The sequence below is a fragment of the Cibotium barometz genome, chromosome 10 (genome assembly GCF_041138505.1).
Source record: "Cibotium barometz isolate CiBa-2024 chromosome 10, ASM4113850v1, whole genome shotgun sequence".
NCBI classification, from domain to species: domain Eukaryota; kingdom Viridiplantae; phylum Streptophyta; class Polypodiopsida; order Cyatheales; family Cibotiaceae; genus Cibotium; species Cibotium barometz.
The window spans coordinates 47,960,548-48,032,636 of NC_141055.1; the positions used below are offsets into that span (position 1 = coordinate 47,960,548).

At 41.2% G+C, this 72,089-nt stretch overlaps 5 protein-coding genes across 5 annotated transcripts; all 5 read left to right on the forward strand.

Annotated features, from left to right (window-relative positions):
• The first annotated feature begins 9,657 nt into the window (after positions 1 to 9,657).
• Positions 9,658 to 10,563, forward strand: LOC147634987 (G-type lectin S-receptor-like serine/threonine-protein kinase At5g24080). Its single transcript, XM_086803320.1, has one exon. The coding sequence runs from the start codon at positions 9,658 to 9,660 to the stop codon at positions 10,561 to 10,563; it is 906 nt and encodes a 301-aa protein (XP_086659446.1).
• Positions 10,564 to 20,798: 10,235 nt separating this feature from the next.
• Positions 20,799 to 21,704, forward strand: LOC147634988 (G-type lectin S-receptor-like serine/threonine-protein kinase At5g24080). The gene has a single exon (XM_086803321.1). It carries the CDS (start codon positions 20,799 to 20,801, stop codon positions 21,702 to 21,704), a length of 906 nt encoding a protein of 301 aa, XP_086659447.1.
• A 9,402-nt stretch (positions 21,705 to 31,106) lies between these two features.
• LOC147634989 (G-type lectin S-receptor-like serine/threonine-protein kinase At5g24080) lies at positions 31,107 to 32,012 on the forward strand. The gene has a single exon (XM_086803322.1). It carries the CDS (start codon positions 31,107 to 31,109, stop codon positions 32,010 to 32,012), a length of 906 nt encoding a protein of 301 aa, XP_086659448.1.
• Positions 32,013 to 41,414: 9,402 nt separating this feature from the next.
• LOC147634990 (G-type lectin S-receptor-like serine/threonine-protein kinase At5g24080) lies at positions 41,415 to 42,320 on the forward strand. The gene has a single exon (XM_086803323.1). It carries the CDS (start codon positions 41,415 to 41,417, stop codon positions 42,318 to 42,320), a length of 906 nt encoding a protein of 301 aa, XP_086659449.1.
• Positions 42,321 to 52,555: 10,235 nt separating this feature from the next.
• On the forward strand, positions 52,556 to 53,461 carry LOC147634991 (G-type lectin S-receptor-like serine/threonine-protein kinase At5g24080). The gene has a single exon (XM_086803325.1). The coding sequence runs from the start codon at positions 52,556 to 52,558 to the stop codon at positions 53,459 to 53,461; it is 906 nt and encodes a 301-aa protein (XP_086659451.1).
• The last annotated feature ends 18,628 nt before the right edge of the window (positions 53,462 to 72,089 follow it).

A 72,089-nucleotide genomic window follows, 5' to 3' on the forward strand; every position in this document is an offset into this window, starting at 1 on the left:
TGATGAACCTGCATGGGGGAAGTAAAAAAGTAGCCTCTAGAAACATGTCATAAACAATCAAACATCACACCTTAGGTGTGTGCCATTAGCTATGGCATGCACACACTACATGCAAGATGTGGCATCAACATGCTTCAAGAAGCTTTTATAAACAAGCTAACATATACGAACTCTACACGTGAGATGTGGCCTAGCCATGGCTCATAAGCTTTCATGAGCATGTTTGCACATTGACAGCCTACATGAAATGTGTGAGATATCCATGGTGGCTCATAAGGTATGCTATGGCCACCATGGGTCATGAGTTTCTAGGAACGTGCTAGCACCTAGCATGTAGAAACTCAACCTGAGGTGTGATGTACGCATGGCTCACAAGTTACATGAACTTGCTTGCACATACAATCTACTAAATGATATCGCCAATTTCCATGAACATGATGAGACATCTAAACACTACACATAAACTTGGGTAACCAAGCCCCCCATGCACAATCAACGTATTTAGGCATTGCTAATGGCATGGCTATCGAGATCACTGATTGGGGCAATCACACATGAGAGGATGCACTTTGAGCTTGCTCAATCGAGCTACAAGGGGAGAGGAAATAAAAAAGTTCGACTGGGTGGATGTAAAAGCAGGAAAAGACAAAGGACTGCATGTGAAGAGACCATGGTGATGGGAATGGTGAAAAGGTGGAAAGATAAAAGAGGTAAAAGGGTTAAGATATTTATCAATGAATCATTGTTGGGCCTGTAGGAGCCATCCAAGGGGTCAAACACGACAATGTAGTAGCTCTCTTGTTGCACCTTATGACAAGGTTATTTAATGCTAAATCATCTTTGAAAGAGGTACCATCCCATGTGGATTGTACCACGGTTAAACATGTGGAATTGTACCTTATGGAAATGTGGGGATAGAGGCCTACTTCAAGTACATGAGTCATAATCATTATTCCATAACTGAAATATCCTCACCAAAATAAATTATTATTTCTACTATTTGAAATGCTTTATGTATAATAAATGGTTTTTTGGGGGGTTTTTTAATAGAACATTAATAAACTAGAAAAAAAGTGAAATGTGAAATTGGTGTAAAGAATTGTATAGGCAAAAACTTTGATCATATCTACTATAAGTGTTGGACAAAAAAAGAGGCATAATGGAATTTAGCAATATGCTTGGAATGATTAAAAAGAGAAAATGAAAGGATTTAGTAGTTGACAAAATGGTGATAGATGGATGCAACCTTGGTGACCCAAAATTCTTTCACTATGCACACATATTTAGGCTTACAATATGAATAGAACTCCTTAAGATTAGATAGGTAATATTTGAAAAATGATGTAGAATGAATGCCCATACTTCCAAGATGTGAGTTGAGATCTCTTCTACATTGTCAACACTTCCAAGTATGATGGTTTGGGAAGCTATGAATTGGTTTTGTGAGACCCCCCTCTAGGGGTGCCGGCGAGACGGAAGCAGCGTCGGCCTCCCGCGCAGGGGGGATCCACACTCGAGGCCTTGCCCACGGATGTTCGGACGAGAGACTAGCCCGGCGGTTCCTTCGAAACCGAGCCGAAAAAAACTTCCCTCGCCCGGAAGGCACAAAATGTGTAGTACAAAATTTTGAGTCCATTGTAGTACAAAATGTGTCCTCTAGACCCTTCATTGAAGACTAGCTGGCCAACCAACGAGATCCAGTATCAAAATGTGATTCACAAAAATCTTTCTTTTTAGTCGATCCGAATCTTCCTCGACGCACGCATGGGTGTCCTAGCAACCGCGAGCCCATGCATCACCTAGTTAGAACCCTCTAGAATCCTCTAGAATCCTCCTTAGGTTTCCTAGCACTTCATTCAAGGACCGCTTCATCGGTCCTCGCCCATCGTACCGGAAGCGCACCATTTTAACCGTACCCAGGCTGGTCAAGACCTCGACAGGCTTTGTCGCCCCGCAAACGACGTCCCTCGATGACTCCCTGCCAGCCTATTGCAACGAACCTCCGCTTAGTAAAACACATGCCAAATGCTTCCTCTAGCATTCTAGTGTAAAACAATCCTTTAAATGAAAACAGAGGTTCTATGCACAAGTAACAGCCTCGAGGAATGAAGCGTCTATCCATTTTCCATCAACTTCCATACTAGAATGACCTTCTAGTGAACCGTCTTCTTGACCCAATGCACATTTTCAAGAATATAGCCGAGGTGCTTTGGAAAATGATCACAAGAGCAAAGGAGAGCAAGGAACAACAAGATGATTTACAAGAGGTTCAACGCATGCACCACTTATGGGCCCAAAATAGAGTAGATGGAAAGGTGAAGCTACCAAAAGCACCATGGGTCAGACAAAGAACGAGCAACCGCGTGTAAGGAAGCGCATTAGTGAGTTTCATACCCCTATAGGATGCATGCATTGCTTGAAGGGAGGATTTACAAAGGACAATGAGCTTAGTGGCTTGAAGTCACGATTGGTACAAATTCTTGCAATTCGTGCTTCCTATAGCCATCAAGGATTGCCTCAACGCGATGACATTGGAGCATTAATTTATAAAATTGGTGCAGTGGTACATTAGCTATCAAGGAAAGAGATTAGTAGAGACACATTGGAAGCAACATGATTGAACTCCATCGAGGCTGTTACAATGGCTGAGAAATAAAAAGGTTCGGCTGGGTAAGTGTGAAAGCAGGACAGACAAAGGACTGCAAGTGAAGAGACCATGGTGAAAAGGTGGAGAGATAAAAGAAGTAAAAGGGTTAAGATGTTTATCAATGAGTCACTGTTGGGCCTGTAGAAGCCATCCAAGGGGTCAAACATGACAATGTAGTAGCTCTCTTGTTGCACCTTATGAGACAAGGTTATTTAATGCCAAGTCATCTTTGAAAGAGGTATCATCCCATGTGGATTGTACCAAGGTTAAACATGTGGGATTGTACCTTATGGACATGTGGGATAGAGGCCTACTTCAGGTACATAAGTCATGTACATGAAGGTTAAACATGTGGGATTGTACCAAGGTTAAACATGTGGGATTATACCTTATGGACATGTGGGATAGAGGCCTACTTCAGGTACATGAGTCATGTCTTGATTCTTTTTTCATAACATAGACATGATATTTACAATGATGGATTTCACCTTTCCTAAGCATATGCATTTGAATAATTATTCCATAACTAAAATATCCTCACGACAATCAATTAAATTAATTAAAATAAATTATTATTTCTACTATTTGAAATGCTTTATGTATAATAACTAATTTTTTGGGGGGTTTTTCTATAGAACATTAATGAAATTGGCGTAAAGAATTGTATAGGCAAAAACTTGGATCATATCTGCTATGAGTGTTGGACAAAAAAAGAGGCATAATGGAATTTAGCAATATGCATGGAGTGATTAAAAAGAGAAGATGAAAGGATTTAGTAGTTGGAAAAACGGTAATAGATGGATGCAACCTTGGTGACCCGAAATTCTTTCACTATGCACACATCTAGATAGGTAATATTTGGGAAATGATGTATAATAAATGCCCACACTGCGAAGATGTGAGTTGAAATCTCTTCTACATTGTCAACACTTCCAAGTACGATAGTTTGGGAAGCTATGAATTGGTTTAGAGAGGAGAAATCACCCTTCCCTAAGAGAAACTTGTTGATTATCAGTAATTAATTACTATTGAATATATGATATTTTACCATTACAAGGGTTGTTATTTTAAGAATAGATCCAAAGGTGGCTTTAAATAAACATAGTTGGGATAATTTTACTTACCAAGGAAAGGTAAAGTGTGAGTATAAGGTTACGAAATGCTAAGACAATTTCAAAAAGAGAGGAACAAGAAATATTTAAGAAAGATTGGACAAACTCATTCAGCCTAGATAGACTAGACCCTTATTTACTCATAAAAATTATTATTTTACCAAATTTTAGGTTAATCGATTCAGTGAGAGAGTCAAACCAAGTATATTATAATCTAGAAGATTATAGTTTAGAAAATATTAAGCTCTAAGTATATTTTTCTTTGAGGCTGTGTTACACAAGAGAGTTTAGGAATACATCTCCAAACTAATGAATTACTAAGGTAGAATTACCACTAGTCTTGAAGAGATGGATCTTTTTGATATCAATAGCCTTTTAAAGAAGATGATTCTTGGAAAAGATATTAGATGTTTCACCTAGTCTCTAAAGTGGTCGATGACCATCAATCCCACTCACTGGAAAGAAAATTATGGACCATTAATAAGCACAGAAAAATCCTTTATGGATTACCTATTGATACTATTGAGTGTTTCCTAAAACTGTAAACAGCGTAAGAAACATGTTACTACCTTGATTAACTAGAGCTTTTAGCAAGAAATATTTGAACATTTCATTAAGGAAGGTAAAATACTTAGGTAGGTGGCTTATAAGTCATTTTCACTTGCAACCCCTTTGGCCATCGCTTAGATTGTCTCATTTTGTAACAAACTAGGGTAAGTAAAGTTTTGTTGCTTTATAACAACTTGTAACAGTTTCTTCCTAGTGGGTAGTGCTTGGATGGATGTAGCAAAGGGGATTATTCCTGGATATGTACGTTGTGGATTAAAAGATAGACAATTGAACGGATAGTTAACCTGAGGAGTTCATGAGCTAAGTGATTGCCACAGTATTGTACTATAAGGGTCCAAGCTAATGCTGAAGAATGTCTCATGGGTTGGTCTGTAACTTGTCTCTGTCCTACTCTACATAGTTATGTCTATTCCGTGTTCATTCTATGAGTTCCTGTCTGGACGTGGACTCCTATCGGGAATCATGAAAGACCAAGGAACTAGCTTACTTGTAGTCACGTCTAAGTCCCCAAGTTTAGGTAGACTAGGTTAATGCTCCAACGTTGGCTTATCACATTGTCCACAAATGCATTAGTCACTTCTCTTTAGGAGTGACTAGGTGGTCCCAAACTGACACTTTTGGCGATCGTGCTGGGGAGAGGTATGCTGGAAAAGGGAGTAGAATGATAGAGGCTAGTTCTAAGGTAAGTTCTGCACATGAAGTCTGAAAGAAAAGCGAGTCAAGGTAGATCAAGAGAGGAAGTGTGCACGTTTTTGTATCGAGTATGTTCACAAGGAAGTCATAGGACTACAAATGGACAAGGCATGGAGAATGAGGAAAGCTCAAGTAGAGCGATGTGGTACCATCGAAGAAGTTGGAGGCCTCATGAAGTGAAGGGCAACTGCATCATCCCAGGAAGACATTTGGAAGGGATTCCATGCTTATAAGAATGACAGAATGAGGTACCTCTGAGAAGTCAAGAGGGAGGGGAAGGCACCAGGAGCATCAAAACAGGAGACAATAAGATCAAGAAGAGGAAGAATCGACAAATGTGGAATGTACATCAGTTGGACATTAAGACTGCATTCTTGAATGTTCATTTACATGAGGAGGTGTATGTATTATAGCCTCTTGGTTTTGTGAAAGGAGAAGAGTCTAAAGTATGCAGGTTGAAAAAGACTCTTTATGGCCTTAAGCAGGATCCTAGAGCATGGTATGAGAAGATTCATGCATACTAGGTGGCAAATGATTTTTGTAACAATCCAACAAAGAGTACCCTCTATGTGAAGAGGAGTAAGGACATATTTTTGGTTATCATTCTATATGCTACTCACACGGGACACAATATAATCAGATTTCAGCCTTTAAGGCTGATTTGCAATCGTCGTTTGAGATGTCAGATTTGGGGCCCTTGCATTATTATTTGGGGATTTAGTTTATACAGCGCAATGATGGCATTGTTATGCTACAGTCTAAATATATACATAAGCTATTGAAGAGGTTTACTCCTCAAGATTGTAAACTTGTGGCTACACCTACAGAGACAGGTACTCGACTTAGTCTTCAAGATGCAAGAGACTCTTTTGATGCTAGTTTGAATCAGTAGGCTATTGGATCCCTTCTTTACGTATACAACACCGGGCCATATATATAGTATGTGGTCTCATAATTGAGCAGATTTATGCATAGCCTAGGTACGAAGCATTGGCAGGCTGCCAAGCGGCTTTTTCTCTATTTGCAGGACACTCAGTATTCTGGATTGTTTTATCCAAAGGGGGGTGAGTCACAACTGCATGCTTTTAGTGATTTAGATTGGGCTGGATGTTATGACACACGAGTGTCCACTAGTGGGTTTTGCTTTCACCTTGGTGATTCATGTATATCATGGCTCAGCCAAGAAGGAATCAATAGTGGCTACTTCAAGCTATGAAGCTGATACAAGGAAGCTTTTATAGCTACAGTTGAGTGTTTGTGGCTTGAATGTCTTATAGGCTGATTCGGGTGTTGGATAGTCATCTAGCACTACAATTTTCACTGACAGAGCCAGATCGCATTAGCAATTATAAGGAACCCAATGTTTCATGCTCGCACTAAGCACATTGAGGTGCATTACCACTTTGTCAGGAAAAGACTCTGCAGTAGAGATCAGCTTGGTCTTTGTGCCTACACATGACAACATGGCAGATTTATTCATGAAGGCTCTTCCCCATGAAAAGTTTGAAGCATTTCATAAAGCTTTGGGATTACTACCTTTTCAGCATTGATCGTCCATACCTTGTACATGTTCACATTATCACTCTAGGGAGGATTTTTAGTATTATATGGTAGTGATATGTGTGAACACACTTAGGACCGCTGGGGCACTTTTTCCCTCACTAGGAGGGTTTTTTCCCTGTACATATGTACACCCTCTTATCTACTCATTTTGCGGTGTGTACTTATCTTTTGTATCTCACACACATTTGTTCAATCTACTCTAGTAAGTTTGTGTGCTCTCAAGCTTCTCTATCTTGTGTGTGTGCATTGTTACAATCCTAACCCTAATTCCAACACATACTCTATTTTAGACTCGGGCACTTCAACATCTTGTTCACCATCTTGAGGACTCTAAACATCATCAACATTATTGTCAAAGTGTACGTCCACCATAATGAAAGGAAATCAAAGGAAAGGGTGCCAAAAAAGGGCGTTCACATACGAAAAGAGGGAAAACTAGGGTATATATTCATGCTTTGAAATTGTAGTAGGCTGGTCCAAAACCCTTGCAGGCTTCTCTCCAAATGGTCTTCACAAGCTCTCTCTCTTCGGTGAGAAAAAAGGAGAAGGAAGCTTGAATTTATAGGGAGGAAAAGTCGAAAGCAAGGTGTGCTTTTTGAGTTTCGTTTTTTTTACCCAAAACATATATAAAAGAGAGAAAGCTTTTTATAAAATCTTTGATGTGTTCTTTTTAGCAAGTTTTAAAATAACACTTAGTTGTAAAACCCAAAAGTATGTGGATTTCTCCAAATAAAACTGGTTCCTTGCGTTTTTTTTAAAAACCACTCACCATGCTTTTTTAAAAAAAATTATCATGTTTAATATTTGGCAAGGGTGTACTAATCTTTTAAAAAACATATTACTTTTGTAATAACAAAACAGGTTGCTTTCTTTAAAAAAAAAGGTGTATGTGTAAAAATAAATAAATTGACAATACTGTTTTTTAATGTCACATGTCGACCTTATGTTTTTTCCTCTTGGGTAAACTGACAAGTTGCTTTCTAGAAACGATGCATGCTTTTGTCATTTGAAAAAAGCTATGCTATTTGTTTTTAGAAAATCTAATGGCTTGGGTTTTTTTTTCTCTGTGCGCACTGTTGCCTGACATGTAGACTATTTGATCTGCCCCTATGGTGTTGATGTTCTGCTCGCACGTGGACACAATGAATTCTATGGTCAATTGATTGCTAGCCCGGTGCACATAGGTAACTTTTCAACAATGTATCACTCACAGCCTACCTAGTAGCCATTCCGTGGGTCTTGTTAGGGCATCGATTCTATCCATATGGGACAACGCAAATAATAGGTCAGGTCGGCCAGTAATGTGTAGTAGTACACAATGTCCTAACTCATAGGTATGTCACTTGTAGAAAAACAAACATGCATCATTAAATCACAGTGGAAAAAATCTACATCTTCCATAGAGTATGAATTAATCCCAAAAACGATTACCATTAAGGATGTAAGATGGAAAAGGGGAATACATGATTTCAATGCAAACCATGGGAAAAGTGGGGTAACACTTACAAGTTTTGGCTCCATGCATCCTTACCTCACTTGTATCAGTTTAAGGCAAGCTCTGATACCAAGTGTCAAGGGTTTCTCTCGCGAGCAAAATCTTCTCGTATCCCTTAAACACAAGTCAAACACATGTTAATCTAAATTAGTCTCGGCAAGCTCAGGCTCACCACTAAACCATAGATATGGGAACACTAGATCAACCCGCGAGCATAAAGTTCAAGGTCTTCTATAGAGCAAACCATACTGAATAGGCCCTAGTGTCCCATTCCACCATAGCCCATCTCGAGGGACCGTCAGTAGGAGGCCGTCTACATCCTATGAAGTGGCGGAAATCGGTTAGCACTTTTGTGGTCCAGGTATTGACCATCATAGAATAAAACATACAACTCCACACATAACCCCTACTTATATAGCTTTTTCCAGAAAAACGTTATACTTATGGGATTATTATTGATGAGTCACTTATTATGACTTATTGGCATTGAACCTTATAGTAATGGACTTCCTTTCCTAATCCTTGGCCCCCTAATCCCAAGATTAGGGTCGGCTAGCGCATGGTTAGCATTAGGTATGTAACATGGTGGTTTTCAACCTTGTCTCTTTTCTTGTAGTAGGCAGTGGGGCCAACTTAATGGCTTTTGCAAGTGTACGTGGTTCTTGAGCTGTGACACCACGCCCTATGGATTGTCGTAAGGCATGGGGAAGCGGTACATTTGGTCCTCTTCAAGACAGATCAAAAGGCAACTATAAAGAAAGTTTACGGAAATGGAGAACGAAATCATTTACAGACTCATTCCCATGCTGCTTATGGAGCTCTTCACGTTAACTTGGCTGGGTATAGATGTATTGAGTGGGAGCAAACTGTTGTTTGTAGGAGCAAATACCTCATCCGAAGGCCACGAAAAGATTGGATGCAAACAGCTACGATGCTGCCCGAACCAAACGAGGGCCAAGCCATGAAGCCAATGTGCAAGCAGCAATGCTCAATCGAAGGGGTGGAAGGAGTGTACAATTTAAACCTCTTTCTTTTACCCACTTGTGATGACATTGAAGGAGTGTATGATTTAAACCTCTCTCTTTCACCCACTTGTAACCTCTCTCTTTCACCCACTTGTGATGACATTGAACGAGTGTATGATTTAAACCTCTCTCTTTCAGCCACTTGTGATGACATTGAAGGAGTGTATGATTTAAACCTGGATCCTTTTCGTGTGAAAAGGCCCTTAAAGCAGATGCTTCTGTCACACATATTTGGTATGATATATATTTTGAAAATGGTTGCTTTTGACAAACTATGGTGTCAAGATGTGGTCCGATTCTCGTGGAACCTCGCCGGCGGCATGGAAATCGACGCTATGAGCCTCGTAGATACCGTCTTCTCTCTACAAGGCAGCAGCTACTTGTGTAACATTTCCTCGTGTGTATAAGTTGGTGTGCAAAAAGACAAGATGAGGACCTTGGGATCCATCGCGAGCCTGCAAGGCTCCCATCGCCGTAGAAGAGGTGAAAATCGATTATAAAAGACCCTATGAGCTTGGTGATGCGTAGTAGATACCGTCTTCTCTCTACATCATGGCAGCAGCTACTTGCGGCCGCCTGCTCTTGCTCTTCCTTCTGTCTCAGTCTGTTTCGTTTGCAGCTTCCAGTTCCCTGTATAGTCTCAGCCTCACCTCAACGCTCGCAGGCAAGGATACCCTGGTGTCTCGGAACGGACTGTTTGCCCTGGGCTTTGCCGAGGTGGGCGGCGGCGCGGGCACCAGCTCGTTTTACCTCGCCATCTGGTACCAGAGCGTCGGACCATCGGCGGACGGCCTGGTGTGGACGGCCACCACACGCTCTTATGTAGCTAGTGATGCCCTCCTGCAGCTGGACGCTTCAGGAGACCTCATCCTCTTCGTCTCCCAAGACACCAACCTTGCTATCACTTGGGCCACCCAGACACAGCACATGGGCGTTTCCTACGCAAATCTCACAGACGCAGGAAACCTTGTCCTCTACAACGCAAACTCGCAGCCCATTTGGCAGTCTTTCCAGCACCCCACCAATACACTCCTGCCGAGCCAGTTCTTGTACACGGACAATGTCCTGCAGAGTTGGGCGGCGCCCACGAACCCTTTCCCCGGCCCATTTCAGCTCATCCTGCAAGAAGATGAGAACCTAGTTGTATACAAAGGCACCGTCGACCAGCAAATCCCATGCTGGGCCAGTGGCACCCAACGCAGCGGTGGGCTCGCTCCAGGCCCTGTCTATGCCGAGCTTAATTCACAGGGCTCCTTCTTAATCCATCTTTCTGATAATCGTGAGGAAACTTTGGTACTGTACAATAGCTCGGATTATGGCAACGCTAGCAGATTAACTCTTGATTCGGATGGTTTTCTTCGCCTCTACACCTGGAATGGTGCTAACACCAGCACATGGCAAACTGTGTGGAGCACCAGCATGTCCGTCAGCTGTTATTCGCCCTCGCCATCAGTCTAGCGCCCTTATCTCCATCTCCCATCACGAGTGCAAGGTCATCCTCTCCATCTCTAGTTCCAACAACGCCAAGTGCAAAGGCACCTCCTTCTACTTGGCCTCCATCCCCACCTCAAGATAATCCCACATTTCCTGTGTGCCCGTAGTGAATGTTGCGTCGTCAATAAGCTACGTATCCATTTGTCCCCGTCGTGAATGTTGCGTCATTAATAAGCTACGTATCCATTCCCTTTCACTATCTGTGAGAAGGTGTCTAATGTCATAAATTCCTATCTTAGTACCTAAATTTCTTTGCTCAAAACCTTTATACCCTTTCTCGTCTAGAATGTGAAATTCAACAATCATTAATAGAGTCTATATATGACCAAGAGAGAGAGAGAGATGTGGTGAATGACAAGTTCAAAAAATGCTTAGAAGCTTATGTGCCAAAGAATAGGACCTCTTACTACTATGAAGCTCAGAACGAGTAGATTCAATCCAATCTAAGCATGAGGCATACACCTAAGTGCTTGGCCATTCAAGCGAGGTACTTCTCAAGTTTCTCAACTGCTTCCATGCTTCCGATTAGAGGTGAACCCTTTGATGAACCTGCATGGGGGGAGTAAAAAAGTAGCCTCTAGAAACATGTCATAAACAATCAAACATCACACCTTAGGTGTGTGCCATTAGCTATGGCATGCACACACTACATGCAAGATGTGGCATCAACATGCTTCAAGAAGCTTTTATAAACAAGCTAACATATACGAACTCTACACGTGAGATGTGGCCTAGCCATGGCTCATAAGCTTTCATGAGCATGTTTGCACATTGACAGCCTACATGAAATGTGTGAGATATCCATGGTGGCTCATAAGGTATGCTATGGCCACCATGGGTCATGAGTTTCTAGGAACGTGCTAGCACCTAGCATGTAGAAACTCAACCTGAGGTGTGATGTACGCATGGCTCACAAGTTACATGAACTTGCTTGCACATACAATCTACTAAATGATATCGCCAATTTCCATGAACATGATGAGACATCTAAACACTACACATAAACTTGGGTAACCAAGCCCCCCATGCACAATCAACGTATTTAGGCATTGCTAATGGCATGGCTATCGAGATCACTGATTGGGGCAATCACACATGAGAGGATGCACTTTGAGCTTGCTCAATCGAGCTACAAGGGGAGAGGAAATAAAAAAGTTCGACTGGGTGGATGTAAAAGCAGGAAAAGACAAAGGACTGCATGTGAAGAGACCATGGTGATGGGAATGGTGAAAAGGTGGAAAGATAAAAGAGGTAAAAGGGTTAAGATATTTATCAATGAATCATTGTTGGGCCTGTAGGAGCCATCCAAGGGGTCAAACACGACAATGTAGTAGCTCTCTTGTTGCACCTTATGACAAGGTTATTTAATGCTAAATCATCTTTGAAAGAGGTACCATCCCATGTGGATTGTACCACGGTTAAACATGTGGAATTGTACCTTATGGAAATGTGGGGATAGAGGCCTACTTCAAGTACATGAGTCATAATCATTATTCCATAACTGAAATATCCTCACCAAAATAAATTATTATTTCTACTATTTGAAATGCTTTATGTATAATAAATGGTTTTTTGGGGGGTTTTTTAATAGAACATTAATAAACTAGAAAAAAAGTGAAATGTGAAATTGGTGTAAAGAATTGTATAGGCAAAAACTTTGATCATATCTACTATAAGTGTTGGACAAAAAAAGAGGCATAATGGAATTTAGCAATATGCTTGGAATGATTAAAAAGAGAAAATGAAAGGATTTAGTAGTTGACAAAATGGTGATAGATGGATGCAACCTTGGTGACCCAAAATTCTTTCACTATGCACACATATTTAGGCTTACAATATGAATAGAACTCCTTAAGATTAGATAGGTAATATTTGAAAAATGATGTAGAATGAATGCCCATACTTCCAAGATGTGAGTTGAGATCTCTTCTACATTGTCAACACTTCCAAGTATGATGGTTTGGGAAGCTATGAATTGGTTTTGTGAGACCCCCCTCTAGGGGTGCCGGCGAGACGGAAGCAGCGTCGGCCTCCCGCGCAGGGGGGATCCACACTCGAGGCCTTGCCCACGGATGTTCGGACGAGAGACTAGCCCGGCGGTTCCTTCGAAACCGAGCCGAAAAAAACTTCCCTCGCCCGGAAGGCACAAAATGTGTAGTACAAAATTTTGAGTCCATTGTAGTACAAAATGTGTCCTCTAGACCCTTCATTGAAGACTAGCTGGCCAACCAACGAGATCCAGTATCAAAATGTGATTCACAAAAATCTTTCTTTTTAGTCGATCCGAATCTTCCTCGACGCACGCATGGGTGTCCTAGCAACCGCGAGCCCATGCATCACCTAGTTAGAACCCTCTAGAATCCTCTAGAATCCTCCTTAGGTTTCCTAGCACTTCATTCAAGGACCGCTTCATCGGTCCTCGCCCATCGTACCGGAAGCGCACCATTTTAACCGTACCCAGGCTGGTCAAGACCTCGACAGGCTTTGTCGCCCCGCAAACGACGTCCCTCGATGACTCCCTGCCAGCCTATTGCAACGAACCTCCGCTTAGTAAAACACATGCCAAATGCTTCCTCTAGCATTCTAGTGTAAAACAATCCTTTAAATGAAAACAGAGGTTCTATGCACAAGTAACAGCCTCGAGGAATGAAGCGTCTATCCATTTTCCATCAACTTCCATACTAGAATGACCTTCTAGTGAACCGTCTTCTTGACCCAATGCACATTTTCAAGAATATAGCCGAGGTGCTTTGGAAAATGATCACAAGAGCAAAGGAGAGCAAGGAACAACAAGATGATTTACAAGAGGTTCAACGCATGCACCACTTATGGGCCCAAAATAGAGTAGATGGAAAGGTGAAGCTACCAAAAGCACCATGGGTCAGACAAAGAACGAGCAACCGCGTGTAAGGAAGCGCATTAGTGAGTTTCATACCCCTATAGGATGCATGCATTGCTTGAAGGGAGGATTTACAAAGGACAATGAGCTTAGTGGCTTGAAGTCACGATTGGTACAAATTCTTGCAATTCGTGCTTCCTATAGCCATCAAGGATTGCCTCAACGCGATGACATTGGAGCATTAATTTATAAAATTGGTGCAGTGGTACATTAGCTATCAAGGAAAGAGATTAGTAGAGACACATTGGAAGCAACATGATTGAACTCCATCGAGGCTGTTACAATGGCTGAGAAATAAAAAGGTTCGGCTGGGTAAGTGTGAAAGCAGGACAGACAAAGGACTGCAAGTGAAGAGACCATGGTGAAAAGGTGGAGAGATAAAAGAAGTAAAAGGGTTAAGATGTTTATCAATGAGTCACCGTTGGGCCTGTAGAAGCCATCCAAGGGGTCAAACATGACAATGTAGTAGCTCTCTTGTTGCACCTTATGAGACAAGGTTATTTAATGCCAAGTCATCTTTGAAAGAGGTATCATCCCATGTGGATTGTACCAAGGTTAAACATGTGGGATTGTACCTTATGGACATGTGGGATAGAGGCCTACTTCAGGTACATAAGTCATGTACATGAAGGTTAAACATGTGGGATTGTACCAAGGTTAAACATGTGGGATTATACCTTATGGACATGTGGGATAGAGGCCTACTTCAGGTACATGAGTCATGTCTTGATTCTTTTTTCATAACATAGACATGATATTTACAATGATGGATTTCACCTTTCCTAAGCATATGCATTTGAATAATTATTCCATAACTAAAATATCCTCACGACAATCAATTAAATTAATTAAAATAAATTATTATTTCTACTATTTGAAATGCTTTATGTATAATAACTAATTTTTTGGGGGGTTTTTCTATAGAACATTAATGAAATTGGCGTAAAGAATTGTATAGGCAAAAACTTGGATCATATCTGCTATGAGTGTTGGACAAAAAAAGAGGCATAATGGAATTTAGCAATATGCATGGAGTGATTAAAAAGAGAAGATGAAAGGATTTAGTAGTTGGAAAAACGGTAATAGATGGATGCAACCTTGGTGACCCGAAATTCTTTCACTATGCACACATCTAGATAGGTAATATTTGGGAAATGATGTATAATAAATGCCCACACTGCGAAGATGTGAGTTGAAATCTCTTCTACATTGTCAACACTTCCAAGTACGATAGTTTGGGAAGCTATGAATTGGTTTAGAGAGGAGAAATCACCCTTCCCTAAGAGAAACTTGTTGATTATCAGTAATTAATTACTATTGAATATATGATATTTTACCATTACAAGGGTTGTTATTTTAAGAATAGATCCAAAGGTGGCTTTAAATAAACATAGTTGGGATAATTTTACTTACCAAGGAAAGGTAAAGTGTGAGTATAAGGTTACGAAATGCTAAGACAATTTCAAAAAGAGAGGAACAAGAAATATTTAAGAAAGATTGGACAAACTCATTCAGCCTAGATAGACTAGACCCTTATTTACTCATAAAAATTATTATTTTACCAAATTTTAGGTTAATCGATTCAGTGAGAGAGTCAAACCAAGTATATTATAATCTAGAAGATTATAGTTTAGAAAATATTAAGCTCTAAGTATATTTTTCTTTGAGGCTGTGTTACACAAGAGAGTTTAGGAATACATCTCCAAACTAATGAATTACTAAGGTAGAATTACCACTAGTCTTGAAGAGATGGATCTTTTTGATATCAATAGCCTTTTAAAGAAGATGATTCTTGGAAAAGATATTAGATGTTTCACCTAGTCTCTAAAGTGGTCGATGACCATCAATCCCACTCACTGGAAAGAAAATTATGGACCATTAATAAGCACAGAAAAATCCTTTATGGATTACCTATTGATACTATTGAGTGTTTCCTAAAACTGTAAACAGCGTAAGAAACATGTTACTACCTTGATTAACTAGAGCTTTTAGCAAGAAATATTTGAACATTTCATTAAGGAAGGTAAAATACTTAGGTAGGTGGCTTATAAGTCATTTTCACTTGCAACCCCTTTGGCCATCGCTTAGATTGTCTCATTTTGTAACAAACTAGGGTAAGTAAAGTTTTGTTGCTTTATAACAACTTGTAACAGTTTCTTCCTAGTGGGTAGTGCTTGGATGGATGTAGCAAAGGGGATTATTCCTGGATATGTACGTTGTGGATTAAAAGATAGACAATTGAACGGATAGTTAACCTGAGGAGTTCATGAGCTAAGTGATTGCCACAGTATTGTACTATAAGGGTCCAAGCTAATGCTGAAGAATGTCTCATGGGTTGGTCTGTAACTTGTCTCTGTCCTACTCTACATAGTTATGTCTATTCCGTGTTCATTCTATGAGTTCCTGTCTGGACGTGGACTCCTATCGGGAATCATGAAAGACCAAGGAACTAGCTTACTTGTAGTCACGTCTAAGTCCCCAAGTTTAGGTAGACTAGGTTAATGCTCCAACGTTGGCTTATCACATTGTCCACAAATGCATTAGTCACTTCTCTTTAGGAGTGACTAGGTGGTCCCAAACTGACACTTTTGGCGATCGTGCTGGGGAGAGGTATGCTGGAAAAGGGAGTAGAATGATAGAGGCTAGTTCTAAGGTAAGTTCTGCACATGAAGTCTGAAAGAAAAGCGAGTCAAGGTAGATCAAGAGAGGAAGTGTGCACGTTTTTGTATCGAGTATGTTCACAAGGAAGTCATAGGACTACAAATGGACAAGGCATGGAGAATGAGGAAAGCTCAAGTAGAGCGATGTGGTACCATCGAAGAAGTTGGAGGCCTCATGAAGTGAAGGGCAACTGCATCATCCCAGGAAGACATTTGGAAGGGATTCCATGCTTATAAGAATGACAGAATGAGGTACCTCTGAGAAGTCAAGAGGGAGGGGAAGGCACCAGGAGCATCAAAACAGGAGACAATAAGATCAAGAAGAGGAAGAATCGACAAATGTGGAATGTACATCAGTTGGACATTAAGACTGCATTCTTGAATGTTCATTTACATGAGGAGGTGTATGTATTATAGCCTCTTGGTTTTGTGAAAGGAGAAGAGTCTAAAGTATGCAGGTTGAAAAAGACTCTTTATGGCCTTAAGCAGGATCCTAGAGCATGGTATGAGAAGATTCATGCATACTAGGTGGCAAATGATTTTTGTAACAATCCAACAGAGAGTACCCTCTATGTGAAGAGGAGTAAGGACATATTTTTGGTTATCATTCTATATGCTACTCACACGGGACACAATATAATCAGATTTCAGCCTTTAAGGCTGATTTGCAATCGTCGTTTGAGATGTCAGATTTGGGGCCCTTGCATTATTATTTGGGGATTTAGTTTATACAGCGCAATGATGGCATTGTTATGCTACAGTCTAAATATATACATAAGCTATTGAAGAGGTTTACTCCTCAAGATTGTAAACCTGTGGCTACACCTACAGAGACAGGTACTCGACTTAGTCTTCAAGATGCAAGAGACTCTTTTGATGCTAGTTTGAATCAGTAGGCTATTGGATCCCTTCTTTACGTATACAACACCGGGCCATATATATAGTATGTGGTCTCATAATTGAGCAGATTTATGCATAGCCTAGGTACGAAGCATTGGCAGGCTGCCAAGCGGCTTTTTCTCTATTTGCAGGGCACTCAGTATTCTGGATTGTTTTATCCAAAGGGGGGTGAGTCACAACTGCATGCTTTTAGTGATTTAGATTGGGCTGGATGTTATGACACACGAGTGTCCACTAGTGGGTTTTGCTTTCACCTTGGTGATTCATGTATATCATGGCTCAGCCAAGAAGGAATCAATAGTGGCTACTTCAAGCTATGAAGCTGATACAAGGAAGCTTTTATAGCTACAGTTGAGTGTTTGTGGCTTGAATGTCTTATAGGCTGATTTGGGTGTTGGATAGTCATCTAGCACTACAATTTTCACTGACAGAGCCAGATCGCATTAGCAATTATAAGGAACCCAATGTTTCATGCTCGCACTAAGCACATTGAGGTGCATTACCACTTTGTCAGGAAAAGACTCTGCAGTAGAGATCAGCTTGGTCTTTGTGCCTACACATGACAACATGGCAGATTTATTCATGAAGGCTCTTCCCCATGAAAAGTTTGAAGCATTTCATAAAGCTTTGGGATTACTACCTTTTCAGCATTGATCGTCCATACCTTGTACATGTTCACATTATCACTCTAGGGAGGATTTTTAGTATTATATGGTAGTGATATGTGTGAACACACTTAGGACCGCTGGGGCACTTTTTCCCTCACTAGGAGGGTTTTTTCCCTGTACATATGTACACCCTCTTATCTACTCATTTTGCGGTGTGTACTTATCTTTTGTATCTCACACACATTTGTTCAATCTACTCTAGTAAGTTTGTGTGCTCTCAAGCTTCTCTATCTTGTGTGTGTGCATTGTTACAATCCTAACCCTAATTCCAACACATACTCTATTTTAGACTCGGGCACTTCAACATCTTGTTCACCATCTTGAGGACTCTAAACATCATCAACATTATTGTCAAAGTGTACGTCCACCATAATGAAAGGAAATCAAAGGAAAGGGTGCCAAAAAAGGGCGTTCACATACGAAAAGAGGGAAAACTAGGGTATATATTCATGCTTTGAAATTGTAGTAGGCTGGTCCAAAACCCTTGCAGGCTTCTCTCCAAATGGTCTTCACAAGCTCTCTCTCTTCGGTGAGAAAAAAGGAGAAGGAAGCTTGAATTTATAGGGAGGAAAAGTCGAAAGCAAGGTGTGCTTTTTGAGTTTCGTTTTTTTTACCCAAAACATATATAAAAGAGAGAAAGCTTTTTATAAAATCTTTGATGTGTTCTTTTTAGCAAGTTTTAAAATAACACTTAGTTGTAAAACCCAAAAGTATGTGGATTTCTCCAAATAAAACTGGTTCCTTGCGTTTTTTTTAAAAACCACTCACCATGCTTTTTTTTAAAAAAAATATCATGTTTAATATTTGGCAAGGGTGTACTAATCTTTTAAAAAACATATTACTTTTGTAATAACAAAACAGGTTGCTTTCTTTAAAAAAAAAGGTGTATGTGTAAAAATAAATAAATTGACAATACTGTTTTTTAATGTCACATGTCGACCTTATGTTTTTTCCTCTTGGGTAAACTGACAAGTTGCTTTCTAGAAACGATGCATGCTTTTGTCATTTGAAAAAAGCTATGCTATTTGTTTTTAGAAAATCTAATGGCTTGGGTTTTTTTTTCTCTGTGCGCACTGTTGCCTGACATGTAGACTATTTGATCTGCCCCTATGGTGTTGATGTTCTGCTCGCACGTGGACACAATGAATTCTATGGTCAATTGATTGCTAGCCCGGTGCACATAGGTAACTTTTCAACAATGTATCACTCACAGCCTACCTAGTAGCCATTCCGTGGGTCTTGTTAGGGCATCGATTCTATCCATATGGGACAACGCAAATAATAGGTCAGGTCGGCCAGTAATGTGTAGTAGTACACAATGTCCTAACTCATAGGTATGTCACTTGTAGAAAAACAAACATGCATCATTAAATCACAGTGGAAAAAATCTACATCTTCCATAGAGTATGAATTAATCCCAAAAACGATTACCATTAAGGATGTAAGATGGAAAAGGGGAATACATGATTTCAATGCAAACCATGGGAAAAGTGGGGTAACACTTACAAGTTTTGGCTCCATGCATCCTTACCTCACTTGTATCAGTTTAAGGCAAGCTCTGATACCAAGTGTCAAGGGTTTCTCTCGCGAGCAAAATCTTCTCGTATCCCTTAAACACAAGTCAAACACATGTTAATCTAAATTAGTCTCGGCAAGCTCAGGCTCACCACTAAACCATAGATATGGGAACACTAGATCAACCCGCGAGCATAAAGTTCAAGGTCTTCTATAGAGCAAACCATACTGAATAGGCCCTAGTGTCCCATTCCACCATAGCCCATCTCGAGGGACCGTCAGTAGGAGGCCGTCTACATCCTATGAAGTGGCGGAAATCGGTTAGCACTTTTGTGGTCCAGGTATTGACCATCATAGAATAAAACATACAACTCCACACATAACCCCTACTTATATAGCTTTTTCCAGAAAAACGTTATACTTATGGGATTATTATTGATGAGTCACTTATTATGACTTATTGGCATTGAACCTTATAGTAATGGACTTCCTTTCCTAATCCTTGGCCCCCTAATCCCAAGATTAGGGTCGGCTAGCGCATGGTTAGCATTAGGTATGTAACATGGTGGTTTTCAACCTTGTCTCTTTTCTTGTAGTAGGCAGTGGGGCCAACTTAATGGCTTTTGCAAGTGTACGTGGTTCTTGAGCTGTGACACCACGCCCTATGGATTGTCGTAAGGCATGGGGAAGCGGTACATTTGGTCCTCTTCAAGACAGATCAAAAGGCAACTATAAAGAAAGTTTACGGAAATGGAGAACGAAATCATTTACAGACTCATTCCCATGCTGCTTATGGAGCTCTTCACGTTAACTTGGCTGGGTATAGATGTATTGAGTGGGAGCAAACTGTTGTTTGTAGGAGCAAATACCTCATCCGAAGGCCACGAAAAGATTGGATGCAAACAGCTACGATGCTGCCCGAACCAAACGAGGGCCAAGCCATGAAGCCAATGTGCAAGCAGCAATGCTCAATCGAAGGGGTGGAAGGAGTGTACAATTTAAACCTCTTTCTTTTACCCACTTGTGATGACATTGAAGGAGTGTATGATTTAAACCTCTCTCTTTCACCCACTTGTAACCTCTCTCTTTCACCCACTTGTGATGACATTGAACGAGTGTATGATTTAAACCTCTCTCTTTCAGCCACTTGTGATGACATTGAAGGAGTGTATGATTTAAACCTGGATCCTTTTCGTGTGAAAAGGCCCTTAAAGCAGATGCTTCTGTCACACATATTTGGTATGATATATATTTTGAAAATGGTTGCTTTTGACAAACTATGGTGTCAAGATGTGGTCCGATTCTCGTGGAACCTCGCCGGCGGCATGGAAATCGACGCTATGAGCCTCGTAGATACCGTCTTCTCTCTACAAGGCAGCAGCTACTTGTGTAACATTTCCTCGTGTGTATAAGTTGGTGTGCAAAAAGACAAGATGAGGACCTTGGGATCCATCGCGAGCCTGCAAGGCTCCCATCGCCGTAGAAGAGGTGAAAATCGATTATAAAAGACCCTATGAGCTTGGTGATGCGTAGTAGATACCGTCTTCTCTCTACATCATGGCAGCAGCTACTTGCGGCCGCCTGCTCTTGCTCTTCCTTCTGTCTCAGTCTGTTTCGTTTGCAGCTTCCAGTTCCCTGTATAGTCTCAGCCTCACCTCAACGCTCGCAGGCAAGGATACCCTGGTGTCTCGGAACGGACTGTTTGCCCTGGGCTTTGCCGAGGTGGGCGGCGGCGCGGGCACCAGCTCGTTTTACCTCGCCATCTGGTACCAGAGCGTCGGACCATCGGCGGACGGCCTGGTGTGGACGGCCACCACACGCTCTTATGTAGCTAGTGATGCCCTCCTGCAGCTGGACGCTTCAGGAGACCTCATCCTCTTCGTCTCCCAAGACACCAACCTTGCTATCACTTGGGCCACCCAGACACAGCACATGGGCGTTTCCTACGCAAATCTCACAGACGCAGGAAACCTTGTCCTCTACAACGCAAACTCGCAGCCCATTTGGCAGTCTTTCCAGCACCCCACCAATACACTCCTGCCGAGCCAGTTCTTGTACACGGACAATGTCCTGCAGAGTTGGGCGGCGCCCACGAACCCTTTCCCCGGCCCATTTCAGCTCATCCTGCAAGAAGATGAGAACCTAGTTGTATACAAAGGCACCGTCGACCAGCAAATCCCATGCTGGGCCAGTGGCACCCAACGCAGCGGTGGGCTCGCTCCAGGCCCTGTCTATGCCGAGCTTAATTCACAGGGCTCCTTCTTAATCCATCTTTCTGATAATCGTGAGGAAACTTTGGTACTGTACAATAGCTCGGATTATGGCAACGCTAGCAGATTAACTCTTGATTCGGATGGTTTTCTTCGCCTCTACACCTGGAATGGTGCTAACACCAGCACATGGCAAACTGTGTGGAGCACCAGCATGTCCGTCAGCTGTTATTCGCCCTCGCCATCAGTCTAGCGCCCTTATCTCCATCTCCCATCACGAGTGCAAGGTCATCCTCTCCATCTCTAGTTCCAACAACGCCAAGTGCAAAGGCACCTCCTTCTACTTGGCCTCCATCCCCACCTCAAGATAATCCCACATTTCCTGTGTGCCCGTAGTGAATGTTGCGTCGTCAATAAGCTACGTATCCATTTGTCCCCGTCGTGAATGTTGCGTCATTAATAAGCTACGTATCCATTCCCTTTCACTATCTGTGAGAAGGTGTCTAATGTCATAAATTCCTATCTTAGTACCTAAATTTCTTTGCTCAAAACCTTTATACCCTTTCTCGTCTAGAATGTGAAATTCAACAATCATTAATAGAGTCTATATATGACCAAGAGAGAGAGAGAGATGTGGTGAATGACAAGTTCAAAAAATGCTTAGAAGCTTATGTGCCAAAGAATAGGACCTCTTACTACTATGAAGCTCAGAACGAGTAGATTCAATCCAATCTAAGCATGAGGCATACACCTAAGTGCTTGGCCATTCAAGCGAGGTACTTCTCAAGTTTCTCAACTGCTTCCATGCTTCCGATTAGAGGTGAACCCTTTGATGAACCTGCATGGGGGAAGTAAAAAAGTAGCCTCTAGAAACATGTCATAAACAATCAAACATCACACCTTAGGTGTGTGCCATTAGCTATGGCATGCACACACTACATGCAAGATGTGGCATCAACATGCTTCAAGAAGCTTTTATAAACAAGCTAACATATACGAACTCTACACGTGAGATGTGGCCTAGCCATGGCTCATAAGCTTTCATGAGCATGTTTGCACATTGACAGCCTACATGAAATGTGTGAGATATCCATGGTGGCTCATAAGGTATGCTATGGCCACCATGGGTCATGAGTTTCTAGGAACGTGCTAGCACCTAGCATGTAGAAACTCAACCTGAGGTGTGATGTACGCATGGCTCACAAGTTACATGGACTTGCTTGCACATACAATCTACTAAATGATATCGCCAATTTCCATGAACATGATGAGACATCTAAACACTACACATAAACTTGGGTAACCAAGCCCCCCATGCACAATCAACGTATTTAGGCATTGCTAATGGCATGGCTATCGAGATCACTGATTGGGGCAATCACACATGAGAGGATGCACTTTGAGCTTGCTCAAACGAGCTACAAGGGGAGAGGAAATAAAAAAGTTCGACTGGGTGGATGTAAAAGCAGGAAAAGACAAAGGACTGCATGTGAAGAGACCATGGTGATGGGAATGGTGAAAAGGTGGAAAGATAAAAGAGGTAAAAGGGTTAAGATATTTATCAATGAATCATTGTTGGGCCTGTAGGAGCCATCCAAGGGGTCAAACACGACAATGTAGTAGCTCTCTTGTTGCACCTTATGACAAGGTTATTTAATGCTAAATCATCTTTGAAAGAGGTACCATCCCATGTGGATTGTACCACGGTTAAACATGTGGAATTGTACCTTATGGAAATGTGGGGATAGAGGCCTACTTCAAGTACATGAGTCATAATCATTATTCCATAACTGAAATATCCTCACCAAAATAAATTATTATTTCTACTATTTGAAATGCTTTATGTATAATAAATGGTTTTTTGGGGGGTTTTTTAATAGAACATTAATAAACTAGAAAAAAAGTGAAATGTGAAATTGGTGTAAAGAATTGTATAGGCAAAAACTTTGATCATATCTACTATAAGTGTTGGACAAAAAAAGAGGCATAATGGAATCTAGCAATATGCTTGGAATGATTAAAAAGAGAAAATGAAAGGATTTAGTAGTTGACAAAATGGTGATAGATGGATGCAACCTTGGTGACCCAAAATTCTTTCACTATGCACACATATTTAGGCTTACAATATGAATAGAACTCCTTAAGATTAGATAGGTAATATTTGAAAAATGATGTAGAATGAATGCCCATACTTCCAAGATGTGAGTTGAGATCTCTTCTACATTGTCAACACTTCCAAGTATGATGGTTTGGGAAGCTATGAATTGGTTTTGTGAGACCCCCCTCTAGGGGTGCCGGCGAGACGGAAGCAGCGTCGGCCTCCCGCGCAGGGGGGATCCACACTCGAGGCCTTGCCCACGGATGTTCGGACGAGAGACTAGCCCGGCGGTTCCTTCGAAACCGAGCCGAAAAAAACTTCCCTCGCCCGGAAGGCACAAAATGTGTAGTACAAAATTTTGAGTCCATTGTAGTACAAAATGTGTCCTCTAGACCCTTCATTGAAGACTAGCTGGCCAACCAACGAGATCCAGTATCAAAATGTGATTCACAAAAATCTTTCTTTTTAGTCGATCCGAATCTTCCTCGACGCACGCATGGGTGTCCTAGCAACCGCGAGCCCATGCATCAGCTAGTTAGAACCCTCTAGAATCCTCCTTAGGTTTCCTAGCACTTCATTCAAGGACCGCTTCATCGGTCCTCGCCCATCGTACCGGAAGCGCACCATTTTAACCGTACGGAGGCTGGTCAAGACCTCGACAGGCTTTGCCGCCCCGCAAACGACGTCCCTCGATGACTCCCTGCCAGCCTATTGCAACGAACCTCCGCTTAGTAAAACACATGCCAAATGCTTCCTCTAGCATTCTAGTGTAAAACAATCCTTTAAATGAAAACAGAGGTTCTATGCACAAGTAACAGCCTCGAGGAATGAAGCGTCTATCCATTTTCCATCAACTTCCATACTAGAATGACCTTCTAGTGAACCCTCTTCTTGACCCAATGCACATTTTCAAGAATATAGCCGAGGTGCTTTGGAAAATGATCACAAGAGCAAAGGAGAGCAAGGCACAACAAGATGATTTACAAGAGGTTCAACGCATGCACCACTTATGGGCCCAAAATAGAGTAGATGGAAAGGTGAAGCTACCAAAAGCACCATGGGTCAGACAAAGGACGAGCAACCGCGTGTAAAGAAGCGCATTAGTGAGTTTCATACCCCTATAGGATGCATGCATTGCTTGAAGGGAGGATTTACAAAGGACAATGAGCTTAGTGGCTTGAAGTCACGATTGGTACAAATTCTTGCAATTCGTGCTTCCTATAGCCATCAAGGATTGCCTCAACGCGATGACATTGGAGCATTAATTTATAAAATTGGTGCAGTGGTACATTAGCTATCAAGGAAAGAGATTAGTAGAGACACATTGGAAGCAACATGATTGAACTCCATCGAGGCTGTTACAATGGCTGAGAAATAAAAAGGTTCGGCTGGGTAAGTGTGAAAGCAAGACAGACAAAGGACTGCAAGTGAAGAGACCATGGTGAAAAGGTGGAGAGATAAAAGAAGTAAAAGGGTTAAGATGTTTATCAATGAGTCACTGTTGGGCCTGTAGAAGCCATCCAAGGGGTCAAACATGACAATGTAGTAGCTCTCTTGTTGCACCTTATGAGACAAGGTTATTTAATGCCAAGTCATCTTTGAAAGAGGTATCATCCCATGTGGATTGTACCAAGGTTAAACATGTGGGATTGTACCTTATGGACATGTGGGATAGAGGCCTACTTCAGGTACATAAGTCATGTACATGAAGGTTAAACATGTGGGATTGTACCAAGGTTAAACATGTGGGATTATACCTTATGGACATGTGGGATAGAGGCCTACTTCAGGTACGAGTCATGTCTTGATTCTTTTTTCATAACATAGACATGATATTTACAATGATGGATTTCACCTTTCCTAAGCATATGCATTTGAATAATTATTCCATAACTAAAATATCCTCACGACAATCAATTAAATTAATTAAAATAAATTATTATTTCTACTATTTGAAATGCTTTATGTATAATAACTAATTTTTTGGGGGGTTTTTCTAATAGAACATTAATGAAATTGGCGTAAAGAATTGTATAGGCAAAAACTTGGATCATATCTGCTATGAGTGTTGGACAAAAAAAGAGGCATAATGGAATTTAGCAATATGCATGGAGTGATTAAAAAGAGAAGATGAAAGGATTTAGTAGTTGGAAAAACGGTAATAGATGGATGCAACCTTGGTGACCCGAAATTCTTTCACTATGCACACATCTAGATAGGTAATATTTGGGAAATGATGTATAATAAATGCCCACACTGCGAAGATGTGAGTTGAAATCTCTTCTACATTGTCAACACTTCCAAGTACGATAGTTTGGGAAGCTATGAATTGGTTTAGAGAGGAGAAATCACCCTTCCCTAAGAGAAACTTGTTGATTATGAGTAATTAATTAGTATTGAATATATGATATTTTACCATTACAAGGGCTGTTATTTTAAGAATAGATCCAAAGGTGGCTTTAAATAAACATAGTTGGGATAATTTTACTTACCAAGGAAAGGTAAAGTGTGAGTATAAGGTTACGAAATGCTAAGACAATTTCAAAAAGAGAGGAACAAGAAATATTTAAGAAAGATTGGACAAACTCATTCAGCCTAGATAGACTAGACCCTTATTTACTCATAAAAATTATTATTTTACCAAATTTTAGGTTAATCGATTCAGTGAGAGAGTCAAACCAAGTATATTATAATCTAGAAGATTATAGTTTAGAAAATATTAAGCTCTAAGTATATTTTTCTTTGAGGCTGTGTTACACAAGAGAGTTTAGGAATACATCTCCAAACTAATGAATTACTAAGGTAAAATTACCACTAGTCTTGAAGAGATGGATCTTTTTGATATCAATAGCCTTCTAAAGAAGATGATTCTTGGAAAAGATATTAGATGTTTCACCTAGTCTCTAAAGTGGTCGATGACCATCAATCCCACTCACTGGAAAGAAAATTATGGACCATTAATAAGCACAGAAAAATCCTTTATGGATTACCTATTGATACTATTGAGTGTTTCCTAAAACTGTAAACAGCGTAAGAAACATGTTAGGAAAGCTCAAGTAGAGCGATGTGGTACCATCGAAGAAGTTGGAGGCCTCACGAAGTGAAGGGCAACTGCATCATCCCAGGAAGACATTTGGAAGGGATTCCATGCTTATAAGAATGACAGAATGAGGCACCTCTGAGAAGTCAAGAGGGAGGGGAAGGCACCAGGAGCATCAAAACAGGAGACAATAAGATCAAGAAGAGGAAGAATCGACAAATGTGGAATGTACATCAGTTGGACATTAAGACTGCATTCTTGAATGTTCATTTACATGAGCAGGTGTATGTATTACAGCCTCTTGGTTTTGTGAAAGGAGAAGAGTCTAAAGTATGCAGGTTGAAAAAGACTCTTTATGGCCTTAAGCAGGATCCTAGAGCATGGTATGAGAAGATTCATGCATACTAGGTGGCAAATGATTTTTATAACAATCCAACAGAGAGTACCCTCTATGTGAAGAGGAGTAAGGACATATTTTTGGTTATCATTCTATATGCTACTCACACGGGACACAATATAATCAGATTTCAGCCTTTAAGGCTGATTTGCAATCGTCGTTTGAGATGTCAGATTTGGGGTCCTTGCATTATTATTTGGGGATTTAGTTTATACAGCGCAATGATGGCATTGTTATGCTACAGTCTAAATATATACATAAGCTATTGAAGAGGTTTACTCCTCAAGATTGTAAACCTGTGGCTACACCTACAGAGACAGGTACTCGACTTAGTCTTCAAGATGCAAGAGACTCTTTTGATGCTAGTTTGAATCAGTAGGCTATTGGATCCCTTCTTTACGTATACAACACCGGGCCATATATATAGTATGTGGTCTCATAATTGAGCAGATTTATGCATAGCCTAGGTACGAAGCATTGGCAGGCTGCCAAGCGGCTTTTTCTCTATTTGCAGGGCACTCAGTATTCTGGATTGTTTTATCCAAAGGGGGGTGAGTCACAACTGCATGCTTTTAGTGATTTAGATTGGGCTGGATGTTATGACACACGAGTGTCCACTAGTGGGTTTTGCTTTCACCTTGGTGATTCATGTATATCATGGCTCAGCCAAGAAGGAATCAATAGTGGCTACTTCAAGCTATGAAGCTGATACAAGGAAGCTTTTATAGCTACAATTGAGTGTGTGTGGCTTGAATGTCTTATAGGTTGATTTGGGTGTTGGATAGTCATCTAGCACTACAATTTTCACTGACAGAGCCAGATCGCATTAGCAATTATAAGGAACCCAATGTTTCATGCTCGCACTAAGCACATTGAGGTGCATTACCACTTTATCAGGAAAAGACTCTGCAGTAGAGATCAGCTTGGTCTTTGTGCCTACACATGACAACATGGCAGATTTATTCATGAAGGCTCTTCCCCATGAAAAGTTTGAAGCATTTCATAAAGCTTTGGGATTACTACCTTTTCAGCATTGATTGTCCATACCTTGTACATGTTCACATTATCACTCTAGGGAGGATTTTTAGTATTATATGGTAGTGATATGTGTGAACACACTTAGGACCGCTGGGGCACTTTTTCCCTCACTAGGAGGTTTTTTTCCCCATACATATGTACACCCTCTTATCTACTCATTTTGCGGTGTGTACTTATCTTTTGTATCTCACACACATTTGTTCAATCTACTCTAGTAAGTTTGTGTGCTCTCAAGCTTCTCTATCTTGTGTGTGTGCATTGTTACAATCCTAACCCTAATTCCAACACATACTCTATTTTGGACTCGGGCACTTCAACATCTTGTTCACCATCTTGAGGACTCTAAACATCATCAACATTATTGTCAAAGTGTACGTCCACCATAATGAAAGGAAATCAAAGGAAAGGGTGCCAAAAAAGGGCGTTCACATACGAAAAGAGAGAAAACTAGGGTATATATTCATGCTTTGAAATTGTAGTAGGCTGGTCCAAAACCCTTGCAGGCTTCTCTCCAAATGGTCTTCACAAGCTCTCTCTCTTCGGTGAGAAAAAAGGAGAAGGAAGCTTGAATTTATAGGGAGGAAAAGTCGAAAGCAAGGTGTGCTTTTTGAGTTTCGTTTTTTTAACCCAAAACATATATAAAAGAGAGAAAGCTTTTTACAAAATCTTTGATGTGTTCTTTTTAGCAAGTTTTAAAATAACACTTAGTTGTAAAACCCAAAAGTATGTGGATTTCTCCAAATAAAACTGGTTGCTTGCGTTTTTTTTAAAAACCACTCACCATGCTTTTTTTTAAAAAATTTATCATGTTTAATATTTGGCAAGGGTGTACTAATCTTTTAAAAAACATATTACTTTTGTAATAACAAAACAGGTTGCTTTCTTTAAAAAAAAAGGTGTATGTGTAAAAATAAATAAATTGACAATACTGTTTTTTAATGTCACATGTCGACCTTATGTTTTTTCCTCTTGGGTAAACTGACAAGTTGCTTTCTAGAAACGATGCATGCTTTTGTCATTTGAAAAAAGCTATGCTATTTGTTTTTAGAAAATCTAATGGCTTGGGTTTTTTTTTCTCTGTGCGCACTGTTGCCTTACATGTAGACTATTTGATCTGCCCCTATGGTGTTGATGTTCTGCTCGCACGTGGACACAATGAATTCTATGGTCAATTGATTGCTAGCCCGGTGCACATAGGTAACTTTTCAACAATGTATCACTCACAGCCTACCTAGTAGCCATTCCGTGGATCTTGTTAGGGCATCGATTCTATCCATATGGGACAACGCAAATAATAGGTCAGGTCGGCCAGTAATGTGTAGTAGTACACAATGTCCTAACTCATAGGTATGTCACTAGAAAAACAAACATGCATCATTAAATCACAGTGGAAAAAATCTACATCTTCCATAGAGTATGAATTAATCCCAAAAACGATTACCATTAAGGATGTAAGATGGAAAAGGGGAATACATGATTTCAATGCAAACCATGGGAAAAGTGGGGTAACACTTACAAGTTTTGGCTCCATGCATCCTTACCTCACTTGTATCAGTTTAAGGCAAGCTCTGATACCAAGTGTCAAGGGTTTCTCTCGCGAGCAAAATCTTCTCGTATCCCTTAAACACAAGTCAAACACATGTTAATCTAAATTAGTCTCGGCAAGCTCAGGCTCACCACTAAACCATAGATATGGGAACACTAGATCAACCCGCGAGCATAAAGTTCAAGGTCTTCTATAGAGCAAACCATACTGAATAGGCCCTAGTGTCCCATTCCACCATAGCCCATCTCGAGGGACCGTCAGTAGGAGGCCGTCTACATCCTATGAAGTGGCGGAAATCGGTTAGCACTTTTGTGGTCCAGGTATTGACCATCATAGAATAAAACATACAACTCCACACATAACCCCTACTTATATAGCTTTTTCCAGAAAAACGTTATACTTATGGGATTATTATTTATGAGTCACTTATTATGACTTATTGGCATTGAACCTTATAGTAATGGACTTCCTTTCCTAATCCTTGGCCCCCTAATCCCAAGATTAGGGTCGGCTAGCGCATGGTTAGCATTAGGTATGTAACATGGTGGTTTTCAACCTTGTCTCTTTTCTTGTAGTAGGCAGTGGGGCCAACTTAATGGCTTTTGCAAGTGTACGTGGTTCTTGAGCTGTGACACCACGCCCTATGGATTGTCGTAAGGCATGGGGAAGCGGTACATTTGGTCCTCTTCAAGACAGATCAAAAGGCAACTATAAAGAAAGTTTACGGAAATGGAGAACGAAATCATTTACAGACTCATTCCCATGCTGCTTATGGAGCTCTTCACGTTAACTTGGCTGGGTATAGATGTATTGAGTGGGAGCAAACTGTTGTTTGTAGGAGCAAATACCTCATCCGAAGGCCACGAAAAGATTGGATGCAAACAGCTACGATGCTGCCCGAACCAAACGAGGGCCAAGCCATGAAGCCAATGTGCAAGCAGCAATGCTCAATCGAAGGGGTGGAAGGAGTGTACAATTTAAACCTCTTTCTTTTACCCACTTGTGATGACATTGAAGGAGTGTATGATTTAAACCTCTCTCTTTCACCCACTTGTAACCTCTCTCTTTCACCCACTTGTGATGACATTGAACGAGTGTATGATTTAAACCTCTCTCTTTCAGCCACTTGTGATGACATTGAAGGAGTGTATGATTTAAACCTGGATCCTTTTCGTGTGAAAAGGCCCTTAAAGCAGATGCTTCTGTCACACATATTTGGTATGATATATATTTTGAAAATGGTTGCTTTTGACAAACTATGGTGTCAAGATGTGGTCCGATTCTCGTGGAACCTCGCCGGCGGCATGGAAATCGACGCTATGAGCCTCGTAGATACCGTCTTCTCTCTACAAGGCAGCAGCTACTTGTGTAACATTTCCTCGTGTGTATAAGTTGGTGTGCAAAAAGACAAGATGAGGACCTTGGGATCCATCGCGAGCCTGCAAGGCTCCCATCGCCGTAGAAGAGGTGAAAATCGATTATAAAAGACCCTATGAGCTTGGTGATGCGTAGTAGATACCGTCTTCTCTCTACATCATGGCAGCAGCTACTTGCGGCCGCCTGCTCTTGCTCTTCCTTCTGTCTCAGTCTGTTTCGTTTGCAGCTTCCAGTTCCCTGTATAGTCTCAGCCTCACCTCAACGCTCGCAGGCAAGGATACCCTGGTGTCTCGGAACGGACTGTTTGCCCTGGGCTTTGCCGAGGTGGGCGGCGGCGCGGGCACCAGCTCGTTTTACCTCGCCATCTGGTACCAGAGCGTCGGACCATCGGCGGACGGCCTGGTGTGGACGGCCACCACACGCTCTTATGTAGCTAGTGATGCCCTCCTGCAGCTGGACGCTTCAGGAGACCTCATCCTCTTCGTCTCCCAAGACACCAACCTTGCTATCACTTGGGCCACCCAGACACAGCACATGGGCGTTTCCTACGCAAATCTCACAGACGCAGGAAACCTTGTCCTCTACAACGCAAACTCGCAGCCCATTTGGCAGTCTTTCCAGCACCCCACCAATACACTCCTGCCGAGCCAGTTCTTGTACACGGACAATGTCCTGCAGAGTTGGGCGGCGCCCACGAACCCTTTCCCCGGCCCATTTCAGCTCATCCTGCAAGAAGATGAGAACCTAGTTGTATACAAAGGCACCGTCGACCAGCAAATCCCATGCTGGGCCAGTGGCACCCAACGCAGCGGTGGGCTCGCTCCAGGCCCTGTCTATGCCGAGCTTAATTCACAGGGCTCCTTCTTAATCCATCTTTCTGATAATCGTGAGGAAACTTTGGTACTGTACAATAGCTCGGATTATGGCAACGCTAGCAGATTAACTCTTGATTCGGATGGTTTTCTTCGCCTCTACACCTGGAATGGTGCTAACACCAGCACATGGCAAACTGTGTGGAGCACCAGCATGTCCGTCAGCTGTTATTCGCCCTCGCCATCAGTCTAGCGCCCTTATCTCCATCTCCCATCACGAGTGCAAGGTCATCCTCTCCATCTCTAGTTCCAACAACGCCAAGTGCAAAGGCACCTCCTTCTACTTGGCCTCCATCCCCACCTCAAGATAATCCCACATTTCCTGTGTGCCCGTAGTGAATGTTGCGTCGTCAATAAGCTACGTATCCATTTGTCCCCGTCGTGAATGTTGCGTCATTAATAAGCTACGTATCCATTCCCTTTCACTATCTGTGAGAAGGTGTCTAATGTCATAAATTCCTATCTTAGTACCTAAATTTCTTTGCTCAAAACCTTTATACCCTTTCTCGTCTAGAATGTGAAATTCAACAATCATTAATAGAGTCTATATATGACCAAGAGAGAGAGAGAGATGTGGTGAATGACAAGTTCAAAAAATGCTTAGAAGCTTATGTGCCAAAGAATAGGACCTCTTACTACTATGAAGCTCAGAACGAGTAGATTCAATCCAATCTAAGCATGAGGCATACACCTAAGTGCTTGGCCATTCAAGCGAGGTACTTCTCAAGTTTCTCAACTGCTTCCATGCTTCCGATTAGAGGTGAACCCTTTGATGAACCTGCATGGGGGAAGTAAAAAAGTAGCCTCTAGAAACATGTCATAAACAATCAAACATCACACCTTAGGTGTGTGCCATTAGCTATGGCATGCACACACTACATGCAAGATGTGGCATCAACATGCTTCAAGAAGCTTTTATAAACAAGCTAACATATACGAACTCTACACGTGAGATGTGGCCTAGCCATGGCTCATAAGCTTTCATGAGCATGTTTGCACATTGACAGCCTACATGAAATGTGTGAGATATCCATGGTGGCTCATAAGGTATGCTATGGCCACCATGGGTCATGAGTTTCTAGGAACGTGCTAGCACCTAGCATGTAGAAACTCAACCTGAGGTGTGATGTACGCATGGCTCACAAGTTACATGGACTTGCTTGCACATACAATCTACTAAATGATATCGCCAATTTCCATGAACATGATGAGACATCTAAACACTACACATAAACTTGGGTAACCAAGCCCCCCATGCACAATCAACGTATTTAGGCATTGCTAATGGCATGGCTATCGAGATCACTGATTGGGGCAATCACACATGAGAGGATGCACTTTGAGCTTGCTCAAACGAGCTACAAGGGGAGAGGAAATAAAAAAGTTCGACTGGGTGGATGTAAAAGCAGGAAAAGACAAAGGACTGCATGTGAAGAGACCATGGTGATGGGAATGGTGAAAAGGTGGAAAGATAAAAGAGGTAAAAGGGTTAAGATATTTATCAATGAATCATTGTTGGGCCTGTAGGAGCCATCCAAGGGGTCAAACACGACAATGTAGTAGCTCTCTTGTTGCACCTTATGACAAGGTTATTTAATGCTAAATCATCTTTGAAAGAGGTACCATCCCATGTGGATTGTACCACGGTTAAACATGTGGAATTGTACCTTATGGAAATGTGGGGATAGAGGCCTACTTCAAGTACATGAGTCATAATCATTATTCCATAACTGAAATATCCTCACCAAAATAAATTATTATTTCTACTATTTGAAATGCTTTATGTATAATAAATGGTTTTTTGGGGGGTTTTTTAATAGAACATTAATAAACTAGAAAAAAAGTGAAATGTGAAATTGGTGTAAAGAATTGTATAGGCAAAAACTTTGATCATATCTACTATAAGTGTTGGACAAAAAAAGAGGCATAATGGAATCTAGCAATATGCTTGGAATGATTAAAAAGAGAAAATGAAAGGATTTAGTAGTTGACAAAATGGTGATAGATGGATGCAACCTTGGTGACCCAAAATTCTTTCACTATGCACACATATTTAGGCTTACAATATGAATAGAACTCCTTAAGATTAGATAGGTAATATTTGAAAAATGATGTAGAATGAATGCCCATACTTCCAAGATGTGAGTTGAGATCTCTTCTACATTGTCAACACTTCCAAGTATGATGGTTTGGGAAGCTATGAATTGGTTTTGTGAGACCCCCCTCTAGGGGTGCCGGCGAGACGGAAGCAGCGTCGGCCTCCCGCGCAGGGGGGATCCACACTCGAGGCCTTGCCCACGGATGTTCGGACGAGAGACTAGCCCGGCGGTTCCTTCGAAACCGAGCCGAAAAAAACTTCCCTCGCCCGGAAGGCACAAAATGTGTAGTACAAAATTTTGAGTCCATTGTAGTACAAAATGTGTCCTCTAGACCCTTCATTGAAGACTAGCTGGCCAACCAACGAGATCCAGTATCAAAATGTGATTCACAAAAATCTTTCTTTTTAGTCGATCCGAATCTTCCTCGACGCACGCATGGGTGTCCTAGCAACCGCGAGCCCATGCATCAGCTAGTTAGAACCCTCTAGAATCCTCCTTAGGTTTCCTAGCACTTCATTCAAGGACCGCTTCATCGGTCCTCGCCCATCGTACCGGAAGCGCACCATTTTAACCGTACGGAGGCTGGTCAAGACCTCGACAGGCTTTGCCGCCCCGCAAACGACGTCCCTCGATGACTCCCTGCCAGCCTATTGCAACGAACCTCCGCTTAGTAAAACACATGCCAAATGCTTCCTCTAGCATTCTAGTGTAAAACAATCCTTTAAATGAAAACAGAGGTTCTATGCACAAGTAACAGCCTCGAGGAATGAAGCGTCTATCCATTTTCCATCAACTTCCATACTAGAATGACCTTCTAGTGAACCCTCTTCTTGACCCAATGCACATTTTCAAGAATATAGCCGAGGTGCTTTGGAAAATGATCACAAGAGCAAAGGAGAGCAAGGCACAACAAGATGATTTACAAGAGGTTCAACGCATGCACCACTTATGGGCCCAAAATAGAGTAGATGGAAAGGTGAAGCTACCAAAAGCACCATGGGTCAGACAAAGGACGAGCAACCGCGTGTAAAGAAGCGCATTAGTGAGTTTCATACCCCTATAGGATGCATGCATTGCTTGAAGGGAGGATTTACAAAGGACAATGAGCTTAGTGGCTTGAAGTCACGATTGGTACAAATTCTTGCAATTCGTGCTTCCTATAGCCATCAAGGATTGCCTCAACGCGATGACATTGGAGCATTAATTTATAAAATTGGTGCAGTGGTACATTAGCTATCAAGGAAAGAGATTAGTAGAGACACATTGGAAGCAACATGATTGAACTCCATCGAGGCTGTTACAATGGCTGAGAAATAAAAAGGTTCGGCTGGGTAAGTGTGAAAGCAAGACAGACAAAGGACTGCAAGTGAAGAGACCATGGTGAAAAGGTGGAGAGATAAAAGAAGTAAAAGGGTTAAGATGTTTATCAATGAGTCACTGTTGGGCCTGTAGAAGCCATCCAAGGGGTCAAACATGACAATGTAGTAGCTCTCTTGTTGCACCTTATGAGACAAGGTTATTTAATGCCAAGTCATCTTTGAAAGAGGTATCATCCCATGTGGATTGTACCAAGGTTAAACATGTGGGATTGTACCTTATGGACATGTGGGATAGAGGCCTACTTCAGGTACATAAGTCATGTACATGAAGGTTAAACATGTGGGATTGTACCAAGGTTAAACATGTGGGATTATACCTTATGGACATGTGGGATAGAGGCCTACTTCAGGTACGAGTCATGTCTTGATTCTTTTTTCATAACATAGACATGATATTTACAATGATGGATTTCACCTTTCCTAAGCATATGCATTTGAATAATTATTCCATAACTAAAATATCCTCACGACAATCAATTAAATTAATTAAAATAAATTATTATTTCTACTATTTGAAATGCTTTATGTATAATAACTAATTTTTTGGGGGGTTTTTCTAATAGAACATTAATGAAATTGGCGTAAAGAATTGTATAGGCAAAAACTTGGATCATATCTGCTATGAGTGTTGGACAAAAAAAGAGGCATAATGGAATTTAGCAATATGCATGGAGTGATTAAAAAGAGAAGATGAAAGGATTTAGTAGTTGGAAAAACGGTAATAGATGGATGCAACCTTGGTGACCCGAAATTCTTTCACTATGCACACATCTAGATAGGTAATATTTGGGAAATGATGTATAATAAATGCCCACACTGCGAAGATGTGAGTTGAAATCTCTTCTACATTGTCAACACTTCCAAGTACGATAGTTTGGGAAGCTATGAATTGGTTTAGAGAGGAGAAATCACCCTTCCCTAAGAGAAACTTGTTGATTATGAGTAATTAATTAGTATTGAATATATGATATTTTACCATTACAAGGGCTGTTATTTTAAGAATAGATCCAAAGGTGGCTTTAAATAAACATAGTTGGGATAATTTTACTTACCAAGGAAAGGTAAAGTGTGAGTATAAGGTTACGAAATGCTAAGACAATTTCAAAAAGAGAGGAACAAGAAATATTTAAGAAAGATTGGACAAACTCATTCAGCCTAGATAGACTAGACCCTTATTTACTCATAAAAATTATTATTTTACCAAATTTTAGGTTAATCGATTCAGTGAGAGAGTCAAACCAAGTATATTATAATCTAGAAGATTATAGTTTAGAAAATATTAAGCTCTAAGTATATTTTTCTTTGAGGCTGTGTTACACAAGAGAGTTTAGGAATACATCTCCAAACTAATGAATTACTAAGGTAAAATTACCACTAGTCTTGAAGAGATGGATCTTTTTGATATCAATAGCCTTCTAAAGAAGATGATTCTTGGAAAAGATATTAGATGTTTCACCTAGTCTCTAAAGTGGTCGATGACCATCAATCCCACTCACTGGAAAGAAAATTATGGACCATTAATAAGCACAGAAAAATCCTTTATGGATTACCTATTGATACTATTGAGTGTTTCCTAAAACTGTAAACAGCGTAAGAAACATGTTAGGAAAGCTCAAGTAGAGCGATGTGGTACCATCGAAGAAGTTGGAGGCCTCACGAAGTGAAGGGCAACTGCATCATCCCAGGAAGACATTTGGAAGGGATTCCATGCTTATAAGAATGACAGAATGAGGCACCTCTGAGAAGTCAAGAGGGAGGGGAAGGCACCAGGAGCATCAAAACAGGAGACAATAAGATCAAGAAGAGGAAGAATCGACAAATGTGGAATGTACATCAGTTGGACATTAAGACTGCATTCTTGAATGTTCATTTACATGAGCAGGTGTATGTATTACAGCCTCTTGGTTTTGTGAAAGGAGAAGAGTCTAAAGTATGCAGGTTGAAAAAGACTCTTTATGGCCTTAAGCAGGATCCTAGAGCATGGTATGAGAAGATTCATGCATACTAGGTGGCAAATGATTTTTATAACAATCCAACAGAGAGTACCCTCTATGTGAAGAGGAGTAAGGACATATTTTTGGTTATCATTCTATATGCTACTCACACGGGACACAATATAATCAGATTTCAGCCTTTAAGGCTGATTTGCAATCGTCGTTTGAGATGTCAGATTTGGGGTCCTTGCATTATTATTTGGGGATTTAGTTTATACAGCGCAATGATGGCATTGTTATGCTACAGTCTAAATATATACATAAGCTATTGAAGAGGTTTACTCCTCAAGATTGTAAACCTGTGGCTACACCTACAGAGACAGGTACTCGACTTAGTCTTCAAGATGCAAGAGACTCTTTTGATGCTAGTTTGAATCAGTAGGCTATTGGATCCCTTCTTTACGTATACAACACCGGGCCATATATATAGTATGTGGTCTCATAATTGAGCAGATTTATGCATAGCCTAGGTACGAAGCATTGGCAGGCTGCCAAGCGGCTTTTTCTCTATTTGCAGGGCACTCAGTATTCTGGATTGTTTTATCCAAAGGGGGGTGAGTCACAACTGCATGCTTTTAGTGATTTAGATTGGGCTGGATGTTATGACACACGAGTGTCCACTAGTGGGTTTTGCTTTCACCTTGGTGATTCATGTATATCATGGCTCAGCCAAGAAGGAATCAATAGTGGCTACTTCAAGCTATGAAGCTGATACAAGGAAGCTTTTATAGCTACAATTGAGTGTGTGTGGCTTGAATGTCTTATAGGTTGATTTGGGTGTTGGATAGTCATCTAGCACTACAATTTTCACTGACAGAGCCAGATCGCATTAGCAATTATAAGGAACCCAATGTTTCATGCTCGCACTAAGCACATTGAGGTGCATTACCACTTTATCAAGAAAAGACTCTGCAGTAGAGATCAGCTTGGTCTTTGTGCCTACACATGACAACATGGCAGATTTATTCATGAAGGCTCTTCCCCATGAAAAGTTTGAAGCATTTCATAAAGCTTTGGGATTACTACCTTTTCAGCATTGATTGTCCATACCTTGTACATGTTCACATTATCACTCTAGGGAGGATTTTTAGTATTATATGGTAGTGATATGTGTGAACACACTTAGGACCGCTGGGGCACTTTTTCCCTCACTAGGAGGTTTTTTTCCCCATACATATGTACACCCTCTTATCTACTCATTTTGCGGTGTGTACTTATCTTTTGTATCTCACACACATTTGTTCAATCTACTCTAGTAAGTTTGTGTGCTCTCAAGCTTCTCTATCTTGTGTGTGTGCATTGTTACAATCCTAACCCTAATTCCAACACATACTCTATTTTGGACTCGGGCACTTCAACATCTTGTTCACCATCTTGAGGACTCTAAACATCATCAACATTATTGTCAAAGTGTACGTCCACCATAATGAAAGGAAATCAAAGGAAAGGGTGCCAAAAAAGGGCGTTCACATACGAAAAGAGAGAAAACTAGGGTATATATTCATGCTTTGAAATTGTAGTAGGCTGGTCCAAAACCCTTGCAGGCTTCTCTCCAAATGGTCTTCACAAGCTCTCTCTCTTCGGTGAGAAAAAAGGAGAAGGAAGCTTGAATTTATAGGGAGGAAAAGTCGAAAGCAAGGTGTGCTTTTTGAGTTTCGTTTTTTTAACCCAAAACATATATAAAAGAGAGAAAGCTTTTTACAAAATCTTTGATGTGTTCTTTTTAGCAAGTTTTAAAATAACACTTAGTTGTAAAACCCAAAAGTATGTGGATTTCTCCAAATAAAACTGGTTGCTTGCGTTTTTTTTAAAAACCACTCACCATGCTTTTTTTTAAAAAATTTATCATGTTTAATATTTGGCAAGGGTGTACTAATCTTTTAAAAAACATATTACTTTTGTAATAACAAAACAGGTTGCTTTCTTTAAAAAAAAAGGTGTATGTGTAAAAATAAATAAATTGACAATACTGTTTTTTAATGTCACATGTCGACCTTATGTTTTTTCCTCTTGGGTAAACTGACAAGTTGCTTTCTAGAAACGATGCATGCTTTTGTCATTTGAAAAAAGCTATGCTATTTGTTTTTAGAAAATCTAATGGCTTGGGTTTTTTTTTCTCTGTGCGCACTGTTGCCTTACATGTAGACTATTTGATCTGCCCCTATGGTGTTGATGTTCTGCTCGCACGTGGACACAATGAATTCTATGGTCAATTGATTGCTAGCCCGGTGCACATAGGTAACTTTTCAACAATGTATCACTCACAGCCTACCTAGTAGCCATTCCGTGGATCTTGTTAGGGCATCGATTCTATCCATATGGGACAACGCAAATAATAGGTCAGGTCGGCCAGTAATGTGTAGTAGTACACAATGTCCTAACTCATAGGTATGTCACTAGAAAAACAAACATGCATCATTAAATCACAGTGGAAAAAATCTACATCTTCCATAGAGTATGAATTAATCCCAAAAACGATTACCATTAAGGATGTAAGATGGAAAAGGGGAATACATGATTTCAATGCAAACCATGGGAAAAGTGGGGTAACACTTACAAGTTTTGGCTCCATGCATCCTTACCTCACTTGTATCAGTTTAAGGCAAGCTCTGATACCAAGTGTCAAGGGTTTCTCTCGCGAGCAAAATCTTCTCGTATCCCTTAAACACAAGTCAAACACATGTTAATCTAAATTAGTCTCGGCAAGCTCAGGCTCACCACTAAACCATAGATATGGGAACACTAGATCAACCCGCGAGCATAAAGTTCAAGGTCTTCTATAGAGCAAACCATACTGAATAGGCCCTAGTGTCCCATTCCACCATAGCCCATCTCGAGGGACCGTCAGTAGGAGGCCGTCTACATCCTATGAAGTGGCGGAAATCGGTTAGCACTTTTGTGGTCCAGGTATTGACCATCATAGAATAAAACATACAACTCCACACATAACCCCTACTTATATAGCTTTTTCCAGAAAAACGTTATACTTATGGGATTATTATTTATGAGTCACTTATTATGACTTATTGGCATTGACCCTTATAGTAATGGACTTCCTTTCCTAATCCTTGGCCCCCTAATCCCAAGATTAGGGTCGGCTAGCGCATGGTTAGCATTAGGTATGTAACATGGTGGTTTTCAACCTTGTCTCTTTTCTTGTAGTAGGCAGTGGGGCCAACTTAATGGCTTTTGCAAGTGTACGTGGTTCTTGAGCTGTGACACCACGCCCTATGGATTGTCGTAAGGCATGGGGAAGCGGTACATTTGGTCCTCTTCAAGACAGATCAAAAGGCAACTATAAAGAAAGTTTACGGAAATGGAGAACGAAATCATTTACAGACTCATTCCCATGCTGCTCATGGAGCTCTTCACGTTAACTTGGCTGGGTATAGATGTATTGAGTGGGAGCAAACTGTTGTTTGTAGGAGCAAATACCTCATCCGAAGGCCACGAAAAGATTGGATGCAAACAGCTACGATGCTGCCCGAACCAAACGAGGGCCAAGCCATGAAGCCAATGTGCAAGCAGCAATGCTCAATCGAAGGGCTGGAAGGAGTGTACAATTTAAACCTCTCTCTTTTACCCACTTGTGATGACATTGAAGGAGTGTATGATTTAAACCTCTCTCTTTCACCCACTTGTAACCTCTCTCTTTCACCCACTTGTGATGACATTGAACGAGTGTATGATTTAAACCTCTCTCTTTCAGCCACTTGTGATGACATTGAAGGAGTGTATGATTTAAACCTGGATCCTTTTCGTGTGAAAAGGCCCTTAAAGCAGATGCTTCTGTCACACATATTTGGTATGATATATATTTTGAAAATGGTTGCTTTTGACAAACTATGGTGTCAAGATGTGGTCCGATTCTCGTGGAACCTCGCCGGCGGCATGGAAATCGACGCTATGAGCCTCGTAGATACCGTCTTCTCTCTACAAGGCAGCAGCTACTTGTGTAACATTTCCTCGTGTGTATAAGTTGGTGTGCAAAAAGACAAGATGAGGACCTTGGGATCCATCGCGAGCCTGCAAGGCTCCCATCGCCGTAGAAGAGGTGAAAATCGATTATAAAAGACCCTATGAGCTTGGTGATGCGTAGTAGATACCGTCTTCTCTCTACATCATGGCAGCAGCTACTTGCGGCCGCCTGCTCTTGCTCTTCCTTCTGTCTCAGTCTGTTTCGTTTGCAGCTTCCAGTTCCCTGTATAGTCTCAGCCTCACCTCAACGCTCGCAGGCAAGGATACCCTGGTGTCTCGGAACGGACTGTTTGCCCTGGGCTTTGCCGAGGTGGGCGGCGGCGCGGGCACCAGCTCGTTTTACCTCGCCATCTGGTACCAGAGCGTCGGACCATCGGCGGACGGCCTGGTGTGGACGGCCACCACACGCTCTTATGTAGCTAGTGATGCCCTCCTGCAGCTGGACGCTTCAGGAGACCTCATCCTCTTCGTCTCCCAAGACACCAACCTTGCTATCACTTGGGCCACCCAGACACAGCACATGGGCGTTTCCTACGCAAATCTCACAGACGCAGGAAACCTTGTCCTCTACAACGCAAACTCGCAGCCCATTTGGCAGTCTTTCCAGCACCCCACCAATACACTCCTGCCGAGCCAGTTCTTGTACACGGACAATGTCCTGCAGAGTTGGGCGGCGCCCACGAACCCTTTCCCCGGCCCATTTCAGCTCATCCTGCAAGAAGATGAGAACCTAGTTGTATACAAAGGCACCGTCGACCAGCAAATCCCATGCTGGGCCAGTGGCACCCAACGCAGCGGTGGGCTCGCTCCAGGCCCTGTCTATGCCGAGCTTAATTCACAGGGCTCCTTCTTAATCCATCTTTCTGATAATCGTGAGGAAACTTTGGTACTGTACAATAGCTCGGATTATGGCAACGCTAGCAGATTAACTCTTGATTCGGATGGTTTTCTTCGCCTCTACACCTGGAATGGTGCTAACACCAGCACATGGCAAACTGTGTGGAGCACCAGCATGTCCGTCAGCTGTTATTCGCCCTCGCCATCAGTCTAGCGCCCTTATCTCCATCTCCCATCACGAGTGCAAGGTCATCCTCTCCATCTCTAGTTCCAACAACGCCAAGTGCAAAGGCACCTCCTTCTACTTGGCCTCCATCCCCACCTCAAGATAATCCCACATTTCCTGTGTGCCCGTAGTGAATGTTGCGTCGTCAATAAGCTACGTATCCATTTGTCCCCGTCGTGAATGTTGCGTCATTAATAAGCTACGTATCCATTCCCTTTCACTATCTGTGAGAAGGTGTCTAATGTCATAAATTCCTATCTTAGTACCTAAATTTCTTTGCTCAAAACCTTTATACCCTTTCTCGTCTAGAATGTGAAATTCAACAATCATTAATAGAGTCTATATATGACCAAGAGAGAGAGAGAGATGTGGTGAATGACAAGTTCAAAAAATGCTTAGAAGCTTATGTGCCAAAGAATAGGACCTCTTACTACTATGAAGCTCAGAACGAGTAGATTCAATCCAATCTAAGCATGAGGCATACACCTAAGTGCTTGGCCATTCAAGCGAGGTACTTCTCAAGTTTCTCAACTGCTTCCATGCTTCCGATTAGAGGTGAACCCTTTGATGAACCTGCATGGGGGAAGTAAAAAAGTAGCCTCTAGAAACATGTCATAAACAATCAAACATCACACCTTAGGTGTGTGCCATTAGCTATGGCATGCACACACTACATGCAAGATGTGGCATCAACATGCTTCAAGAAGCTTTTATAAACAAGCTAACATATACGAACTCTACACGTGAGATGTGGCCTAGCCATGGCTCATAAGCTTTCATGAGCATGTTTGCACATTGACAGCCTACATGAAATGTGTGAGATATCCATGGTGGCTCATAAGGTATGCTATGGCCACCATGGGTCATGAGTTTCTAGGAACGTGCTAGCACCTAGCATGTAGAAACTCAACCTGAGGTGTGATGTACGCATGGCTCACAAGTTACATGAACTTGCTTGCACATACAATCTACTAAATGATATCGCCAATTTCCATGAACATGATGAGACATCTAAACACTACACATAAACTTGGGTAACCAAGCCCCCCATGCACAATCAACGTATTTAGGCATTGCTAATGGCATGGCTATCGAGATCACTGATTGGGGCAATCACACATGAGAGGATGCACTTTGAGCTTGCTCAATCGAGCTACAAGGGGAGAGGAAATAAAAAAGTTCGACTGGGTGGATGTAAAAGCACGAAAAGACAAAGGACTGCATGTGAAGAGACCATGGTGATGGGAATGGTGAAAAGGTGGAAAGATAAAAGAGGTAAAAGGGTTAAGATATTTATCAATGAATCATTGTTGGGCCTGTAGGAGCCATCCAAGGGGTCAAACACGACAATGTAGTAGCTCTCTTGTTGCACCTTATGACAAGGTTATTTAATGCTAAATCATCTTTGAAAGAGGTACCATCCCATGTGGATTGTACCACGGTTAAACATGTGGAATTGTACCTTATGGAAATGTGGGGATAGAGGCCTACTTCAAGTACATGAGTCATAATCATTATTCCATAACTGAAATATCCTCACCAAAATAAATTATTATTTCTACTATTTGAAATGCTTTATGTATAATAAATGGTTTTTTGGGGGGTTTTTTAATAGAACATTAATAAACTAGAAAAAAAGTGAAATGTGAAATTGGTGTAAAGAATTGTATAGGCAAAAACTTTGATCATATCTACTATAAGTGTTGGACAAAAAAAGAGGCATAATGGAATTTAGCAATATGCTTGGAATGATTAAAAAGAGAAAATGAAAGGATTTAGTAGTTGACAAAATGGTGATAGATGGATGCAACCTTGGTGACCCAAAATTCTTTCACTATGCACACATATTTAGGCTTACAATATGAATAGAACTCCTTAAGATTAGATAGGTAATATTTGAAAAATGATGTAGAATGAATGCCCATACTTCCAAGATGTGAGTTGAGATCTCTTCTACATTGTCAACACTTCCAAGTATGATGGTTTGGGAAGCTATGAATTGGTTTTGTGAGACCCCCCTCTAGGGGTGCCAGCGAGACGGAAGCAGCGTCAGCCTCCCACGCAGGGGGGATCCACACTCGAGGCCTTGCCCACGGATGTTCGGACGAGAGACTAGCCCGGCGGTTCCTTCGAAACCGAGCCGAAAAAAACTTCCCTCGCCCGGAAGGCACAAAATGTGTAGTACAAAATTTTGAGTCCATTGTAGTACAAAATGTGTCCTCTAGACCCTTCATTGAAGACTAGCTGGCCAACCAACGAGATCCAGTATCAAAATGTGATTCACAAAAATCTTTCTTTTTAGTCGATCCGAATCTTCCTCGACGCACGCATGGGTGTCCTAGCAACCGCGAGCCCATGCATCACCTAGTTAGAACCCTCTAGAATCCTCTAGAATCCTCCTTAGGTTTCCTAGCACTTCATTCAAGGACCGCTTCATCGGTCCTCGCCCATCGTACCGGAAGCGCACCATTTTAACCGTACCCAGGCTGGTCAAGACCTCGACAGGCTTTGCCGCCCCGCAAACGACGTCCCTCGATGACTCCCTGCCAGCCTATTGCAACGAACCTCCGCTTAGTAAAACACATGCCAAATGCTTCCTCTAGCATTCTAGTGTAAAACAATCCTTTAAATGAAAACAGAGGTTCTATGCACAAGTAACAGCCTCGAGGAATGAAGCGTCTATCCATTTTCCATCAACTTCCATACTAGAATGACCTTCTAGTGAACCGTCTTCTTGACCCAATGCACATTTTCAAGAATATAGCCGAGGTGCTTTGAAAAATGATCACAAGAGCAAAGGAGAGCAAGGAACAACAAGATGATTTACAAGAGGTTCAACGCATGCACCACTTATGGGCCCAAAATAGAGTAGATGAAAAGGTGAAGCTACCAAAAGCACCATGGGTCAGACAAAGAACGAGCAACCGCGTGTAAGGAAGCGCATTAGTGAGTTTCATACCCCTATAGGATGCATGCATTGCTTGAAGGGAGGATTTACAAAGGACAATGAGCTTAGTGGCTTGAAGTCACGATTGGTACAAATTCTTGCAATTCGTGCTTCCTATAGCCATCAAGGATTGCCTCAACGCGATGACATTGGAGCATTAATTTATAAAATTGGTGCAGTGGTACATTAGCTATCAAGGAAAGAGATTAGTAGAGACACATTGGAAGCAACATGATTGAACTCCATCGAGGCTGTTACAATGGCTGAGAAATAAAAAGGTTCGGCTGGGTAAGTGTGAAAGCAGGACAGACAAAGGACTGCAAGTGAAGAGACCATGGTGAAAAGGTGGAGAGATAAAAGAAGTAAAAGGGTTAAGATGTTTATCAATGAGTCACTGTTGGGCCTGTAGAAGCCATCCAAGGGGTCAAACATGACAATGTAGTAGCTCTCTTGTTGCACCTTATGAGACAAGGTTATTTAATGCCAAGTCATCTTTGAAAGAGGTATCATCCCATGTGGATTGTACCAAGGTTAAACATGTGGGATTGTACCTTATGGACATGTGGGATAGAGGCCTACTTCAGGTACATAAGTCATGTACATGAAGGTTAAACATGTGGGATTGTACCAAGGTTAAACATGTGGGATTATACCTTATGGACATGTGGGATAGAGGCCTACTTCAGGTACATGAGTCATGTCTTGATTCTTTTTTCATAACATAGACATGATATTTACAATGATGGATTTCACCTTTCCTAAGCATATGCATTTGAATAATTATTCCATAACTAAAATATCCTCACGACAATCAATTAAATTAATTAAAATAAATTATTATTTCTACTATTTGAAATGCTTTATGTATAATAACTAATTTTTTGGGGGGTTTTTCTATAGAACATTAATGAAATTGGCGTAAAGAATTGTATAGGCAAAAACTTGGATCATATCTGCTATGAGTGTTGGACAAAAAAAGAGGCATAATGGAATTTAGCAATATGCATGGAGTGATTAAAAAGAGAAGATGAAAGGATTTAGTAGTTGGAAAAACGGTAATAGATGGATGCAACCTTGGTGACCCGAAATTCTTTCACTATGCACACATCTAGATAGGTAATATTTGGGAAATGATGTATAATAAATGCCCACACTGCGAAGATGTGAGTTGAAATCTCTTCTACATTGTCAACACTTCCAAGTACGATAGTTTGGGAAGCTATGAATTGGTTTAGAGAGGAGAAATCACCCTTCCCTAAGAGAAACTTGTTGATTATCAGTAATTAATTACTATTGAATATATGATATTTTACCATTACAAGGGTTGTTATTTTAAGAATAGATCCAAAGGTGGCTTTAAATAAACATAGTTGGGATAATTTTACTTACCAAGGAAAGGTAAAGTGTGAGTATAAGGTTACGAAATGCTAAGACAATTTCAAAAAGAGAGGAACAAGAAATATTTAAGAAAGATTGGACAAACTCATTCAGCCTAGATAGACTAGACCCTTATTTACTCATAAAAATTATTATTTTACCAAATTTTAGGTTAATCGATTCAGTGAGAGAGTCAAACCAAGTATATTATAATCTAGAAGATTATAGTTTAGAAAATATTAAGCTCTAAGTATATTTTTCTTTGAGGCTGTGTTACACAAGAGAGTTTAGGAATACATCTCCAAACTAATGAATTACTAAGGTAGAATTACCACTAGTCTTGAAGAGATGGATCTTTTTGATATCAATAGCCTTTTAAAGAAGATGATTCTTGGAAAAGATATTAGATGTTTCACCTAGTCTCTAAAGTGGTCGATGACCATCAATCCCACTCACTGGAAAGAAAATTATGGACCATTAATAAGCACAGAAAAATCCTTTATGGATTACCTATTGATACTATTGAGTGTTTCCTAAAACTGTAAACAGCGTAAGAAACATGTTACTACCTTGATTAACTAGAGCTTTTAGCAAGAAATATTTGAACATTTCATTAAGGAAGGTAAAATACTTAGGTAGGTGGCTTATAAGTCATTTTCACTTGCAACCCCTTTGGCCATCGCTTAGATTGTCTCATTTTGTAACAAACTAGGGTAAGTAAAGTTTTGTTGCTTTATAACAACTTGTAACAGTTTCTTCCTAGTGGGTAGTGCTTGGATGGATGTAGCAAAGGGGATTATTCCTGGATATGTACGTTGTGGATTAAAAGATAGACAATTGAACGGATAGTTAACCTGAGGAGTTCATGAGCTAAGTGATTGCCACAGTATTGTACTATGAGGGTCCAAGCTAATGCTGAAGAATGTCTCATGGGTTGGTCTGTAACTTGTCTCTGTCCTACTCTACATAGTTATGTCTATTCCGTGTTCATTCTATGAGTTCCTGTCTGGACGTGGACTCCTATCGGGAATCATGAAAGACCAAGGAACTTGCTTACTTGTAGTCACGTCTAAGTCCCCAAGTTTAGGTAGACTAGGTTAATGCTCCAACGTTGGCTTATCACATTGTCCACAAATGCATTAGTCACTTCTCTTTAGGAGTGACTAGGTGGTCCCAAACTGACACTTTTGGCGATCGTGCTGGGGAGAGGTATGCTGGAAACGGGAGTAGAATGATAGAGGCTAGTTCTAAGGTAAGTTCTGCACATGAAGTCTGAAAGAAAAGCGAGTCAAGGTAGATCAAGAGAGGAAGTGTGCACGTTTTTGTATCGAGTATGTTCACAAGGAAGTCATAGGACTACAAATGGACAAGGCATGGAGAATGAGGAAAGCTCAAGTAGAGCGATGTGGTACCATCGAAGAAGTTGGAGGCCTCATGAAGTGAAGGGCAACTGCATCATCCCAGGAAGACATTTGGAAGGGATTCCATGCTTATAAGAATGACAGAATGAGGTACCTCTGAGAAGTCAAGAGGGAGGGGAAGGCACCAGGAGCATCAAAACAGGAGACAATAAGATCAAGAAGAGGAAGAATCGACAAATGTGGAATGTACATCAGTTGGACATTAAGACTGCATTCTTGAATGTTCATTTACATGAGGAGGTGCATGTATTATAGCCTCTTGGTTTTGTGAAAGGAGAAGAGTCTAAAGTATGCAGGTTGAAAAAGACTCTTTATGGCCTTAAGCAGGATCCTAGAGCATGGTATGAGAAGATTCATGCATACTAGGTGGCAAATGATTTTTGTAACAATCCAACAGAGAGTACCCTCTATGTGAAGAGGAGTAAGGACATATTTTTGGTTATCATTCTATATGCTACTCACACGGGACACAATATAATCAGATTTCAGCCTTTAAGGCTGATTTGCAATCGTCGTTTGAGATGTCAGATTTGGGGCCCTTGCATTATTATTTGGGGATTTAGTTTATACAGCGCAATGATGGCATTGTTATGCTACAGTCTAAATATATACATAAGCTATTGAAGAGGTTTACTCCTCAAGATTGTAAACCTGTGGCTACACCTACAGAGACAGGTACTCGACTTAGTCTTCAAGATGCAAGAGACTCTTTTGATGCTAGTTTGAATCAGTAGGCTATTGGATCCCTTCTTTACGTATACAACACCGGGCCATATATATAGTATGTGGTCTCATAATTGAGCAGATTTATGCATAGCCTAGGTACGAAGCATTGGCAGGCTGCCAAGCGGCTTTTTCTCTATTTGCAGGGCACTCAGTATTCTGGATTGTTTTATCCAAAGGGGGGTGAGTCACAACTGCATGCTTTTAGTGATTTAGATTGGGCTGGATGTTATGACACACGAGTGTCCACTAGTGGGTTTTGCTTTCACCTTGGTGATTCATGTATATCATGGCTCAGCCAAGAAGGAATCAATAGTGGCTACTTCAAGCTATGAAGCTGATACAAGGAAGCTTTTATAGCTACAGTTGAGTGTTTGTGGCTTGAATGTCTTATAGGCTGATTTGGGTGTTGGATAGTCATCTAGCACTACAATTTTCACTGACAGAGCCAGATCGCATTAGCAATTATAAGGAACCCAATGTTTCATGCTCGCACTAAGCACATTGAGGTGCATTACCACTTTGTCAGGAAAAGACTCTGTAGTAGAGATCAGCTTGGTCTTTGTGCCTACACATGACAACATGGCAGATTTATTCATGAAGGCTCTTCCCCATGAAAAGTTTGAAGCATTTCATAAAGCTTTGGGATTACTACCTTTTCAGCATTGATCGTCCATACCTTGTACATGTTCACATTATCACTCTAGGGAGGATTTTTAGTATTATATGGTAGTGATATGTGTGAACACACTTAGGACCGCTGGGGCACTTTTTCCCTCACTAGGAGGGTTTTTTCCCTGTACATATGTACACCCTCTTATCTACTCATTTTGCGGTGTGTACTTATCTTTTGTATCTCACACACATTTGTTCAATCTACTCTAGTAAGTTTGTGTGCTCTCAAGCTTCTCTATCTTGTGTGTGTGCATTGTTACAATCCTAACCCTAATTCCAACACATACTCTATTTTAGACTCGGGCACTTCAACATCTTGTTCACCATCTTGAGGACTCTAAACATCATCAACATTATTGTCAAAGTGTACGTCCACCATAATGAAAGGAAATCAAAGGAAAGGGTGCCAAAAAAGGGCGTTCACATACGAAAAGAGGGAAAACTAGGGTATATATTCATGCTTTGAAATTGTAGTAGGCTGGTCCAAAACCCTTGCAGGCTTCTCTCCAAATGGTCTTCACAAGCTCTCTCTCTTCGGTGAGAAAAAAGGAGAAGGAAGCTTGAATTTATAGGGAGGAAAAGTCGAAAGCAAGGTGTGCTTTTTGAGTTTCGTTTTTTTTACCCAAAACATATATAAAAGAGAGAAAGCTTTTTATAAAATCTTTGATGTGTTCTTTTTAGCAAGTTTTAAAATAACACTTAGTTGTAAAACCCAAAAGTATGTGGATTTCTCCAAATAAAACTGGTTCCTTGCGTTTTTTTTAAAAACCACTCACCATGCTTTTTTTTAAAAAAAATATCATGTTTAATATTTGGCAAGGGTGTACTAATCTTTTAAAAAACATATTACTTTTGTAATAACAAAACAGGTTGCTTTCTTTAAAAAAAAAGGTGTATGTGTAAAAATAAATAAATTGACAATACTGTTTTTTAATGTCACATGTCGACCTTATGTTTTTTCCTCTTGGGTAAACTGACAAGTTGCTTTCTAGAAACGATGCATGCTTTTGTCATTTGAAAAAAGCTATGCTATTTGTTTTTAGAAAATCTAATGGCTTGGGTTTTTTTTTCTCTGTGCGCACTGTTGCCTGACATGTAGACTATTTGATCTGCCCCTATGGTGTTGATGTTCTGCTCGCACGTGGACACAATGAATTCTATGGTCAATTGATTGCTAGCCCGGTGCACATAGGTAACTTTTCAACAATGTATCACTCACAGCCTACCTAGTAGCCATTCCGTGGGTCTTGTTAGGGCATCGATTCTATCCATATGGGACAACGCAAATAATAGGTCAGGTCGGCCAGTAATGTGTAGTAGTACACAATGTCCTAACTCATAGGTATGTCACTTGTAGAAAAACAAACATGCATCATTAAATCACAGTGGAAAAAATCTACATCTTCCATAGAGTATGAATTAATCCCAAAAACGATTACCATTAAGGATGTAAGATGGAAAAGGGGAATACATGATTTCAATGCAAACCATGGGAAAAGTGGGGTAACACTTACAAGTTTTGGCTCCATGCATCCTTACCTCACTTGTATCAGTTTAAGGCAAGCTCTGATACCAAGTGTCAAGGGTTTCTCTCGCGAGCAAAATCTTCTCGTATCCCTTAAACACAAGTCAAACACATGTTAATCTAAATTAGTCTCGGCAAGCTCAGGCTCACCACTAAACCATAGATATGGGAACACTAGATCAACCCGCGAGCATAAAGTTCAAGGTCTTCTATAGAGCAAACCATACTGAATAGGCCCTAGTGTCCCATTCCACCATAGCCCATCTCGAGGGACCGTCAGTAGGAGGCCGTCTACATCCTATGAAGTGGCGGAAATCGGTTAGCACTTTTGTGGTCCAGGTATTGACCATCATAGAATAAAACATACAACTCCACACATAACCCCTACTTATATAGCTTTTTCCAGAAAAACGTTATACTTATGGGATTATTATTGATGAGTCACTTATTATGACTTATTGGCATTGAACCTTATAGTAATGGACTTCCTTTCCTAATCCTTGGCCCCCTAATCCCAAGATTAGGGTCGGCTAGCGCATGGTTAGCATTAGGTATGTAACATGGTGGTTTTCAACCTTGTCTCTTTTCTTGTAGTAGGCAGTGGGGCCAACTTAATGGCTTTTGCAAGTGTACGTGGTTCTTGAGCTGTGACACCACGCCCTATGGATTGTCGTAAGGCATGGGGAAGCGGTACATTTGGTCCTCTTCAAGACAGATCAAAAGGCAACTATAAAGAAAGTTTACGGAAATGGAGAACGAAATCATTTACAGACTCATTCCCATGCTGCTTATGGAGCTCTTCACGTTAACTTGGCTGGGTATAGATGTATTGAGTGGGAGCAAACTGTTGTTTGTAGGAGCAAATACCTCATCCGAAGGCCACGAAAAGATTGGATGCAAACAGCTACGATGCTGCCCGAACCAAACGAGGGCCAAGCCATGAAGCCAATGTGCAAGCAGCAATGCTCAATCGAAGGGGTGGAAGGAGTGTACAATTTAAACCTCTTTCTTTTACCCACTTGTGATGACATTGAAGGAGTGTATGATTTAAACCTCTCTCTTTCACCCACTTGTAACCTCTCTCTTTCACCCACTTGTGATGACATTGAACGAGTGTATGACTTAAACCTCTCTCTTTCAGCCACTTGTGATGACATTGAAGGAGTGTATGATTTAAACCTGGATCCTTTTCGTGTGAAAAGGCCCTTAAAGCAGATGCTTCTGTCACACATATTTGGTATGATATATATTTTGAAAATGGTTGCTTTTGACAAACTATGGTGTCAAGATGTGGTCCGATTCTCGTGGAACCTCGCCGGCGGCATGGAAATCGACGCTATGAGCCTCGTAGATACCGTCTTCTCTCTACAAGGCAGCAGCTACTTGTGTAACATTTCCTCGTGTGTATAAGTTGGTGTGCAAAAAGACAAGATGAGGACCTTGGGATCCATCGCGAGCCTGCAAGGCTCCCATCGCCGTAGAAGAGGTGAAAATCGATTATAAAAGACCCTATGAGCTTGGTGATGCGTAGTAGATACCGTCTTCTCTCTACATCATGGCAGCAGCTACTTGCGGCCGCCTGCTCTTGCTCTTCCTTCTGTCTCAGTCTGTTTCGTTTGCAGCTTCCAGTTCCCTGTATAGTCTCAGCCTCACCTCAACGCTCGCAGGCAAGGATACCCTGGTGTCTCGGAACGGACTGTTTGCCCTGGGCTTTGCCGAGGTGGGCGGCGGCGCGGGCACCAGCTCGTTTTACCTCGCCATCTGGTACCAGAGCGTCGGACCATCGGCGGACGGCCTGGTGTGGACGGCCACCACACGCTCTTATGTAGCTAGTGATGCCCTCCTGCAGCTGGACGCTTCAGGAGACCTCATCCTCTTCGTCTCCCAAGACACCAACCTTGCTATCACTTGGGCCACCCAGACACAGCACATGGGCGTTTCCTACGCAAATCTCACAGACGCAGGAAACCTTGTCCTCTACAACGCAAACTCGCAGCCCATTTGGCAGTCTTTCCAGCACCCCACCAATACACTCCTGCCGAGCCAGTTCTTGTACACGGACAATGTCCTGCAGAGTTGGGCGGCGCCCACGAACCCTTTCCCCGGCCCATTTCAGCTCATCCTGCAAGAAGATGAGAACCTAGTTGTATACAAAGGCACCGTCGACCAGCAAATCCCATGCTGGGCCAGTGGCACCCAACGCAGCGGTGGGCTCGCTCCAGGCCCTGTCTATGCCGAGCTTAATTCACAGGGCTCCTTCTTAATCCATCTTTCTGATAATCGTGAGGAAACTTTGGTACTGTACAATAGCTCGGATTATGGCAACGCTAGCAGATTAACTCTTGATTCGGATGGTTTTCTTCGCCTCTACACCTGGAATGGTGCTAACACCAGCACATGGCAAACTGTGTGGAGCACCAGCATGTCCGTCAGCTGTTATTCGCCCTCGCCATCAGTCTAGCGCCCTTATCTCCATCTCCCATCACGAGTGCAAGGTCATCCTCTCCATCTCTAGTTCCAACAACGCCAAGTGCAAAGGCACCTCCTTCTACTTGGCCTCCATCCCCACCTCAAGATAATCCCACATTTCCTGTGTGCCCGTAGTGAATGTTGCGTCGTCAATAAGCTACGTATCCATTTGTCCCCGTCGTGAATGTTGCGTCATTAATAAGCTACGTATCCATTCCCTTTCACTATCTGTGAGAAGGTGTCTAATGTCATAAATTCCTATCTTAGTACCTAAATTTCTTTGCTCAAAACCTTTATACCCTTTCTCGTCTAGAATGTGAAATTCAACAATCATTAATAGAGTCTATATATGACCAAGAGAGAGAGAGAGATGTGGTGAATGACAAGTTCAAAAAATGCTTAGAAGCTTATGTGCCAAAGAATAGGACCTCTTACTACTATGAAGCTCAGAACGAGTAGATTCAATCCAATCTAAGCATGAGGCATACACCTAAGTGCTTGGCCATTCAAGCGAGGTACTTCTCAAGTTTCTCAACTGCTTCCATGCTTCCGATTAGAGGTGAACCCTTTGATGAACCTGCATGGGGGAAGTAAAAAAGTAGCCTCTAGAAACATGTCATAAACAATCAAACATCACACCTTAGGTGTGTGCCATTAGCTATGGCATGCACACACTACATGCAAGATGTGGCATCAACATGCTTCAAGAAGCTTTTATAAACAAGCTAACATATACGAACTCTACACGTGAGATGTGGCCTAGCCATGGCTCATAAGCTTTCATGAGCATGTTTGCACATTGACAGCCTACATGAAATGTGTGAGATATCCATGGTGGCTCATAAGGTATGCTATGGCCACCATGGGTCATGAGTTTCTAGGAACGTGCTAGCACCTAGCATGTAGAAACTCAACCTGAGGTGTGATGTACGCATGGCTCACAAGTTACATGAACTTGCTTGCACATACAATCTACTAAATGATATCGCCAATTTCCATGAACATGATGAGACATCTAAACACTACACATAAACTTGGGTAACCAAGCCCCCCATGCACAATCAACGTATTTAGGCATTGCTAATGGCATGGCTATCGAGATCACTGATTGGGGCAATCACACATGAGAGGATGCACTTTGAGCTTGCTCAATCGAGCTACAAGGGGAGAGGAAATAAAAAAGTTCGACTGGGTGGATGTAAAAGCACGAAAAGACAAAGGACTGCATGTGAAGAGACCATGGTGATGGGAATGGTGAAAAGGTGGAAAGATAAAAGAGGTAAAAGGGTTAAGATATTTATCAATGAATCATTGTTGGGCCTGTAGGAGCCATCCAAGGGGTCAAACACGACAATGTAGTAGCTCTCTTGTTGCACCTTATGACAAGGTTATTTAATGCTAAATCATCTTTGAAAGAGGTACCATCCCATGTGGATTGTACCACGGTTAAACATGTGGAATTGTACCTTATGGAAATGTGGGGATAGAGGCCTACTTCAAGTACATAAGTCATGTCTTGATTCTCTTCCCATAACATAGACAATGATAGATTTCACCTTTCCTAAGCATATGCAGTTGAATCATTATTCCATAACTAAAATATCCTCATTACAATCAATTAAATTAATCAAAATAAATTATTATTTCTACTATTTGAAATGCTATATGTATAATAAATGGTTTTTTGGGGGGTTTTTCTAATAGAACATTAATAAACTAGAAAAAACGTGAAATGTGAAATTGGTGTAAAGAATTGTATAGGCAAAAACTTGGATCATATCTACTATGAAAGTTGGACAAAAAAAAGAGGCATAATGGAATTTAGCAATATGTTTGGAGTGATTAAAAAGATAAAATGAAAGGATTTAGTAGTTGACAAAATGGTGATAAATGGATGAAACCTTGGTGAGATATTTAGGCTTACAATATAAATAGAACTCCTCAAGATTAGATAGGTAATATTTGGGAAATGATGTAGAATGAATGCCCACACTTCCAAGATGTGAGTTGAAATCTCTTCTACATTCTCAACACTTCCAAGTATGATAGTTTGGGAAGCTATGAACTGGTGTAGAGAGGAGAAATCTCCCTTCCCTAAGAGAAACTTGTTGATTTTGAGTAATTAATTAATAATGAATATATGATATTTTTCTATTACAAGGGATGTTCTTTTAAGAAATGATCCAAAGGTGGATTTAGATAAACATAGCTCGGATGATTTTACTTACCAAGGAAAGGTAAAGTGTGAGTAGAAGGATATGAAATGTAAAGACAATTTCAAAAAGAGAGGAACAAGAAATATTTAAGAAATATGGGACAAACTCATTAAACCTCTAGGTAGATTAGACCCTTATTTACTCATGAAAAAGATTATTTTACCAAATTTTAGGTTTGATCAGTTCAGTGAGAGAGTCAAACCTAGTATATTATCATCTAGAAGATTATATTTTAGAAAATATTAAGCTCCAAGTATATTTCTCTTTGAGGCTCTGTTACACAAGAGAGTTTAGGAACACATCTCCAAACTAATGAATTACTAAGGCTTGAAGAGATGAATCTTTTTTATAGCACTAGCCTTAAAGAAGATGATTCTTAGAAAAGATATTAGATGCTTCACCTAGTCTCTAAAGTGGTCTCGATGACCATCAATCCCAATCAATGGAAAGAAAATTATGGACCATTAATAAGCACAAAAAAACCCGTACGGATTACCCATTGATACTACTGAGTGTATCCTAAAACATTTGAGAGAGTAAGAAACATGTTACTACCTTGATTAACTAGAGATTTTAGCAAGAAATATTTGAACATTTCATTAAGGAAGGTAAAATACTTAGGTAGGTGGCTTATAAGTCATTTTCACTTTGGTGGCCATCCAACCCCTTTGGCCATCGCTTAGATTGTCTCGTTTTGTAACAAACCAGGGGTAAGTAAAGCTTTCTTGCTTTATAACAACTTGTAATAGTTTCTTCCTAGTGGGTAGTACTCGGATGGATGTAGCAAAGGGGGTTATTCTTGGATATGTACGTTCTAGATTAGAAGATAGACAATTGAGCGGACAGTGAACCTAAAGAGTTCATGAGCTAAGTGATTGCCACTGTATTGTACTATGAGGGTCCAAGCTAATGTTGAAGAATGTCTCATGGGTTGGTCTCTAACTTGTCTCTATTCTACTACACACAGTTATATCTATTCCATGTTCATTCTATGCGTTCCTATCTGGACGTGGACTCCTATCCGGAATCATGAAGGACCTAGGAATTAGCTTACTTGTAGTCATGTCTAAGTCCCCAAGTTTAGGCAGACCGACATTTTAATGCTCTAGCATTGACTTATCACATTATCCACAGCTGCATTAGTCGTCGCTCTTCAGGAGTGACTAGATTGTCCCAAATCGACACTTTTGGTGATTGTACTGGGGAGAGGTATGCTGGGAAGGGGAGTAGAAAGTTAGCGGCTAGTTCTGAGGTAAGTTCTGCACAGGAAGTCGGAAAAGAAAAGCTAGTCAAGGTAGATCAAGAGAGGAAGTGTGCGTGTCTATATGTTCACAAGGAAGCCATAGGACTAAAATGGACAGGGCCATAGGAGAATGAGGAAAGCTCAAGTAGAGCGATGTGGTACTCCATGCTTGTAAGAAATGACAAAATCAGGTACCTCTGAGAGGTCAAGAGGGAGAGTGAGGGCACCAGGAGCTTCAAGATAGGAGACAGTAAGATCAAGAAGAGGAAGAATCAACAACTATGGGAAGGATGTCTCTGAAATACACAAAGTTCAAGGGTAAGAGTGAGGATGATCTAGATGCTCACATCTTCACCTTCGAGACCACCTTCTTGTTCACGCCAGCTCTATTGCCGCAAAAGATAGAGTATTTTGCAACAAATCTAGGTGGCAAAGCCACCAACTAGTACACCCAATATGGTGTGGAGCACTTCCTGAAAAGATTCAAGAAAGAAAATGCCATCAGAGAGATTATCTGGATCAGCCCAACAAACCTGCAGCGCAGTCACACACACTGAGTCAGTGTTTCATGAGAGGACTAAGGGAAAAGCTCCAGATGGTGACAACCTTGTATGGTTTGGAAAACGTCTCCTTTAAACAAGTGGTGACAGGAGAAACCAAAGCTGAGGGGATCTTGAACTAGACCACAAAAGACCCCAAAAAGAAAAGGAAGGACAAAATAAAGAAGAAGGAAGAAGAAACTTTCGAGTCGAATTCTAAAGAAGACACCTCATAATCATATTCTAGTCATCAAGCGTTGCATGCTGAAGAGATAAAGCCCTAGAAGAAGAAAAGCAGGATGCACACGGTGGATGTTCAAGAAGAACCGAAGGCCGCCTTAGCCAAGCTTGTTGGAAGACACGCATGATTTGGATTGAGACCTTACATCTAGTGCACGAAGTGTAACAACTAGGGTAATAGAAAGGAAGAGTTCCAAATGAAAAGCACATAGAAGCCATGTGCTATCTACAGAAAGAGAAACCACACCAGACACATGTTTTTACAACACTTAAAACATGAATCCAAGAATGGTGGAAACATAGTAGCGTTAAAACATGAATCCAAGAATGGTGGAAACATAGTAGCGTTAGCAGACAAATCCTAGCTGTCAAACCAAGTTGCCATTGGGCATCAAAACAACAGACCCTATGGAAGAGGAGGGGGAATATTTGGATAGAGGAGAGTTGCGTTGATATGATACTCTACTACATTTCCCCAGGGCATCAGCAAAATGACGGCCCCAAGGCCATCAACAGGAACTACAAGAGGCAGGTCTCCAAAGAGAGGCGTACCCAACATGAACTAATGCAGTCGTGAATATGGTAAAAGTGGACCAATGGACTAGAAAAAAAGGACTTGTCAAGGCAACGATGAGCAAGAATATCGAGTTGTGACAAGATTGCAAGGATGTTTCAACACAATGATAAGCAAGAGTTCCGACTCGGAACAATAGAAAAAGCCAAAACAGTGGGAAGGGCAACAAAGGGTCCCAAAGAAAATCACCAAGCTAGTAATAACAACGCATAACGGTGTCTTCCTAGTGGGTAGTACTCGGATGGATGTAAGTAGCAAAGGGGATTATTCCTCGATATGTATACTATGGAGTAGAGGATAGTTAATTGAGGGGATAGTAGACCTGAAGAGTTCATGAGCTAAGTGATTGTAGTCTATTGTACTGTGAGGGTCCAAGCTAATGTGGAAGAATGTCTCATGGGTTGGTCTCTGTGACTTGTCTCTGTTCTACTCTACATAGTTATATCTATTCTCTATTCATTCTATGTTAATTGCATTCTTGTTTGGACATGGACTCGTATTCGGAATCATGAGGGACCTAGGAACTAGCTTGCTTGTAGTCACATCTAACTCCCCAAGCTTAGGTAGACCGATAGTTCAATGCTCCAGCATTGGTTTATCGGCCACACTCACATTAGTCACGGCTCTTCAGGACCAACTAAGTGGTCCAAAACTGACACTTTTGGCAATCGTGCTCGGAAGTGGTACGTTGGGAAGGGGAGTAGAAAGTTAGAGGCTAGTTTTGAGGCTAGTTCTACACAGGATGTCCAAAAAGAAAATCTAGTCAAGGTAGATCAAGAGACTAAGTGTGCACGTCTTTGTATCAGGTATGTTCACAAGGACGTCATGCGACTACCAATGGACAGGGCATGGAGAATGAGGAAAGCTCAAGTAGAGAGATGTAGTACCATTGCAAGCAATTGGAAGCCTCAGGAAGTGAAGGGTAACTACATCATCCAAGAAGACTTTGGGAAGGGATTCCATGCTTGCAAGACCATAAGAATCAAGTACCTCTGAGAAGTCAAGAGGGAGAGGGAAGGCACCAAGAGCTTCAAAATGGGAGGCAAGAAGATCAACAAGAGGAAGAATTGACAGCTATGGGAAGGATGTCTCTCAAATACTCAAAGTTTAAGGAGGAATAAGAGTGAGGAGGATCTAGATTCTCACTTCTTCACCTTTGACACCAGCTTCTTGTCCACCCTAGCTCTATTTTCGTAAAAGACATACTACTTTGCAACAAATCTAGGTGGCAAAGCTACCATCTAGTATACCCAATATGGTGTGGAGCACTTCTAGAAATTTGAAGCATTAAAGAAGGCTTTTCTGAAAAGATTCAAGAGAGAACATACCATCACAGAAGTATTGGAGAACTTCCAAAGGCTTACTCAGAAGAAGAGGCCAATAGAGGATTATACGGTAGAATTCAGAGATTGCTAATGTGTCTAGATCAGCCCAACAAACTTGCCGCAACCACACCGGTCAGTGGTTCATGAGAGGATTGAGGTAAAAGCTCCAGATGGCGACAACCTTGTATGGTTTGGAGACAAGAAAAGAGCCCAAGAAGAAAAAGAAGGAAAAAAGAAAGAAGAAGGAAGAAGAAACTTTTGAGTCAAATTCTGGAGGACACCTCAGAATTAGATTCTAGTCAAGAGTTGCATGTGGAAGAGTGAAAGCCCTCGAAGAAGAAATGCAAGAAGCATCGGAGGATGTTCAAGAAAAATTGAAGGCCGCTTTAGCCAAGCTTGTTGGAGGACACGTAGGATCTGAAGTGAGGTTGAACATCTGGTGCACGAAGTGTAATAGCCAGGGTCATAGAAAGGAAGAGTGCTAGATGAAAAGCACGTAGCAGCCATGTGCTATCTGCGAAAAGAGAAACCACACCACTGACACATGTTTTTACAACACTCAAAACAACAGGAATCCAAGAGTGGTGGAAACACAGTAGCGTTAGCCGACAAATGCCAAGTATCAAACCAAGTCGCGATTGGGCCTCAAAACAATAGACCCTATGGAAGAGGAGGGGGAAGATTTGGATAGAGGAGAGTTGGGTTGATCTGCTACTACTACATTGCCCCAGAGTATATCAACCCATTAGAAGAGGAGGGGGAAGATTTGGATAGTGTTGGGTTTATATGCAAGTACTACATTGCCCCAGAGCATCAGCAAAATGATTGCCCCAAGGAAATCAATAGGAACTACGAGAGGCAAGGCTACAAAGCGAGGCATAGCCAACTGAACTAATGCAGCCATGAATATTGTAAAAGTGGACCAATGGACTGGAAAAAAAGAACGTGTCCAAACAATGATAAGAAAGAATTCCGAGTCGTGGACAAGATCTCAAGGACGTGCCAAGACAATGATAAGTAAGAATTCCGAGTCAGAATAGAAGAAAAAGCCCAAAATAGTGGGAAGGGCAGTATAGTGTCACGAAGAAAATCACCAAACTGGTGCAGAGTATACAAGGAATAGTGCAGAAAATAGAGGAAATCCCGCTCTTCAGTGAGCATGCTGACATGGATCAGGATAGGACAAGCCTGGTCAAGAAGCGGGAAGAAATTATAACAGGCAAGAAGCCGTTATGCAATGATAAGACGATTGAAGAAAGGATGCCAAAGTGCCAGCTAGATCCCATTACAACATAGAATAGTAGGAGCATCTTGTAAAAGGAAATGGAAAGAAATATGGATCTTGTCTGGATAGGAAAACTGACATGGGAAGGTAAGGAAAAAGAGAGAGAAGAAAAAGAGGAAGAAGGAAAAGTGTATAGAAGCCAGAGTATGCCGAGTAATAATAAGGTGAGGAGAAGATACCCCATGGAGGAAATGCTAAATTTGGTGCCCAATTATAGCAAAAGCTGCTCCAGGCCATAGTGCCAAGTGAAAGCTTGGCATCAATGCCTGTGTAGGAAATGGAGAATCTGATTTTGGAGAGTGTAGGAATGTGAAGTATATAAAATTTTTAGGGTTTGCAGCGTGATTCGGGCAAGTTTTTTAGGCACCGCAAGGTTTATGTAGACGTTCTGGACAGGTGTCATTTTGGATTGGTTCCGCTTGATTTTGGGTGTTTGGGCTGTGTAGCGACAAAGATTTGGTGTGCAATAGCATCTACAGTATCTTCAACATCATCGACCATCATACTTTTGCTAGGAACACTCTATTCTCTACTCTATGTTAATTTTCATACACTTTGCAAAATTATGGCATGCAAAATTTGGCCATCTGAACTATGGTGGCAGTTTGTTTTACGCCTTCAAAGGCCGCATGATATGGTGTCTGAGTTGCCAACTCTTGAGACCCCTACTACTAGACATGTATGTGAGGGGTGTATTCTTGGTAAAATACATCGAGCATCACTTCCAAAGTATGGATTTGTGAGAGCTCTTAAGAAATTACAGGTTATACATAGTGATGTATTTGGTCCTATGAGGACCCCATCTATTGGGGGATATCTCTACTTTGTCACTTTTATTGATGATTACTCCAAATATAGCTAGGTGTATCCAATAAAGCAGAAGTCAGAGGGTTTTCTATGCTTTAGGCACTTTGCATCCATGGCTGAAAATGCATGTGAATGTAAAGTTGGCACCCTTTGTTCAGATCGAGGGGGGGAGTATATGTCCAAGGAATTTCATGCATATATGGCTGAAAAAGGCATAAGGCATCAATGTGCAGTGCCATACACACCTCAGCAAAATGGTGTGGTTGAGAGAAAGAATAGCTCTCTCATGGAGATGGCACGATGTATGGTGAAAGCCCAAGATTTACCTCATGGTTTTTGGTTAGAGGCAACTATGTGCCTAAACTATGTGTTGAACAAATGCCCTACCAAGGCCTTGCAGTCTAAAATGCCTTATGAAGCTTGGCATGATAGGAAGCCTTCTGTGGCTTATTTGCGTGTTTTTGGTTGTCTTTCTTATGCTCTTGTGCCTGAGCAACAACATAGTAAGCTTGATGCTAAGGCAGTTAAATGCATATTTGTGGGATACAGTTCAAAAAGCAAGGGATATAGACTCTACCATCCGGCCTCAAAGCAGATTTTAGTCAATAGAGTGTTTTTGTCAAAAACTCAGTTCAGTCCATGCTTTCATGCAAAAAGTAGCAGAATGTATGCTCACAAGCCATGTTTGATTCACTCTTATCTTTGTTTAATGGAGAGTAGCCATATGTAGAGCAATTCATTAGGAATTTTTTGGACCCAAAGAGGGTCTCTTGGATTAACTTTTGATTAGGAATGGACCAATAGGAAGAGGGCTGGGTGCACATTTTTGACTTCTTTGACCCTAGGGGTCCTAGGCTTTGGTTTGCTAATGGGGCCTAATTACTACTCTTGTCCCCCTACCTCTTGGGCACAAACTTAGAGGTCCCCCCCACCTAGAATTGTGCAAATGAAAAACCCTAAAAATTAAAATTTTTTAATTTTTTTCCCAAAAGTGTGTTTTTCCTCTCAAACTTCCCCCCAACATACTCTAGGTTTGGAAAGCTTATTTTGAACCTCTTTCTTCCTCTTCTAAGCTCTCCATTGCTGCAGAAACTCCATACCTCTCAAGCTCTCCCTCCTTGTCAAGCTCCCTCAGTCTCAAGCTTCCTCTCCCTCTTTCTTCCTTTTCTAAGCTCTCCATTGCTGTAGAAACTCCATCCCTCTCAAGCTCTCCCTCCTTCCCAATCTCCCTCTCTCTCTCTCAAGCTCCCTCCCTTGCTTGCAGAAACTCTATCCCTCTTTAGTCTACTTTAGGTTGAGGAACAGGGATTTAATATTCACGTGATCACAAGATTTTTTGTGATAATAACACATGTGAACAAGTTATTCACATGTTCTCATATTACCGTTCACAAAATAACAGGTCACTTGCCATTTGGGAACCCCTTAAAAGCTTGGCTACACATGGGAATAAGCTATTCACATGTTCTCATGTTACCATCTTCACATAATAGCAGGTGATTGGCCACCTAAGAAGATTTTTTATGCCCGACAAAGATAATTTTTTTAGGCCCTTGTGAAAGCTTTGTGAATATAACATGTGATCACAAGATTTTATGTGTTATTAACATTTGTTATTAACATGTTCACATGTTCTCGTTTACGTCAGTGAAATCCCTGTTGAGGAAGCCTATTCTCAAACTCTAACCCTCTTTTAAGCTTTCCATTGCTGCACTGAAAACCCTGAACTTTCTCTTCTCTCCACTCTTCTGTTGTAAAACAAACTTTTCTATTCCCTTCTTCTCTTTTCTTACCACCATGGCCTCTTCCAATAATGTGAGAAGACCTAGGGAGAAGGTGGAAGAGCTTGTGCTGCATAACACAAGAGATGAGAATGGAGTTTGGGCTCCAACAAGATTAAGGGTTGGGGATTGGGTCTACATGCAGCCAAGCTCTAAGGGACCACATCTAGTGCGTCAACTAGGGAATATGCTACATCATTGGAAGGGGCGGCTACAAGGCTTCAAGCATACTAAGAAGGAAGGACTAGTTGCCATAGTGCAACATGTGTATACCCTTGGAGACTTGTACATTCAAAGCCAACGACCAAGGTTTCCTTCAAATTGTCAATGTAACATAAACACAGCTTTAACAACATGCTAATATTGGATTTTTTGTTTCAAATTTTCTTATGGTTCTCCATTTTCTTATGTCTCTCTGCAGATATTTTACCCTCTAAGGAACAACCACTCCAAAGCCTCACTGGAGTCTTCTATGCTATGCATGCATCCATTGGAGAGGCAATGTTTGTATCTCAAAGCCCAAGTGATCTTGTACATAACAATATCTTTTTCTTTTCTCACTCATATTTTGTAGAAAAAAAACCAGGTTTATTTGGCAAGCTAGAAGAGATCCCCAACCCCCCTCTTAACAATCCTGAATGGCCCAAACCTGATGCATGCTTGGACCATCTTATGCTTTAAGTTTAAGATGGTAAGTGATATCAAGACATCACTCAAGTTTTCAAAGGCATCTAGTTCAGTAGGGCTAAATTGGTTTTGTCCTTTACATGTTTTTGTGCACATGTTCAATTCCATGCCAATGCACCAAACAAAAATAATGTATATTTGTAAGGAGGTACGGTCTGACCTCATTCAAGGATTACTAGGAGAGGGTTAGGAGGTTAATGAGGGGTCACATCAAGGTGATGTGACCCCTCATTCAAGGATTACTAGGAGAGGGTTAGGAGGTTAATGAGGGGTCACATCAAGGTGATGTGTACAAGTGCAATGTAGTAGATTCTACAGTGTCTTTTAGGTTCTTGAAGGCATGCTCTATTTTGTACATGCGTCTGTAATACCAAAGATGGATGCAAAAGCACGGGACATAGATCCCACTTCAAGCCTCAGAAGAAGAAATTATGCCTATTGAGGTAGCTGTGATGATGCAAAATGGATGGATTGAGCAAGTGGCAGTAAGCAAGCATTGGAGCCTAACAGACGTGCGTCAACACTTTAGCATCATGGGATTTGACAATGTGGAAGAGTCAAGTTTCAAGTTGATGAGAAGAAAGGTATATCTGATTCCACTGCATGTCTAGAGTTAACCCTTACACTTTCTTGTTATTGTGCCACTTTCTCTATTTTTACAGATTCGAAAGCGTAAGGAGGGGACAACCGTGGTCTCAGAATCATGGCAAATGGGGGACCTTGAATTTTCAGCACAGCAAGGTGCATAGCCCTACCAACACATAGTAGGCATGTGGAAGAGCTTGAAGATGAACTGAGTATATGGGAAAATAGCGTCTGTTTTGATACACGTGAGGGGCAAGAGTTTCAGGATCGAGGTGAAGGCAATGACAAGCTTTCAAGTCAACAAGGAGATGGAGATCAACATGAAGTAAATGTCACAAGAGGGGCAAAAAATGAAGACATTATAACAATTTTAGATTAGATGACATGCTTGTAATTTTGTAGAGCATGCTCTTTTTTAACCAATCTTTATTTAATTGAAATCTTAATATTTTTGCAAACTGTAATTTTTTTGTCTAGCGGTCTAGTGTGAAAAGGCCAAACTTTAAATTTTAACTATAAATCGCCAAAGGTGCCTTCTTTCTCATTTTCACGCACACGAGCTCACACTATCTCTTTGCATTCACGTGGGTACCCACTTTGACAACTTCTGTGAGTTCCTCTCCACCACCCTGTGGGCGGGCAAGAGTGAGCTCTTTGTCATGTTCTCTCGTGAAGTCAACTTTGGAAAGTCGCTCCCCCTTGCATCCCAACATTATGAGATGCAGATTACATACATGGAGCAATACTTGGCTCCCCACTCCATCTCCTTTTCCCATTGCCTCAATGATCGATGGGTGCCTATTGAGCTGCTTAAGTACATTCAACAATATGACTACCCCTACATCCACCAGTGCCTTTAACGCTTCATCGACATCTAGATCCCCGCAGGAGCTTACTGTACCTTCAATAAGTAGGAGATGAAGAGGTTGGGGAAGGGCAATTTAGGAACTAGGTTCCTCTCGTGGCTCGCCACTTTTGCATTCCTCGTCAGTGGGATGAGGATTCGGATGAGGAGGTAGAGATGCCTACATTGCGGTTGGCAGGGTATTTGAGAGATGACAAGGAAGTGAAGGCAGTAGGAACGAGTGCTCGTGTAGAAGAGCAGCTTGCATTAGAGCACTTTCCAGAGGGTGCACAATCTGCATCTGAACAGCCCACTGTAGTAGAAGATGCGGGGCCATCTTCCCCACACAAGGAGAGCAAGGTGCTACCAGAGCTTGAGATCAATCTCTTGAGCACCATTGTGGTGGAAGGTTAAGAATACTTATTTCTTCATGACCTTAAAAAGACAGCTGGCTTGAGAATGGATGAATGCTTGGGCATTATATGCACACGATGTGAGGTGGACCTTGATATGTCCAGCCTCAGTCCGCACCTAGATAGTGCTATATTACCCCTTGGAGAATCTATCGCCTGCAGAGACAGTTGCTTTGGTCAAGGAAACTATGGTTGAGACCGTAGAGGAAGCCCTAGTTCCAGAGGAGGAATTCACAACATTACAAGACAAGCTAGAGGCTGAAAAGGATACCGCTGGAGTAATGGAGGAGACCAAAGCACCAAAAAAGGATGAGGCTAAGTCCTCGATTGACCTCTCCGTCCCCACCAGCACTTTGGCAAAAGAAGACATTGAGCAAGAGGTAATAATCAACCTTTTACAACGCAGAGGGTGGTTGAAATTATGTATAGGAAAATATTTTGATTTTTTCTTTGATTGTTGCAGAGGGTGGTTGAAATTGACGCATTTGCTGGGAGAGGCGGCGGCAGAGGGTGGTTGAAATTGACGCATTTGCTGGGAGAGGCGACGGCAGTAGAGACCAGGCCAAGGTCCATGGACATGATGCTACGTTGGCGCACTATCTTGGTCGACTTCCTGGGATGGCATCACCATTATCCATAGGGACTACACCCCTCAATATGCCTTCACTCTCTTCTTTTTGAAAGCCCTCTCTAAGGTGCTCTATGTAGCCTCTATGGCACAGAGTACCAAATGTATAGTTTTGATTTAAAAATCCCTTACCTTCGATGTTTTTGGTTCTGGATTTAGGGATAAGCTTCTTGCTCATATAGGTATAGCCAAAAGCATAGTTATAGAGGATCCTCAAGAAATAGCCCAATCACTCCTTGAGCACACTCTGCCCAATAAGAGAAGGAAGCTCAATATTGTAGGAAAGCTTTTGTAAAGATGATGTATCATTTCTTATTATGAATACAATACAATTTTTGCAAACTTATTTTCATCAAGTATATCATTATTTTTTCTAGTTTGTACCATCAATGTTTTTGTGAATGCATCAAAAATGACCCTCGGAGCTTGGGGGAGTAGTGCCAGAACAGTGCAAATTTTGAGCCTGCACCACTGTTGTAGAGTCCAAATTCGCACTGTTTTGGCACAACTTTCCCAGCCCTTCAGGAGCAATTCTGATGCATTGGATGATAAAAAATGTATTTTTACACATGATTAAAGATATTTTTATGTTGTAAATTACTGTTTCTCATAATCAATGTACTAAAATTGATTCTAAATGCATCAAAAATGATTCTGAGTGGCTGGGGGAGCAGTGCCAGAACAGTGCGAATTTTGAGCCTGCACCGTTGCTGTAGAGCCCAAATTCACACTGTTCTGGCATAGCTTCCCCAGCCCTCCAGAAGCAATTCTGATGCATTGGATGACAAATAATGTAATTTTACACATGATTAAAGCTGTTTTTATCTTATAAACTATTGATTCTCACAATTAGTGTACTCAACTTCATAATAAATGCATTAGAAATGATCCTGAGTGGCTGGGGGAGCAGTGCCAGAACAGTGCAAATTTGGAGCCTACACCACCGCTGCAGAGCCTAAATTCGCACTGTTCTGGCATAGCTTCCCCAGTTCTCTAGGAGCAATTCTGATGCATTGGGGATGATAAACACTATATTTTTACACATGAATAAAGCTATTTTTATCTTACAAACTAATGTTTCTCACAATTTGTGTACTCAACTTCATTATAAATGCATCAGAAATGATCCTGAGTAGCTGGGGGAGCATGATTAAACCTATTTTTATCTTACAAACTAATGTTTCTCACAATTTGTGTACTCAAATTCATTATAAATGCATCAGAAATGATCTTGAGTAGTTGGGGGAGCAGTGCCAGAACAGTGCGAATTTTGAGCATGCATCGCCGACTGCAGAGCCTAAATTCGCACTATTTTGGCATAGCTTCCCCTGTCCTCCAGGAGTAATTCTGATGCATTAGATGATAAACACTATATTTTTACACATGATTAAAGGTGTTTTTATCTTATAAACTACTATTTCTCAATTAGTGTGCTCAACTTCATTAGAAATGATCTTGAATGGATGGGGGAGAAGTGCCAAAACAGTGTGAATTTTGAGCCTACACCGCCGCTGCAAAGCCTAAATTCACACTGTTCTGGCATAGCTTCCCCAGTCCTCCAAGAGTAATTCTGATGCATTAGATGATAAACACTATATTTTTATACATGATTAAAGGTGTTTTTATCTTATAAACTACTATTTCTCATAATTAGTGTGCTCAACTACATTATAAATGCATGAGAAATGATCCTGAGTGGCTAGGGGAGCAGTGCCAGAACAGTGCGAATTTTGAGCCTACACTGCTGATGCAGAGCCTAAATTCGCACTGTTCTGGCATAACTTCCCTAGTCCTCCACGAGCAATTCTGATGTATTGGATGATAAACACTATATTTTTACACATAATTAAAGGTGTTTTTATCTTATAAACTACTGTTTCTCATAATTAGTGTGCTCAACTTCATTATAAATGCATCAAAAATGATCCTGAGTGGCTAGGGGATAAGTGCCAGAACAGTGTGAATTTTGAGCCTACATCACCGTTGCAGAGGCCAAATTCGCAGTGTTCTGGCACAGCTTCCTTAGTCCTCCAGGAGTATTTCTGATGCCTTGGGTGACAAACCGGCACATGATAGACACTCCATGTTAAACAAACATGATGACATTATAAGAGAAACTTAAAATTTTAATTATCAAAAGGTTACAAATGAAAGCCAAATAGGCTTGTTACAAAGGCGGGTTTGAAACAAAAGAGTTGCTTCAAAAAAAAGGTTAACATCTAAGATCTCTAGATCGTGTATCGCTCGCCTCGAATGCACCGAGCTAGCTGCATGTCCTTCGCAGATATGGTAATCCTCTTTGCATGTATTGCAAGGAGGTTAGTGTCTTCAAAAAGCCTAACAATGTAAGCCTCGGAGGCTTCTGCACTCTCTCCCCAAGCACACTTTTGGTGAATTCTATGATATGTTGGAATGATGCTCATTCTTGGGCAGTTGTGCTACTTTGATTCATAATGCGAACCATGTTATTGAAATTTATCCAAAGCTGTTTGCGCATATTTACAAGAGCTGGCATTGGACAATCTACATTTGTGGTGATTGCACACAGGTCTCTCCAGAGTCCCCAAGTCTTCTTTGAATTAAACTTTATGTTTGCTGGCTTCTCTAAAAATCTCCTTGCCTTTGATCCAGTCATGGAGACCTTTTGAGCAACCTCGTATGACATACCAAAGGCCTGCTTATTCACTCCAATTTTCACGTTTCCGCCATGGGCCCATGGCAGCCCAGAGAATTCAAAAGATGCTCTAATTTACCAAGGGCTCCAACTTTCCTATCTTGTGTAGGCATTGTGAATCCTTTTCTTCCATGCTCCACCTTTAAACGCAAGAGATTCTATACCAGCCAATGTCTTTTTGCGTTCATGAGCACCATTTGGCGTTTCTTTGAGCCGTTTGATAAGTTCCTCTAGCCTTTGAATCTTTGCATCCTTCTCCACATTCTATGCGAGGATCTCTTTCAGTTTATCTGATGATGTTTTAAGTCCTTCTTGACATTGTAAAAGGCTGAATTGTGATGCTTTGCAATTGAGATTGGAGAATATGGGTTTACCAAGCTCCACTTGTAGTCAATCTTCTGCACTATCCTGATGTAAAAGATTAGATGTGAAGGCATATAGGGTTATAAGAATGGGAATGTAGAAATGGATGTATGTATGTGGATGTGTGGATGTGGAGATGGGAGTGTGGATGTATAAATGTGAAAATGGATGTATGCATGAAGATGTATATGCATAGATGTGAATGTGGATGTAGATATATGCATGAAGATGTATATGCATAGATGTGAATGTGGATGTAGATGTGGATGTATAGATGTGAATGTGAATGTGGATGTATGCATGAGGATGTATATGCATAGATGTGAATGTGGATGTAGATGTGGATGTATAGATGTGAATGGGAATGTGGATGTGGATGTATGTGAATGTGGATGTAGATGTGGATGTATAGATGTGAATGTGAAATGTGGATGTGGATGTATGTATGTATGTGGATGTAGATGTGGATGTATAGATGTGAATGGGAATGTGGATGTGGATGTATGTGAATGTGGATGTAGATGTGGATGTATAGATGTGAATGTGGAATGTGGATGTGGATGTATGTATGTATGTGGATGTAGATGTGGATGTATAGATGTGAATGTGGAATGTGGATGTGGATGTATGTATGTATGTGGATGTAGATGTGGATGTATAGATGTGAATGGGAATGTGGATGTGGATGTATGTATGTATGTGGATGTGGATGTATGAAAGAGGAACGTGATAGTGGATGTATGCATGTGGGTGTGGATGTATGGATGTGGATATGGATGTGTATGTATGAATGTGGATACGCGATGTGGATGTATAAATGAGGATGTGAAAATGGAGGTAAGCATGTAGATGTGGATGTATGGATGTGAATGTGGATGTGGATGTATGGATGTGGATATGGATGTGAATATATGATATGTGATGTGAAGGAATCTGAAGTGAAGAGATGGAAAATGATGTGATTGGATGAGTACATATATAATTGGAATGTGGAATAAATAATGTGGATTAATGAGGGATAATGTGAAAAAATGAGAGTTAATATAGAAACTGTATTTGTAAACTCTTGTAAATGCTGTTTGTAAATGGCTGTTTTATGTCAAGAATGCTGGGGAAGCATTTTGACCGTCTTGTGATTAAGGTCGTGGAGACCTAACTATTAAAGTTGCAACTGCTGAGACAGAGAGTCAATGGAGGACGTCTCACGTAGCAAGGTCGGCCGAGGTCTTGACCAGCCTCGGTTCGATTAAAAATGGTGAGCTTCCGGTACGGTGGATGAGGGACCAAGGAAGCGGCCTATGAGTGAAGCGCTAGGTCACCTGCGAAGGATCCTAGAGGGTGCTGAACATACGGTGCTCGAGCTCTGGGTCACCTAGGATACCCACGCATGCGTCGAGGAAGATATTGGAACAAGGAGTAAGAGTTGTTTTTCTGAAACCGGGCATGGATCTGGTTGATTGACCTTGCTGGTCTTCAATGGATGAGTCCATGGCTCTTTTTTATGGATCTGTTGGTTGATCTTGCTGATCTTCAACGAGAGTCCATCTTGATTTTTATAAGAGATTATATTGCCGAGTATTATGGGCTAGGAACTATTGAAAAGGCCTGTGTGTGGACAGGTGGTGAGCGTTCTAGTTGCCAATGATGCCATAGATACTCTGATGAAGGAATGATGGGAAATTATGAATCAACCGGATAATTTGGAAGATTGTGATCAGTGGTACTATGGTTTCATTAAAGGATTGTTTTAAACTGATGCTAAGAAAAAGGCAATTTCATATTGGGTGTGTAAGTGGTGTGGCTAGTTTTATGTTTGCATGAACTTCCGGCTAGGGGGCCTTGGAACTCTTTTCCTTGGTACCCGGGATAGAACCTAACCAAATTCCAAATTGGATCCCATCACTACAGTGGTTGGGCGGTTGGCTAACCCATGGGATCGGTTGGGGTTAGGCTGGACTGATGGATCCGTAAATCGAGACTCAATTTCTGTTATTACGATAGATAAAGTAAATCCCGGATAGTAATTATTCTATGGATAGGAATCAACGGCTGTGCCTCTTGATGGGAAAAAAAGCATTGATCCCAATGGTCCAAGTGCGAGTTTCTTCCTTGATCCGACCGAGTATCTTTATACGTGCAGTCGGATCAGTGTGATCATTAATGATCTTGACTACGTTAGAGTAAAAAGTTATCTAGGTGGAATCGCTCGTGCTTTCCGGGTAAGGGGAGTTTTTCCGGGTTCGGTTTTGGAAAAACCGACGGATTAGTCTCTTGTCCGGATATCCGTGGACGAGGCCCCGAGTGTGGGTCCCTGCCCCGCGCATGAAGTGCTACTTTCGCTGCTAGTACCCCGAATCCGTCGCATGGTGGGGACAGGGATCTTACAGTTGGTATCAGAGCATTTGGCTAATAATGA

Coding starts and splice junctions, on each gene's coding strand:
- LOC147634987 (XM_086803320.1), top strand. CDS start 9,658: ATGGCAGCAGCTACTTGCGGCCGCCTGCTCTTGCTCTTCCTTCTGTCT.
- LOC147634988 (XM_086803321.1), top strand. CDS start 20,799: ATGGCAGCAGCTACTTGCGGCCGCCTGCTCTTGCTCTTCCTTCTGTCT.
- LOC147634989 (XM_086803322.1), top strand. CDS start 31,107: ATGGCAGCAGCTACTTGCGGCCGCCTGCTCTTGCTCTTCCTTCTGTCT.
- LOC147634990 (XM_086803323.1), top strand. CDS start 41,415: ATGGCAGCAGCTACTTGCGGCCGCCTGCTCTTGCTCTTCCTTCTGTCT.
- LOC147634991 (XM_086803325.1), top strand. CDS start 52,556: ATGGCAGCAGCTACTTGCGGCCGCCTGCTCTTGCTCTTCCTTCTGTCT.